This window comes from Vombatus ursinus, unplaced genomic scaffold (assembly GCF_900497805.2).
Source record: "Vombatus ursinus unplaced genomic scaffold, bare-nosed wombat genome assembly UNPS02000577.1, whole genome shotgun sequence".
Classification (NCBI taxonomy): domain Eukaryota; kingdom Metazoa; phylum Chordata; class Mammalia; order Diprotodontia; family Vombatidae; genus Vombatus; species Vombatus ursinus.
Window position 1 is genome coordinate 18,228,958 of NW_020940355.1, and position 72,089 is coordinate 18,301,046.

The window sequence follows — 72,089 nt, forward strand, 5'->3', positions numbered from 1 at the left end:
GGAATCTGTAAAAGGAAAAAAAATTCCCAGAGCCAGGAGGTATTTTGGAACACATGTTCTCCACATGTGTATGCACCATTGTGCTTTAAGTTTGAGCCCACTCTCCATAGAGACAAAATATATGCAGAAGGAAGAGTGTGCCCTAAGTTTTGGGTGATGTTTTAGTAACTTCTGTCCTTAGTATATAGGCTTTCTCAATAAATATCTTTTTGTAAAAGCTAGCTAATATCAAATGACTGATTCATATTAGGCAGATGTTAACTGGGTAATTAATATTCAGGAAGCACATTAGATAGGGGCTCATGAATAATGCTATTAGAAACTAAAACCCCTATACTGACCCCTAAAACTCTGAGGGGAGAAGTAGTCAGCTGACTTTTGGAGCTCCAGTCCAGCAATGGGAGTGGGAATTGGGGACAGTGAGCCCAGTGGGGGCACTGCACTACAAAGTAACAATCATCAAAACAACTGATAGTAATGTTTTAAAAAAGAAAAGCTGATTAACGGAACAAATTAGATATGCAAAATCCAGTAGCATAGTTTTGAACACATGGACACAAACTACTTGAGTAAGGAGTCACTATTCAATAAAAATTGCTGGCAAAATTAGAAAACAATCTAGGAGAAATTAGGCTTAGAACACCTTCTTATACCTTAATAAGCCCTAAGTGAATGCATGACGTAGATCTAAAAGACTATGTCATAAACAAATTAGAGAAGAAGGAGACACTTTTCACAGCTATAGAGTTCTTGACTTAACAACAAAAACAAAAAAGTTTATCAAAGGAGATAAAAAGCCAATTTTTATTTCAGAAAATTGAAAAAGTTTTGCAAACAAAAACAATGCATATATCATTAAAATGGAAATGAAAAAATCTTTCCAACAAATTTCTTTGATAAAGATCTAGTATCCAAGATGTGTAGGAAACTTCTACAAATACATAAGAACAACAGCCATTCCCCAATAGAGATAACTATAGATAGATTATATTAATAGGTATAATAATACTATAATAAGTATAATAATCCTATAATAAAATAATACATATAATACAATAATAATACTATAATAATATAATAAATAATGATAATGATAATAAGCAGGTAGTTACCAAGGAAAGAAATCTAAACTATCAAGAACCATAAGAAAAATGCACCAAATCACTAATCACAAGAGAAATGCAAATTAAAACAACTGAGATTCTACCTCATACTCATCAGTTTAGAAAAGACGACTAAAAAAGGAGGATGACAATTTTTTGAGTGGTCGAGGAAAGACAGTAATATTAATGTACTGTTGGTGGAGATAGGAATTGGTGTAACTATTCTGGAAAGCAACTTAATATTATACCCAAAAAGTTAGTAAACTGTGCACATCCTTAGATCCATCAATACCAATACCAAGAAATCAAAGATAGAGGAAAAAATCAGTATGTTCACAAATATTCAGAGCAGCATTTTGTTGCTGTTGTTGTTGTATCAAAGAACTAGAAATAAAATAGATGTCATCAGCTGGGAAATGGTTGAACAACTTACTGTACAAGAATTAAATGAGATATTATTGTTCCATTAGAAATGATTAAAAGAAACATTCAGAAAAACATAAGAGGACTTTTATGAACTGATGCAGAATGAAGTGAGCAGAACTACAAGAAAAAAAATTCTACAAAGACCACATCATTTGAAAATAAAACTTTGAAAGACATTACTAATCAATGTCATGGACTCCTAACATGACTCCTGAAGACTGATGATGAAACATATTTCCAGAGATTTGCTGGTAAATGTTTAACAACCAGCTCCTCCCCAAAGAATACAACATACTTTTAAATTTAATCTGCAGTATTAACATTTTTTCCATCACCTTCTTAACTCTAGCCAAGAAACAAAACAACAAAACAAGCTCTGATTTGTATCATTTGCCAATTTGTGAAGTGTAATTGCTCACAATGAAAATTTAATAACTGATTACGCCACTACAAGCTGGCCTCAGAATATCCCTAAGTACCTCCCACTTCTCAGTGTACAGATGACAGACTGTAGGCACAGAATAAGACAGCCAACACAATATAAATATGTTTTGCTTTATTATAGTTATTTGTTACAAAGTACAGCTTTGGGAGTGGAAGACTGGGAGGTCAGTGGGAAGAGTGGACGAAAACAATAGTGATGCAAAATAAAATTAAGAATATTATCAATGAAACATTTTAAAATACACAGAAAAGAGCATGAGGAAGTTCAGGATAGACACAAACAGGAAAATATTCATATTACCACATTATTTAATACATCTGTCAAAAAGAATCTATGTAATGATTCATATTTTCATATGCAATCCTCTTTTCCTCTACATATGTAAATATGCATTTTTAATGATTTTATAGTCCGTATTTTTTAAAAATACATTAAAATGAAAATGATATAAAGATAAAAGATAACAATCAAATTTTAAACAATCTATTGCAGAAGTCCAAGAATGATGGAGTCCACAAGGTCACAGAGAGTCATATATAAATGAACAACTGAACAATAATAACAAAGCATTACTAACCAGCAATCTGATTCTATTCACCAAAAAGGATCAAGCCCAGAAAACACACTGATGGCTATGATCTCCACTTCACTGATCAAGAATGCTTAGAAATTGCAAAGTTCTATATAGTTCTCAGAGAATGAGCTTCTTTCTTCAGCTCTGACACCCCCGATGTGGCTGTGCTCATCACCTTAGTCTAAGGTATATTACTGTTATGGATTTATCCTATCAGAATAGCTTTGTGCCCCAACCTCGTGGAAACTTTGGTTCATCCTTTGATCTGCTATATTTCACTGAGTCCTAGTGTGGTGACCCTGATATAACTGCAAATAGACATGCTTACATACTGTATGAAGTGTTTTACTATTTGCATACAATGAATAAAAAAATAAACAATATGTAATGGGGAACTGGCTAATATTTATTAACTGCCTATTATGTGCCATGCATTATGCTAAGGGCTGGAGATACAAAGAGGCAAAAGACAGTCCCTGCTCTCAAGGAGCTTACAATTTAAAGGAGAAAACATGCAAACAAATATATACAAAGCAAAAAAAAAGGAAATAACGAAAAGAAGGAAGGCATTAGAATTAAGAGGGGTTGAAAAAGGTTTCCTATAGAATGTAGGATTTTAATCGCAACTTAAAGGAAGCCAAGGAAGTCAGGTCTGAGCAGAGGGAAAGCATTCCAAGCATGAGGGACAGCCAGAGAGAACGACTGAAGCTGAGAGAGGAGAAGGAGATAGTGAGGGGTGGAGGATGACACCTAGGTTACAAGCCTGAGGGACTGGAAGGATTGTGTTGCCCTCTACAATAATGCGGAAGGAAGGGAGCAGGGAAGGTTGAGGGAGGAAATAACAAATTTGATTTTGAATATGTTGAGTTTAAGATGTCTATTGGATAGTTTGAAATGACTGAAAGACAGATGGAGAAGAGAGACTGAAGATCAGCAAAGAGTTTCAGGCAGGTAGGTGGACTTGACAATCATCAGAAAGTAATTAAATCCACGGAAGCCAATGAGATTACCAAATAATATCGTATAAAGGGAGAAGGAAAGAGGGCCCAGGACAGTCTCCCTTAGGGGCACCTACGGTTAGAGAGTATGACTGGATAAGGATCCAGCAAAAGAGACTGAGGAGTAGTCAGATAGGTAGGAGGAGAACCAGGAGAGAGTGGTGTCCCGAAAACCTAGAGAGAAAAAGGGATCAAGGAGGAGAGGGTGATCAATAGTGTTAAATGCTGCAGAAAGGAGTGGTCAAGAAGAATGAGGATTGACAAAAGGTCACTAGATTGGCAACTAAAGAGATCGTTGGTAACTTTGGAATGAGCTGTTTCAATGGAAGGATATGGTCAGATGCCAGATTATAAGGGGTTAAGAAGAGAGTGAGATGAGAGAAAGTGGAGGCATCTATTGTACACAGTGTTTTTGAGGAGTTTAACTACAAAGGATAGAAGAGATATAGAATGATCGCTAGTGGGGATGAAAGGATCAAGCTAGGGTTTTTTTGTTTTGCTTTGTTTTGTTTTGGCTTTTTTTTTTTGGATGGTGGAACATGGGAAAGTTTGGAGGTAGCAGAGATAGAGAGATTGAAAATTAAGTAAAAGAGTGGGGATAACAGAGAGAGCAATTTGCTGGAGACGAGATGTATTAGATCACTTGAGCAAGTAGAGGGGTTAGCCTTGGCAATGAGTAGGCCCACTTAATCATGTGAGACACAGGTGAAGGAGGAGAAAGTAACAAACGGCACCTGAGTGATAGGAGATGAGAAATAGAGGACAAGGGGGAGTTCATGACAAATGACCCCAATATTTTCTGAAAAATGAGTCAAGATTTGCAGCTGAGAAGGGGATTAAGGAAGCCATGGTGTTTTCAGTAAGGATGAAAAGGTTTGGGAAAGCCACTGTGGAGAGTGGGATAGTGGGTCGATAGGGGAGGTACAGTAAGATTGCCTAGCAGTAGCGAAGGTCCAGTTTAGGTTAGGTAATGTAAACTTGCAGTGGTCCCTGTCAGAATAGTTATGTAATTTTTCTCCACATTAGTTCAGGACACATATAGGTACAAAGGTGACGAATGGTGGAAGTCATCCAAGGCTGAAGGTTGGCTGGGCATAACCAGCAATATATTAAGGAGGCTAGAGATTCAAGAGAGTGAACAGTTAAAATTGAATTCATTCACTAAGGAGCCAAGATGGGGAGAAGAGGAGAAAATGGCTAGTGCAGGGGACATGAAAATTGAGAGGTTAATGGATTGGAGGTTATGGTGCAGATGAAGAGCATGATGAAAAGTGAGGCAGAGGAAGAGGTGAAAAGCAGATAGATTCTTATCAGGTAAGAGGATTTCTGAATTCCTAAACATCAAAGTGGTACACTTCTGGGTGATGGCAAGATCAAGGGTATGACCACCTTTGTATGTGGCTGAGGTGAGGTGGAAGAGCAGCTGAGGGGAAGTGAGTAGGTGAGGAACTCAGGGTTTAGGGCATCTGAGGGAGAATCAAAATGTATAATGAAGTCCCCTAGTAAGAGGGTAGGAGTCACGGAGGTGAGAAAAATGGTAAGGCAGCTATTGAATTCACTGAGGAAAGAAGGGGGAGGGAGGAGTTGTGAAAGATGGGGGAGGCTACCAAGATTTTGATTGGGTAGTAGGTATGAATAGCATGAACCTCAAAGGAAGAGAGGTTTCTTACTGGGTGATGAAGGAAGAGGGAGAACCTGGAAGTGAAAATGGGGAGGAAAGAATATTCCAACTCACCTGCTTTGAAAGGTGAGCAAAGGAGAATGAGGGAAGGTACAACCAAGTACTGGAAAGGGTAGTCAGGGAGGCTGTATCATCAAGGAGAAGCCAGATTTCAGTAAGAGCTAGTAAATAGTAGGAGTGGGAGAGGAATAGATTTAAGATGAAGGGAAGTTTGTTGCCCATGAAATAGGTATTCTGGAGGGCACAGTGGAAGGGTTGGGTAGAATTAGAATGAAACTTAGGGTGGGAAGTTTCTTGGGCATGGGATTGAGGAATCAGGTGGTAGGGGATATGAAATGCGGTTTGAATGACCTACAGGAGTACAGCGTCACTGGGATGTGAAGGGTATAACCAGATGTGAGAATATTCATCATTGAGTGGAGGGCATCACTCCTCTTTGCAACTGAGGCTCTCCACATCCCAGTGCCCAATGCGGGCACAGTCCCTGGAGTATGGGCAGTATGCCCTGCCTGCTGGCAATATAGAGAGAGATTTGGGGAGCCTGCTTCCAGAAATTTGTGATCATTCATAATGGAGGGGATCTGCCTCCAGTTCATGAAATATACAGGTATCATTTGACTATTTCCTTTTGGTTAACTATATAGTGATGAAATGTCATTTCACTGGCTGCTGATACAAAAAGTACAAGCATATGAAAGCTCATTAGCTCTCTTCTTGATAGCTTTTGAGTGAAAACAAATAAATGCTATAAAGCCTATGTGGCTGGCTCTATGCTACTGCCAGCTGCGTTATCTTTCCACCCAAACCATGTAGCCATGAACCCATGGCTGCTTCTGTTTCTTCCATAACCATTTAATCATCATTTTTTCCTGATCTTAATGGAATGAATGTTAGAGACAGGACAGACAGGTTTTGATACTGTGATCTTCAAAAGGTTGAAAGGGTTATGCCAAAAGACCAGGAATTGGAGTCCATAGCAGAATCTGCCAGTAAAAGCAGTAGCTAAATCTAGTGAGGAACAAATAAGAGGTAATATGCTTGACCAGATGTGGATCAACATGGCTTCCTAGTAAGCTGATAGGAAAGTAAGTTAGGAGAGTGCAGCTACACACTTGCAGCTTCTCCTAGTCACCAAAGAGAAATTCCAGAAAAGGTGGTTTCATTCCCCAGTAGCTGCTTCTCCTGAAAACAGGAAAAAGAAATAAAACAATTCCAAAATGACATTCAACTTACAACATCCAGTGAGACTAATCACCAGATGAGGGACCAGGAACTCCAGATCCATCATGGGACGACTTCTTTTGGTGCAAAGATACGGTTTTGGGACCCACTGCCAACAGAAGCTCCTATGGCTGGTGCATTTCTATTTAAAGGCCTTTCAACTGCAACTTTCGAGGAGACAGGCCAAGACTGTAGAGTAGAAGGAAGCAGTACAACCATGGTCTCCCTCACAACTATTCCAACAAAAATTCAAGAACACTAGACAAAGCAGTGATTGGGAAATCTAAGGAAGAATCACAGTGAATTATTTTTCTAGTCAAAGGAGCAGGAATAGGAGCCAGTTATTAGTTGTTTCTCCAACCCCAGAGCTAGGTTGCAGATGCAGTGTAGACTTAGGATATACTCTGCATTTGAGCACCTGACTGACTTGCAATTGTGTTCCAGGGCAAGGAGCAGTCACCCAACCAGCAGATCCAGCTCACTAACCTAAGACCATACAAACTGCAAGAATCAAAGTAAACAGCGATCGTAAGTCACTGGCCCCAGACTAAGGCTGCAAATTCAGCCCCCATCCCAGTCCAATACCTGCAGTTGAGGAACCGGGGCACAGAGCTCAGATCAAGTGACAGTCTATAGAACCTTCCAGGTAACTGACAGGGTTGGGGAGTAATAACAGTCTACTGGAACAGCAACCAGGGGCAAGCATATAATTGTGTTTCCCAGATCCAAAGAGAGATCAGAAACTTGTAAAACTCAGATGAGAAGGGGAGCAATCAAACTTTGTCCCAGATCAGTCCACTTAGGATGCACTGAAAGTTTACAGGTACAGGCCTGAGCTACCTCAGAAATCCTTTAAGAACAAAGCACTCAGTACCAAGCAATGATGTCATAATGCCTGAATCTATGGTACAGATTAGTTGCATCAGTTTTTGTGGTTTGCAAACAAGAAAACAATAAACTGAAAATGCAACTTTAAAAAAACCTAAAAAATAAACAAATTTCAAATACACAAAAAAACTTCCAGGTAGAACAGTCCGTAACCTTAAAGAGTTGCCTTGGGAATTGAGAGGTTCAATGATTTGCCTATGGTTACATTGCTAGTTTGTATAAGACAGGACGTGAGTTTTTCAGACTCCAATATTGGTCCTCTATTGCTATTGGGACTGTTATCCAACCTTTACTTAAAGAAAGCATGTTGCAGTGGAAAGAAATGAACATCAGAAGAAACCTGGATTCCTATCTAGCCTCTGACACCTGGGACATTTTCCTCATCTCTAAAACAGCAGAAATTAATAACACCTATCTCAGTGTGTTGGAGTCCCAGAATCTGAGTAAGAATTTCTACTTTCCCATTTACTGCCTTTGGAACTTTGGCCAAGTCACTTTAAACCCTTTTGGACCTGTTTTCTCTTCTATAAAAAGGAGTAGCTGGAGTTCATGGTGCAGTAGATAGGGCTGGCCTGGGGTCAGGAAGACCTGAATTCAAATACAGCTTCAGATTACTTAGTGGTTGTGTGACCCGGTGCAAGTCATTTAACCTCTGTATGCCTCAGTTTCATCTGTAAAACGGGAGTAATAATAGCACCCACCTCCCAGGATCGTTGTGAGGATCAAATGAGATAAAAATTGGAAAGCGCTCAGCACGATGACTGACCCACAGTAGTTGCTACATAAATATTAGTAATTATTAGTATAATTATTAGCCTCTAGCTCTATGATCGTAAAGCATGTAAAGTGCTTTGCAAACATTTAAGTGTTACATAAATATCATCTAGTTATCCCTCTATTCGATGATCTTCGTTACCTCACTCCATGAGGTAAGCTGAAGCAGAACAAGATTCTGCTTGTGGCAACGTCCTGGAAACGCGGGTAAACTGAAGTACTCCCGGTTCCGTACTCGTGGGGCAGACTTCAGACCAGGCAGTCTGACCAGCTGGAGGAGCGAAGTCCGAGGGATAAAGCAGAGCCCCGGGGCGGCAGGGGCGGGACCACGTGCGAGCTCTCCGGGCGACGATTTCCCCTCCCCGAGGCAACGCGACGGGCAGCTAAGGCAGAGAGCGCCGAGTAGGAAGATGAGCACGCTCGATCCGATCGGCGCTCGCCATCCTCCCACGTCATTTTCAGCAGCTAAGTGAGGGGAGGCCGGCTCGCTGCCGCTACCTCGGCGGCCGCCTCCGCCGCGCCTCGTCCCTCACCCCGGCGGGGAGAGCGAGCAAGCACAGAGCGTGTCAGCTCCGAGGTAACGAACCCCGCGCGCTCCCCGGGGCCCGGGGGGAGGGGAGGACGACCTAACGGAGAGACCCCAAGTGTTGGGATGGCAGTAGGCGGAGCCAACGCGGCTCTCACTTTCGGTTCTGCTGGCTCGAGCGCGCGCGCGCGCGCACGCACGCGGAGACACGTACGCACCATGCACGTACGCACGCACGCACCCACGCACATACGTACATACACACACGCGGAAGCGGGAAGCGGCACCGGGGATGCGGAACGCAGCGGAGGTGCAGGTGGCAGAAGGTGATTTCGGCGAATTTGGGGGCTCTGAGACGATTCCTCCTGGTCCAAGGCCACCCTCCCAGGTGACCGCTTCTGCCTGAGGCGGGCGTGGCCTCGGCATCCTGCCCCACCTACAGGGAGACAACCCCTGCCCACCCCTCACATACACCTGTCCTCTGCATAGCCCATTGGATACTTCCGTCTGTAGCCCGGCACCTGCTCCCACCCGGGCCTACACCTGCTGGGGCCGGGGCGGTCGCACCTCCCGCGCTCCTTGGTTTCTTGACACTTCTGACCTGGTACAGGTTTTATGGTCTGGCCTCCTCTACAATCTAGGCGCTGGAGCCAATAGTTATTTGCCTCTTCTTGGTTCTAGGGCGAAAAGTGCCTGTGGGCGCTTCCGTGTTAGGGGCAAGTGTTGAAGATTGCTGCTTTTACTCCTACAGAGGGATTGAATTTTGTGCCATGAAAGTTATCTGTAAAAGTCTTGTTAAAATATCTGATTTTTATCTGCATATGAAGCCCTTTTAAAAACACAAGTGGGTATTGATTGTGTCTATGTAGATGCACAAGTACTTGTATATATTTATGTATATATGTATATATACACACATAATTAAGAGCATTGAATATATGTATGTGTGCATATATATGCATACACACACAGTGCTTTCACTTCTGTATATGTGTATATATTTAGTTATTTTTAACATGGTGTGCTAAGATATTTAAGTCAGATCAGCAAGTCACCAATAATTTGCTCAGCACCAACTATGTGCCAGGCACAGTACTAAGAATGACAAAAGACAATCCCTGCTCTCAAGGAATTCCCAATCCAATTGGGTGTGTTATCAAAATAACTGGATTTCAGTCACCTATATATTCCACCCTCCCACATCAGTCTACTTAATATTTTCAGACCAAAGTGGCAAAATGTTATTTTATTGATATAGGGGAGAGGGGAAACACTTCAGAAATCAATTGTTTGGCTTGACTTTCAGGGTAAGCACTTAAAGAAGTCCTTAAAAGTTTAGACAACTGATATTTTTTGCCCTGAACTAGACATTTTTCAGAGGCAGTCCTCTGCATTCGTAACAAAAGGGATTTTTTTTTGCCAGAAGTTCCATATACTCATGAAATCACAAGGCCATACCAGAAAAAAAAAAAATTAAGCAAGATTGGTGCTGAATCTTAATTATACTTTGAAACAGTAGATGATAATAAAAGAATATTGATAATGTTAGCTTTGCATGTAGTTAACTATAAGCAGTGATTATAAAGAGGCCATTTCTACCACAAGCTCTTTCTTCCCATTTCCCCATACTCAATCACATCTACATTATATCATGACTTATATAACCAGAACCAAGCTTATTTATGTGAAATGTCATAATCATTTGGGTTTGAAATATCTACTGTTTCATTGGTGGGACACTATTTTTTTAACTAAGGACAGAAAAAAGTGGGGCCAGATTAAGTAGTTAAATAATAATTGTAGCCTTTCAGAAGGTTGTAGATATTACTGGCCCATCAAAAGCTACAGTGTGATGCAATAGACATAATATGCTTGATTTTAAGACAGAGGACCTGGGTTCAAATATCACTTCTGCTACTCTTACTCTCCATATAATTTTGAGCAATTTTTTTCAGTTTCAATTCAGTTCAGCATTCATTTAATAAATGTCTACTATGTAATGTCTATAAAATGAGGGGGTTAACTAAGTGCTCTCTAAGGTCTTTTCCAGCTCTAAATCCTATGAACCTATGTGCTAGGAACCCTTCAACTAAAGAAATACCAAAAGTGTACACTGCCCTTGGGAAGCTTAAGTTCCTCAATTTCTTGGTTGACTTTAATAGAAAGCCTTAGGGCAGTGGATTCTCAGTCCTAGTTTTACAAGAACTTAGTATTACATCAAGGATCTATATTTTCCTGGGTGTGGGAGCTCTTATATGATTGCAACACTGAGTGGTTATAAGAATTACCAGTTATGAGCATTGTAAAATTATAAAAGTAAAATTAATTTTTGATCATTTTAATTTTTCAAATGAATATATGTCAATTAGGATTTTTCCTAGCCCTTTTAAAATTTAGTAAGGTTATGAAATAAAACTGATAGGATTTCACAAGTTCTCCAAAATGAAGCTGTTAATCTATTACCTTAGAACTTCAGCCTCCCAGTTGGATTAACTAAACCTTAGTCATACCAATATATGTTAGTGGGCATAGTTCCTTGGTTTAATATTCATTATAGAATGTGACTTAATTTAAATAATTTTTGTTACTGAATAAAAACTGTATTGAGAGTCTTCTTAAATTAGCCAAAATGTTGTTTCTTTATATTCAGGAATTTTGTTTCTAAAACTATACTTTTTAGCTCTTAAAAACATTTTTGTTAAATTTGTGCATTTTGACTACTCTAAGGCCACTAAATATATACAAACTTATTATTTTAAATTGTTGTGTGATTTCATGCATGTAATATTAAGAATGGTACAAATCCTTCTAAGCTTAGAGTTCCTACAAGTTTGTGCTTGGAGTCTATATTATGTTATTAAATTTTATTACACTTAATGAGTGACTTATTGAACAAAGTTATTCTCACTGCTAGCTGAAAAGAGACTCTAACTTTTAATTCTAGAAGTCCAGACATAAAAAAACATCAAAAACTGTAGCTCATCACAGTACATCCATTAAACTCCTTTTGCCAGCTGTCTGCATTCCCTTTAAATTCCTCTTCCACCCCCCATCACTTGCCTCTGGTTTCCTGCTTCCTTTGTTGCCTGATTTGGGATCACAGAAACATGTTTTTAGTAATCTAGCTTCTTTGACATCTTTTGCCTCTCTGCTTACATTACATTAATGTTAACTACCCAAAAGATTCTACTGGGATGAAGAGACAACTTTAACTAAAACAAACAACATTTTCAGAGATTTTACTATATATTAAATATACGTAGTTTACATGGAAGAAAAAATAGGAAAGAACCAATGCTGAGAAGTAGGGAAGAGTCCTTGCTTTATGGTACTTTCCATTAAGCATAATCACTCTAAGCCTAATTGTTTGTCACTTCACTATTACCAATTTTAAAATAAGTGCAAGTATCAATGTTTTATAGCATCACAATAAAAGAAACTTTGATATTATTTAAAAGAGAAAAGTTCTTCCAAAAATTATGTTTCAATGGACTGGTTCATCTAGAACCCTGACTTAGTGGATTGCTGTGCAATCCTTTCCTTGGATTGACTGAGCTTCAGGAAATAGTTTCCCCCATTCCCCCACTTGCCAGCATTTTAAGTATCTGAATATCTGTCCTAGAGGCTGTGAGCATATTCCTTTTCCTGATCGTTGCCTGAGAAGCAAGCCAGGATTAGAACTGTACTATCTGTCATCAACCGCTGAGGAGTGATTCTCAGAAAGTCAGAGACTAAAAGGAGACCCAGGGCTGAGGTAGCTGGAGGTATTCCCAGTCCAGTTCTAGTTCTCCTTATCTCCCTCTCCCTCTTTCTCTCCCTCCCCCCTCCCCATCCCCCCTCCCCCCATGATTCAGAAATGAATTTGATGTACATTACATCAAACTCATGTATGGTATTTTTGCCTGGCACTATGGTGGCAGGCTGATCTGGGAGTTTTGGTTATTTCAGCCACTAGAATGTTGACAGCAGAAAGCAACACCACTACAGCAGCAAAATTCTTCCTTCTCCCACTTCACAAATATTCTAGATGGTCTGAGGATTTTGCTCACTTTAACAAAGCAGGAAGTAGCATTACCACATGATATTCTCCTCTCACCTTCTCCTAGTAGCGGGTTAGAATGCACAGAACTAGAGGATACATATCTAATTATATAATTTAAGAGTGTGAAAATAGGATTTGTTACATAACATTTTACTTTAGAGATATTCTGTACTTAAACATGAAAGTAAAACATGAAGTCTAAATATGTTGCATAGATTATGTTGGCTCAGTAATCTACTGTTATTTTATGAGTATTGTATCTGGAGGCTGCATATTCTAGAATACCATATTGAATTACAAAAAATCTGATAGTGTCTGCATGACTAAATTTCTGTGTTGAATGCAAGATAAGGGGTTTTGACAGCTCTCTTTGATTACTGTAAACATTGGCTTGTTTGATTTAATTTGAGACCCAGCCAATTTGAGAACCAGTCAGCTAATATTTATTAAGTCCCCAAAGTGTGTCAGGTACTGTGATAAGCACTGGAGATTCAAAGGAAAATAATAATAGCATTTATATGCTACTTTACGTTTGTGAAGAGCTTTCCAAACATTTTCACTTTAAAACATAGAGGTGAGACAGGTGCTATTATTACCATCCCAATTTTACAGATGAAGTAACTGAGGCAGACAGAGCTTAAGAGACTCATCCAGGATCACACAGCTAGTAAACATCCAATAATGTGCCATCTAGCTTTCTGTGCAGAAACAGTCTCTGCCTTAAAAGAGCTAAAGTTGCACATAGGATGTGTATAAAAGATACAAGTAAAATACAAGGTAACCTTGGAGAAGAAATTATTAGGGGCTTGGGAGACAAGAAATGGCTTCTTCAGTGAATGGCACTTGAATTGACTCTTGAAGAAACTCAGGCATTCCAAGAGGTGGAGATGAAGAGAAAGTACATTCCAGGCAATGAGGAACAGAGAGATGAGAGATTAAAGCATTGTGGGAATAGCAAGTAGGCCATTTGGGCTGGACCAAAGGGGAATATGTACAAAGCAAGACTTAAGAGAGAAAAGAGAAACCAGAATGGTGCCTTGGCATACACTCAGTGTTGGCAGATGTGATGAGATGGATGATAATCAAGCAAAGGAAACTGAGAAGAAGCAGTCTGACTGGCAGGAGGAGAATCAAGAGAGATCAGGGCCAGGAAAACCCAGTGAGTGCAGAGTATCCAGAAGGAGAAATCGATTAATAGTATCAAATGCCACAAAGAGATTGAGGGTGAGGACTGAGAAAATAACTTGGCAATTAAAGATATCATTGGTGACTTTGGAGATAGGATTTTCAGTTGAATGATAAAATGTGATGCCAAATTGCAGAAGGTTAGAAGAGATGAGAGGAGATGGGGACACCAAATGTAGAAGGATTTCTCAAGGAGTTTGCTTGAGAAAGGGAGGGAAAGGTTCATGGATGATATCACGGCTGGTAGGACCTAGTGAGAATTAGTATTTGAATAGGATATGAAAGACAAGCATCTTTTAGGCGTCAGACATCAAAGGTAAATTTTCTATAAAATCTGGTCTTTGATGCTATTTGAGAATGGAAAAGTAGGTTTCTGATTAATAACACCTTTAAATAGAAACAAGTTATTGTGGCTGTTAAGGGAAGATTTTAAATTAATATAGCCCAGAAATTAATACAGCTGTTGCCCAAGGTAAATATATGAGTTTGTCAGTTTCACATCCTTTACACTCTTTCTTGGCCTAGTCCTTGGGAATGCTTACTTTTTGATATGAGTTCTTCATCAAGTTCCAGAGGGCCTTAGCTTCACATGTCCAACACAAGTATAAGGGATTGGAACACTGGGTAATAAGTATGAATAGAGGAAGTGTTGGGGGTGGGGAAGGAATACACAAACCAGTCAGGAATACTGCTTAACTAAAGACATCACATTAACAGTGTCTTGGTGTTTATCAAATATTTGTTGAACATGCTCATATCATTAAGTAAGGGAGGTCCAAGTTCCGATCTGTCTGTATATGCCCTTTCCCGGTGGCTAAGGGAGGGAGGCTGCCTCAGAGGTCCCCTTGCTTCCCATAACTGGATTTCCTGCCTCTCAACTGCAAATAGTCCTACTAAAAGAGTCCTATGCCAACTCTCTTTTCTGTGTTTTTATTATCTGTATTAGTGTACTCACCTTTGGCATGGTTAATTTAATTGAATGTTAAGAGAAAGAAAAGAATAATGACTTTTGTGAGGGGAAGGAACATATTACTGAAAGATACAAAGAAATAAAAAGGCACTTTTTTAAAAATCAAAGCTCAGTAGATGCTTTATACATGACTTGAATCTGTAATGTCACACATTTTTTCTCATTGATTTTTGTGAATTTTGGCCTCACTACTGGAGATTTTTTTTCTGGATGCTACAACATGAAAACTAGTTTAAAGTCCATAGGGTCATTTGCAGAATAACACTAACCAGTGTTGATTATGTCGGACATTATGTTATTACTGCTTGTATGTAAAAATTATAAATTTCGGAACTTCATATGGCACACTTATACTTTATATATATATGTATATATATATATTTATATATATATATATACCTTTTGAAAATAAGTATCATCAAGACTACTCTCTTTCCAAAATAATTTTAGACATTTCAAGGGTAAATAGTTGTTAAATAGTTTTGTCATAAGCACAGTAATTACAAAGCTATAAATTGACATGCTTTTCAGAAGTTTATTCAGATAAGAGACAACTGTGTTTTTCCCCTCTTTAATATTTTATTTTTTCCCAATTACCTGCAAAAAACAATTTCAACATTTTTTAAAAATTTTAATTTCTAAATTCTCTCCCTCCTTCCACACCTGACCCTTTATTGAGAAGGCAAGCAATTTGATATAGGTTAAACCTATGCAGTCATGCATACTAGTCATTTCCATATTAGTCAAGTTACGAAAGAAAACACAAGATTAAAAGAAAAACAAGAAAAATAAAGTTTAAAAACATATTCTTTGATCTGCATTCAGATTCCATCAGTTCATTCTCTGGAGGTGGATAGCATTTGTCATCATAAGTCCTTCAAAATTGCCTTTGATCATTGTATTGCTGAGAATAGCTAAGTCATTCACAGTTGATCATCATAATATATTGCTGTTATTGTGTATAATGTTCTCTTGGTTCTACTTACTTTTTTTGCGTCAGTTTTGCATCAGTACATGTGTTTCCAGGTTTTTCTGAGAACATTCATTTCATTCCTTATAAGATAGTGGTATTCCATCACAATCATATACCACAACTTGTTCAGCCATTCCCCCGTTGATGGGTGTCCCCTCAATTTCCAATTCTTTGCCTCCACAAAAAGAACTGCTATAAATATTTTTGCACCTATTGGTCCTTTTCCTTTTTAGTTTTTTATCTCATTGGGATACAAACATAGTAGTGGTATTGTAGGATCAAAGTATATATGCCATTTTATAACCTTTTGGACATAGTTCCAAACTGCTCTCTAGAATGGTTGAAACAGTTCACAACTCCAACAACAGTGCATTAGTGTCTCAGTTTTTCCATATTCCCTCTAACATTTTTCATTTCCCTTTTCTTTCATATTAGCCAATCTGATAGGGGTGGGGTGGTACCTTAGAGTTCTTTTAATCAATAGCAATTTAGAGCATTTTTTCATATGACTATAGATAACTTTGATTTCTAAAAACCCAAAGTAATGAGAAAGATTTTAGGAGTTACAAGTATCATTTTCCCGTGTAGGGATAGAAACAGTTTAACCCCATAGAATAACATATTTTTTCTTTCCTATTTACCTTTTGATGTTTCCCTTGAGTCTTTGAAAGTCACATCTTTTCAGCTCTGGTCTTTTTATCAGGAATACTTGAAAGTCCAAATAGTTGTTTACTTGCTGTTTGGTTGTCAGAGAGGTTTGTAACATCAGGAAGGTGATGCCATGACATGGATTCTGAATGGGTTAAATGTTAGTATCTGGAAATTGCTATGAATTGAGCCTTTCAGCTTTCCTTGCCAAAAAAAAATATTTATAATATTACAGGCATGAGGCTTCTTTAATTCTTACTCTTAAACTTACCTAATTTTCATCTACCTTTATGTGATGTTATCAAGTATTATTTATAGGTTTCTTTTACAGAATTTTTCTCACATTTTTTAATGTTTCCCTAAATCATCCAATAAAACAGAAGTTGCTACATAAACTGCTGCTACATTTTATATACACTTACCATGAGTCCTTCAAGACAAGGTAACAAAGTAGACTGTTAAATGATGTTTCTCATTACCTTGAGCACCTGATAAAGACTGTTTTTACCAGTTACTTTCAGAGGCAAACTTACAAGCCATTCTTCCAGTTAGCTACAGCTTCCTTCTGCCTTATGAATGAAAGTATGGTTGATCATGGTTTTTTAGATAGCACTTTTACAATACCAAGTTAAATTCATTCTTAAAGAGATTCTAAAAAAAGAAGTGTTTGACTGTGAACAGACTCTTGTCCTCCTCAGCTACCTGTACTCTGATACTCTTACCATAGAAGTGAATAGGAATCTCTGAGGACTAGTTAGGTTGTTTGTCAGTTCCATAGGCTGGCATGACCAAAGACTTCAGTCATCATATGCATTTCTTTATTTTTTCATTAGCCTTAAAATTTAGTGCAATTAGTATTATGAATAATTGCTGGACACTTGCATTACAATCCAGTGTTCTTTTTAAGTAGTTAAAAAAAAAGGAGTAATAGAAATAACAAATAGCTGACATTTAAATACCCTATCTGATTTGAATCTCACAACAACCCTATGAGATAGGTACTACAGGCATTATTATCCTCATTTTAAAAATGAAGTAACTGAGGATCATAGAGGGTAAGTGACTTGTCCAGGATCACACAGGTAGTATTTATCAGAAGTAGGTTTTGTAATATTCTCTCTGGTGCTAATTATTGAAAATGTTGACAAAGAATCTTCATGGAAATGGTTTATGAGTTGGACTATTGTGCCCTTTAAAAAGTTACATGAATATATAATCCCAAAAGTTATTTTCTGTATTCTTTTTACTGTCTTTGAAATTTTACAAGTAAAAACTAGGTGAATATTTTATTTTATAAAGGATTTCATAAAAAATGAAAATATAACTTGTGACCTTCATTTTGAAACAAATATAGGAAATAATGTATTTTACAATATGGCTTTTATTTTGGTATAATGTTGAAAATACATGTTTTATACATATGTATATTATTTGCCCTCTAAAATGTATAATCCCAGGATTAAGTTAGTAATTTGGTGTTAACCATCGGTTTGTTGCCATGGAAATGAGTATGATGTAGGCTGTTTAATATTGGACTTCACCATCATCTTAAACAGGAGAAGATGAATTGTGAGCATAAGCACATATATTTTGATGGTTATGAAAGGTAAACAAATGTTTTTATATTGAAAGTGAGTAAAACCAGTTTATGAAATTTTAAAATATAATGTTTAATGTAAGATAAAAAAAATTTTGTGGCCTAATAGAAATATAATTTCACCCTGTGGTCTGAATTTCACACCTCTTCTTTGTCTTATTCTCTAGGACTTTGGTCAACATTCCAAGGAAGACCTCAACAATAGATAGAGAAGGTAGCTCCATAAGCACTGAATGCGTCGAACTAAGAACAATGGATCTGAAATTCAACAACTCCAGGAAATACATTTCTATCAGTGTCTCTTCCAAAGCCCAAACTATGTCACCACACATCAAGTCAATAGATGACATTGTAGTACTTGGCATAAATCTCAGCAAATTTAACAAAGCCACTCAGTTTTTCATATGTGTTACAGGAGTATTTGTATTTTACCTAATCTATGGATATTTGCAGGTAAAGAAAAAAAATCACATTTTCATTTATTTCTTATTTAATGATGCCACTTATTCTTATGGGATAGTACATATGTATACGTGTATATTTGTGTGTGTGTGTACACTGTTTTGCTGACTTAGTAAATCCTAGATTTTAAGTAAACAAAAGTTTTATGAAATATACTTTTTAAATCAGTTTTTCTGCTATCTCTGATAGGATAAAGTTAATTCTACAATTCAAGTAAAGGAACATTATGATTTTCATAAAAACCAGAGCCATATTTTGTGTTGAGTCTTATTAGTGATAGAAAAAGTTATAAAATTTGATTGTAATAGACTACCTACAGATTTACATCTTCTTTTGGAGGTATGAAAAAAGTTTAAAGTAAGTGTAACTGAGGAGATCATTTGTACTCCTCAAAATCTTTATTATCAATTAACAAGCCAGTCAATTAGTAAATATTTATTAAGAGCCTACTATATGCCTGGCACTGTGCTGTGCTGAGCCATGGGGATAAAAAGAAAGACAAAAAACAGACCCTACCCGCAAAGAGCTTATAATCTAATGGGAGAGGACATTCAAACAACTATGTACAAGCAAAGTACATGCAAAATTAATAGAAAATAAGTTAACGGAGAGAAGGTACTAGCATTAAGGGGATTTGGAAAGACTACCTGTAGAAGGTAGGATTTTAGCTGAGACTTGAAGGAAGCCAGGGAAGCCAGAAGGCAAAGATGAGAAGAGAGAACTTTTCAGGCATGAGAGACAGCCAGTGAAAATGTCTGGAGCCAGGAGATGGAGAGTCTTGTTCAAGGAACAAGATGGAGGCCAGTGTGACTGGACTGAAGGATACTTGGGGTATAAGGTATAAGAAGACTAGAAAGATGGGGAATGGAGAGTGTGGCAATTACTTATTAAGGGCCTCGAACATCAAACTGGATTTATATATTTGATCTTGGATGTGATAGGGAGCCACTGAAGTTTAAGTAGAAGAGTGACGTGGTTGGACCTGCGCTTTTGGAAAATCACTTTGACAGATAAGTGGAGGATGGACTGTGGCAAGCAAACCATCCAGCAGGCTATTGAACTAGTCCAGGTGCGAGATGATGGGGCCCTCTGTCAGTGGGGTGGTGGTGTCAGCAGAGAGAAGGAGGAATAATCAAAAGGTGTTAAAAAATCTATAGGTCTTGGCCACAGATTGTATATGGAGGTGTGAGAGAGTCAAGGATGACACCTAGGTTGTGAACCTTGTCTCTGGAATAATAGAGACGTTTGGAAGGGGGAGTGGTGAGGGTTTGGGGGAAAAGATAGTAAGTTCGGTTTCAGATATGTTGAGTTTAAGATGTCCACAGGATATCCAATTGATGTCTAATAGGCAGTTGGAGATGTGAGATTGGAGATCAGCATTGAGGTTGGGACTGGATAAATACATTTGAGAATCATTAGCATAGTGATGAGAGTTAAATCCGTGGGTAGTGATGAAATCACCAAGTGAAATCCTATAGAAGGAGAAGTGAAGAGGGCACAGGACAGTGTAACAGGTATGACCTGCAGGTTGATCCAGCACAGGAGAGTCCTCAGCATAAGGGCCAGCTTTTATAAGCACTATGCTCATCACTGGAGATACAAAACCAACAGAAAAATATTCTCTCCCCTGAAGGCCTTATCTTATAGTCTATCAGGGGAGACAACTGGTTTACAAATAAGAATATCCAAAATAAATCCAAAGTAAATTTGAGGAGGCTCTAACAGGTGGGGGCAATGAGGGTGGTCAGGAAAGGATTCATGTAGAAGGTGATACTTAACCAGTTTTAAAAGAAAAAAAAAAGGGATTCAGAGGTAAAAAGCCAGAGGAAGTTGGTCGGCTAGCCCATATAGAGGAACCTTTTTTTTAAATCATTAATATTTATACTTTATACATTAATATTTATTACTTATTTTGTATGTCAAACCATACTTTTGAGAGCTTTGATTTCATTTTATGTCTTCTCATCCAAAAGAAAGCAAGACATTTTACAAATTGATGTGTACAAAGGAATTAGTAGTTCCTTTTTGACAATAATGCCAAAGGGCCCTTTAAAATCTGTTTAATGATATCAATGAACATCTAATTCAATATTTTGTTGCTTTAGTTTTTGTTTTTAAATAAAAAGACTCTAGTACTCTTCTCTGATTTCTGTTTTTTATTTCAAGCATAGTTATTTATTTGTTGAGGACATTTAAAGCTAAGAAGATTCACATTTGCTAAGCTTATTTTCAACAACAAAACCCCATTCTTGTAGAGTGAGTCATGAGCATACAGATCTCCCAATTCAGGCAAATTGTGGTAAGATCAGTCTGGTTTGTTAAGAAGTGGGAATTATAGGATTGTTTTAAAGAAAATTCTTCTTTTTAATTTTGTTATAGTAACTGTTTTGATGATAAGAGGAGACATGTCTAATCAGTAAATTTATTATGTATAAATTATGTGCTTCTAAAGTACTTTAAAGCAACTTTCTTAAGCTGGTTAAACATTCCTCTTCCAAGGGGAATTATTTATGCTGTTAATTTGCTTCATATACTAATATTTTTAAAAGGCAAGCCAAATCCCACTCCACATTTAAAAATTTCAGTTCTAAGTTACTGGGATTCAAATCAATTAGATTTTACAGAATTCATGATCAGTAAGATACATTTTAGCAATAATTGAGTTGAACTAATTATATGTCTTTTTAGAGAAGCCTAATTATAATAAGCTTGAGCTCATACTTATATTCTAATAAACTATGCTACCTGTTTAATCAGTGTCTTGAGAATGTTGGAATAAACTATCCTTTGATTGTCATTTTGGCAATTCTTTCAATTGCAGTAATTATATAATATTAACCTTTCAGAGGGAAGAATGAAATGCCTGGGATTTTTTCTTCATAAACCCCTTCCTTCAATTTACTGGGGACTTACCTGTGCATCAGCTAACATCAGTTCTGTGCAGAGTAGCTTCTATAGTATTACTGCTGTCTCCTGTAGAGTAGCTGTCAGGCTCTATGTTTGATTGGGCTCAGTCTGACTTATCTGTATCAGAAGTCTTATATTCTCATTTATTTGTTGTAGTCATTCACTTTCTTTGATCTCTGCTTGAGTGTGTCTTGAGTTGTTAGTATTTTAATTATTTGTGGGTAATCATATTGGAACTTAAATGATTTCATATGTTCCTTGACAGGAGCTGATATTTTCAGTGGAGGGTTTTAAGCCCTTTGGCTGGTACCTCACTTTAGTTCAGTTTGGGTTTTATTCCGTATTTGGACTAATAGAACTTCAGCTTATTCAGGACAAAAGGAGAAGGTATGATTTTTTTTTCCTAATTCAATTATGGACAAGATTTTAATTCTGTTTCTGTTATCTTCTAAGCATTTTGCATATGAAAGTTGCATTTGATACCCAAGAGTATATGATAAAATTTTCAAAACAATTATTAGCTTCTTAAATAATAACAATTGACTTTTAATTCCCTACTTTTCTGTACTGATTGAACTCTGTTTCAGATCTGTTATTTCACTTTTTAAAGTATTTGTTCCTCAAGTAATTCTCAGAAATTAACTGAGAAATACAAAATTTTGTAGTTGCATACTTCCGATGGATATAAAAATACAGTTAGGGTTTGACTCCTGATTCATTTTGCTTTCTTAAAACAAAATGACAATCGGTAAAAGTTTTCAAATTCATGTATCTTAAAGTAGGCATAATCTATTTCAAAGAAATTTTGTTTGTGGGTAAAAGTTTCAGTGAAGTGTGGAATCACAGACTGAAGTCTACAATACCTAAAACTGCTAATAAAATGCTGACATGGAATATCCTTTCACTTTACACAGTGATAATTAAATTGTATTCTTGATAGGGTGTGTTCAAACCACTATTTTCATATTCATAACTTTTTTATTTTTATTTAACACAGCCACCTGGATTGAAAAAAACTCTTAAAAGTCTATCAAATATTATTTGTAAACCATGCATAAGACATATCAGACTTCTAGCAGTCTCAAGTTTGTGAAATAACCTTGGAAGTATGTGTGCTCTGATGTTTTCTGTCATCATCATATATCCTTATATTTAAATGTATATTTTTAGATTAAGAAGACTGTAACTCATATATGTAGCAATCATTATTGGTGTTTGATAGTCAATACATAGATTCTGGCTACTAGCATTGATAAAAATGTGTAATTTTAAAATAAAAGCAAAACTTTATTACTAATATAGCTAGATACATCACAGTACATAATATCAAGAGAGCAGTTTTTTCATTAGTTTTTTTTTCTTCCAAAATCTTGCCATGTTTAATTATTATGGTAGGAAATGGATTGTAGCAATGATTATCAAAATTCTTCAGGCTTCTAGTGTACATTGTTGGTTCCATATCTAAAATTCCCAAGCTCCAATATATTTTTAGGGTTGATCTGAAGTTGATGAAGTAGAAACATATTACAGATACATCTGCTAAGACAGTTGGAAAAATTTCAGCCCTTTAGATTTCTGTTGCTGATTTTGTAGAACCCCAGGGTATTGCTTCTTTCCTTTTTTTTTTTTTTTGTTGCTAAACAGTAAGACAAAATTCTCACAGAGAATTGAAAAGAGATGCTACTAGAAATATTTTGGGGATGTTTGAAAGCCACTGGTTTCCTGGTTTCTTATATAAAAAGTAGCTGGTGCTATTTTATTAAATGAAACATGATATGTAGATGATGAAAGTCATACTAACTCAAATTTTAACATTTAACTTGCCAAAAGAACTACTGTAGCCAATTTCACCTTACATTTAAAGAACTTCAGGACTTAATTTCCATAACCTTTAAGTGTTATCCATTTGGTAGGACAACATTAACCCACAGATTATGTATTTTAAAATAAGAGTGTTTGATTTCATGATTCAAGTACAAGTGAAAAAAATATGGTACTTTGTTGGGGAGAGGAATTTGTAAACTAAATAAACTAATTCATAAACTAAATAAATACAACACTGAACTAAAATTTTTCATTAAATGTCTGCCTGAGGTATATTTTATGACTGAAGAATAAAACCCTCCAAAATTGGACTTATCATTAACACACTGACAGTCCCTGAATTACAGCATCTCTCTAGGTATTTGTAAAATAAAGATGTGTACGATTTTAGATATTTATATCTTAAGTTTTTATTAAAACTGGTGCTGTTTTTTGAACCAAAAATGTTATTTATGCATGTTGTATGCCTTTTGCTTTCCTGTAACTTTTTTCTTGTTATCCCCTTTTTGAACTATTTTATTATTCAGCCCTTTGACCAAACGCTAAAGAGAAAGAGAGGCAAGGAAGAGAGGAAATCCTTTTTTTCCCCCCATGGTTAAATATTCAGTGACGAAAAGGTTAAAAATATTTGTAACATAGATTTGATAACTTCTAATTTTTTTTAAAGATTGAAATTATGACCCTTGTATCTTTGAATCACTTTATGGAAGTATGTTGGAAAAATAATAATTTTGACTTTTATTTAAAAATTATGAAACATTTGTTTAAAATTGCTTATGAATATGGTTCCATAAAAATCAAAATATAAAAATTAATTTTTTGCTGAAGATGTAAATATGCCTTAAATTACATTCTTCAAGACACACAATACTTTTGTCTACATATATATATAAACTGTGTGACAAAATGCAGAAGAAAATTACCTAAATCACTAAAACTTCTTTTGCTGTGGGGTTGTTTATATAATGCCAAAGAACCAATCTAATATTTTACTTTTAAACTTCAATTAGTATTGAATTTATTTATTCCTCTATCCCAAGCTCTTCGACTTGTGTATTGAGAACTGACTGTATTTTGTATTATATTTTCAGCCTAGTTACCTTCTAAGTGTAACTGCTCAACATAAAATCATGTATTCTTTAATAAAGGAAATTTAAAAAATCAATATAGGCTTTTAAAAAGTTTCAACTAAAACATCATCTCCCTAAGAATTAAGAATTTATGAAAGTAAATGAAATCAATAAACACCTTTGATTGGCATATGCTTTTATTTTCTGGGTGCTGTTTGCCAAAGATAAAGCAAATTAAAAATGTATAAGTCAAAGATGTTGAATTAGATAGTTTGGTTATCCTAATAGAAACTTGGGATTTTGATTTTCTAATTCTACATTTATCAATTCTTGGCAAAAGTGTAATCTGAACCTACACATAGCCTAATTGAAGTTTAAAAGTAAAATATTAGATTGGTTCTTTGGCGTTATATAAACAACCCCACAGCAAAAGAAGTTTTAGTGATTTAGGTAATTTTCTTCTGCATTTTGTCACACAGCTTATATATATATGTAGACAAAAGTATTGTATGTCTTGAAGAATATAATTTAAGGCATATCTATATCTTCAGCAAAAAAATAAACCAATTTTTATATTTTGATTTTTATGAAACCATATGCATAAGCAATTTTTAACAAATGTTTCATAATTTTTAAATGAAAGTCAAAATTATTATTTTTCCAACATACTTCCGTAAAGTGATTCAAAGATATAAGGGTCATAATTTCAATCTTTAAAAAAAAAATTCCCTGGCTTAATAAATGATACTTTTTAGCAATGCTAAGCAAAAATTAGAAAATTATTTACCAAATCATTTCCCTTTTGTGAACACATCTTGAGTTGTCTCATTATTAATTTGGTCCCCAATCTTCATTTTAATGTTAATTGTGTTTCACAGGATACCAGGAAAAACCTATATGATAATAGCTTTTCTAACCGTGGGTACTATGGGTTTGTCAAACACTTCCCTAGGCTACCTGAATTACCCCACCCAAGTCATCTTCAAGTGCTGCAAATTGATTCCGGTTATGCTAGGAGGAGTTTTTATTCAAGGTAATGATTGATTTTTAATATTCCTTAGAGCTAATTAAAGATTGTCCATTAGAGTTTTTTTTAATAGCATCTGACATTATAAAAAGCATTTAGCTTCCATTAAAAAGTGGTAAATGTTCATTTTTAGTTTTTAAATTATGATTGGTATATTACAAAAAGAGCATAATTATCGAAACAAAATATGATTATGTACCTTGTTCCCTGAAGTTTTTGACATACCTATTGAACCTAGATGCAGGTAGTTTAAATATCAGGATTTTTCCCATTTTTCCTAAATTTAGAAAACTTTTTGGTGTTGTGGGTTTTTTTATTAAATTATTTGAGAGAATTTATATTCATCCTTATTCTTGAATTTTAGTTTTTCTTGATTATGTGTAAAATGGTCTGATGAGGAAAGCAAATTACCAAAGAAATAAGAATGGTTCAGAATTGAAATTTGGAAGAATGCAATTAGATTGACTCCCTTCACCTTCTTGCTCTTTAATTATTCCCTTTTACTCCTAAATTGCATACAATTTATATGGTACAATGTTATATTTATTTACATTATTTTAAAGTTGATATCAAAAAGAGTAGATATTAGTAGAGCCCTGTACTCTTTCAGTTAAAGGAGAATAAAGGTAGCCAAAACTATTTTATCTGACCTGATGGAGTAGGGGAGCACATGAATGCACAAAATACATTCATATTTCCTTTTGGAATTCACCACACTTCAACAAAACAATAAAGTGACTACATAAACCTCATTTACCCTATCCTGTGCTCCCCAACAACCCACTCTCATTGGTACCCCCCCCCCCAGTGCTGGAAATGGACAAGATATCACACTTGAGTAAAGAATTAACCCAAACAAAGCTGTTCTTTCCCTAAGCTTGTTTTTTGACTCAGTCTGGTCCCCATACAAACTATATGTGGAAATAAGAGTTAACAAAGCAAGTACTAGTAATAAATTTAAGGCACTATTTGTTTCAGATAAAATATCCTAAGAACAATTTACTTTAAGTTAATTAGGTGTTAAGTAACATTTTTACAAAAGTTTACTTTTTACATATAATTTTCACTTTTGGAAAAAGAATTTATAAATGAAAATGTATATAATAGCCACATTTCCTTGTGATTTTGATCCTCATGCCTTATCCCCAAACACTGAGACATAAAGAATGGTTTTATGGTCACAATATAGCATAACCTTCTCTCATCCTCCTGAGTGGTAATGATCTTCTGACCTCATACAGTACTTTGTTTTGCAACTCTCTAATGAACTTTTCTTATAATGTTGAATATGATAGTTATCCATTTTGGTGTCTAACCCCCGTTAGACAGTTAGCTTCTTGAAGGTGGGGATTATGTTTTATCTAAATTTTCTGTCCTTCCAGTAGCTAGCACAGTGCTATGTAAGCAGTATATGGTTAATAAATGTTTGTTGATTGATTAAATGTGATAAAACCACTAATACGCAATGTCTTTGTCAGTGTCCAAACTCAAATTTAATTTCCCTACCTAACACTTCAGTGTTAGTATTATAGATGTTAAAGTATAGGTGGTGTTTGAATAATATTTTTAAGATCATGTTAATGAAATATACCATGTAGCTATATGTCATATAATTGGAAGCTTAGTGACTTTATGGGACTTGAATATTTTAGCAGCCACACTACCCTAAATCATCACTCCATCAATCTCTAGAATTGACTACCTGGAAGAACTATATAGACATGTTTGTGTATGTGTAGTTTTCTTCAGAGTTCAGAAATCATTGCTCTTGATAGTAAAGTGCCTCCATTAAGTTCAGTGAAAATTCTTTTCTTCCAGCTACTGGATTGCAGACTTGAAGAAAAGAGTTGTGTTTTATTTATTCTCAACACAGAATCACAGAATTTCAGTGTTGGAAGGGATTTTAGTAGTCATCTGGTGATTGCAAGCCCAGACCATAAAGCCTTTGAATGAGTTCATTGCTCTGCATCAAATGTAAATGTCTGTTGAATGTTGGATGTCACTACTTTTTCCTCTAGAAATATTTATTAAGTATTGTGATAAAGAAGGGAACCCATATTACCCCATTTAAAATATTTTTAATGTTAATCAATAACCTATTGGAAAATATTTGAAGATATATTTGTACCTTAGTTTCCAGAGGCTTATATGTGATGATGTGGATGATAGTGGAGTTGAAATCTCACATCGATTAATCTACCACATTTATTGAATGCTTAGAGTTGTGTTAAACTCCTTAACAGAAAAGTTATGACTGCCCAAGATCACATACCTTGTAGTGGCTGAATTCAAACTACAAACCAGGTCTTATTTTTTGATTTTGTAGAGATATTTGAAAAGTGGATATCTGTTATACTTTATTCACTACAGTACTTCGTGGACTTGTTATTCCATTCCAACTCCTCCAAGTCTTTATATACATTTTTTTAAGTTGCTATAGCCAATACAGTTCATCAATTAGTAGCTAACCCTCTGCTGATAAATATCTGTGAACTTAGCTAGGTTGGCCCTTGATGGCAGACGTCGATGCTGCTGAGCCTGCTTGGTAAGGGCCTGCCAGAGCTCATGTTCCATTGACATAGCCTTGAAGAGCCATGATAGTATATCAAAGGATTTATGTGGAAAACTTTATTAAATTCAAAGCACAAAGCTACATTAAGTATATATGCATAAAATGGGGGTATCTGATATTATGAACTCTTGTTCCATATAGGAAAGCGTTACAATATTGCAGATGTGTCTGCTGCAGTGTGTATGAGTCTTGGCCTAATATGGTTTACTCTAGCTGACAGCACAGTTGCACCAAATTTCAATTTGACAGGTAAGAAACTCTTTGTATTTTTGAATTTCATAACCATTTTTGCCTTTGCAATTTTATAAGAAATTTTAATGATGGTCTGGTACAGGTCCAAAACAATAATTCACATGATTCTGATAGAAGCTTGTCATATGCTCTGTATGAAGAATTACATTACAAAGGTCATTGGAAATAATGTAATTGTTGTGGTGGCCTTTGGATCTTGACCCCATGTGAACCATAGTTTTACCCCATAGTTTTGCCTCATGGTCATAATAATAGTTGACATTCCTATAGAGCTTTAAAGTTTACAAATTGTTTTACATACATTATCTCATTTCAACTGAACAAGAACCCTACAAGGTAGTTACCAAGGGTAGATATTATCATCTCCATGGTACAGAGAAAAAAGCTGGATCTCAGGGAGTTTAAGTGTCTTGACCATGGTCACTCAGCTACTAAAATTCAAACTGAGGTCATTCTGACTCCTTGTCCAACAATCAATGCACTACAACATGCTACCTTTCTAATTTTTTATTATAATCCCACAATTATTTTTATATAATCAATAATTTTTTAAGATTTATGTATGTGTATATGTATATGTGTACATATGTATGTATATGTGTGTGTGCATATATACATCTATATGTGGGGGTAACTTGAAACATACACACAAACTATTAGAGTACAGATTTCCTTTGCCCTCTTGATTTAATAAAAATTCTTTAAATGTGTACATTGTCAAGGACAAATCTATTTGCATCTTATTAGTTTGCCTAAGAAAGGGAATATATGCTATAAGATTAAATAGAATGAAAATTTCTTGCTGACTCATACATATGATGATAAAACCCAAATGCATTTAGAATTTTCATTGGATGAACAATTTTTCCCTTATCATGCTATGTAGAATTCTGTAAATTAGTTTCATAATTTCTTAAGAGGAACTGGGATAAATACTGTTATATTTGGAAATAAATAGGCATTATAAAATGTGATAACCTCCAAAATCCCATTCATGTTTTAAGAATGTTATGAAAGAATTAAAATGTTATTCTGGATTAATTTGGGTATTTATTATATTCTGTTGCCTTTAAAGGAAAGTATTGAATGTGAGACTTTTACTAATAGGGTGTAGGAAACATTTTTCCTTTAAATGCCCCCACATTAGCCTCAAAAAAAGGTACACCTGGAAGAAATAGGAATTCACAGCTAAGTTTGCCCATGGAACCCCAAGAGACAAAGGATTGATTGTATAACTGCATTTAAACATCATGATCCATAGTCTAAAATAAGTAAAACAAGAATAGAGGCATAAATTTAATGGAACAGCCAATAAAAAAGTATGTCATTTAGGTTTCTACTGATTATTTAAATCAACTTCATTATCTTTTTTTTATCAAGATTCAAAAAGTCACTTGGCTGAATGTTTACTAGATTGCTTACTTGTCTTGTCAACAAAAATGAGTTATATGAATGTTGCCCATTTAGGATAATAGTCTATAAACACCAAATAGCCAAAAATAATGGTGTATGACCCCAGGAGCTAGAGCCACAGCATATGTCTGCTTTAAATTTCTATGCTTAGGAGTTGGATTGAATCCTGTTGCAAAGAGATTTCTGGTCATGTTACTCTGTTCTAAAAACTTAGGTGGCTCTATGTTGCCTACTTAATAAAGCTGAAACTCCTTAGCCCAATATTCAAGTCTCTGTTCTCATGCCTCTGCTGCTGCTGCTGCTGCTTCATATATGCCTGGAATGTCACCCTCTTTCCTCCCCTGTTGAAATCCTACACATCCTTTAAAATCCAAACCAAATACCACACTCTGTATGAAGCCTTACCCTATCCCCTAGTCAGTAATGATCATTTTGCCCTTGGACCTCAATCCTTTTTTGTTATATATGTATATATGTGTATGTGTATATATATATATATATATATATATATATATACACACACACACACACACACACACACACACATGTATATATAAAATCATTCTCTTAATGCATGGAACAATGTATCCTTTTGTATTGTAATTAATGTGTGTATCATTTCCCCTTACCAAACTGTAAGTTCCATTAGGGTAGGTCCCTCATATTAATTGAAATTTGTTTTTTCCTCAATTTCTACCTAGCTCAGTGCTTCTCATAAAGTAGTCACTTAACAAATGTGTATTGAATTGAATTAAGTCAAATTGAAAGGGAGGGGAGTCATTCTCCTGAGCCAGATTACAGCTCTAGAGTTGCCAAGAATGACCAGAATTTTCAGACATACTTTCTTTCTATGCTTCAGAGACTTTAACCCAAAGGAATGCTTTGACTCTACTACTATTTTTGGAAAAAGAGCTTATCACTAGGGGTGCTACTACTTTCAGGTTCAGTTTACAAGAGGTACTCTCCCTCTTTCTCTTTATTCCCAGTGAAATAATTTCCTTAAAGGGAAACAAAAATCTCTTGGGACTCATCATTTAAAACATGCATGGAGCCATTTATGCTGTTTAGGAGGCCACTGTTAGTGCTATAGGAGTATTATAGAGTGAGGAGAAGCCTAGTCCATATCTATTAGAAGTATTCAGTCTAACCAGAGATGCCAGTAGAGAGGAACACACCCCAAAATGTTTTGAAGTCATTAAGTCTACATTAGCGTATTAAGTAATGTGATTATTTAAACAATAGGGATGGGGACAGGCCTTGTACTTTTCCTCCCTGGTATTAGAGCTTTCAGTGAGGAGCCTCCCTCTAACAATGCAGGCTAGAGGAGGCAGCTAGTTGGCGCAGTGGATAGAGTACCGGCCCTGGAGTCAGGAGGACCTGAGTTCAAACCCTGCCTCAGACACATAACACTCACTAGCTGTGTGACTCTGGGCAAGTCACTTAACACCATTGCCTAGCCAAAAAAAACCAAAACAAAACAAAACCAACGCAGGCTAGAATGTCTCCTCTACAAGTTAAAGCAGATCTTAACCTTTGTTTGTCGTGGCAAACACTGTCGTTTGGCAGTCTGGTGAAGCCCTTCTCAGAATAACATTTTTAAATACATAAAATGAAATGTATAGGATTATAAAGGAAAATAACAATATAAATTATTGTTTTTAATAATATTAAAAACACGGTTATCAGAATATATATGTTTTTAAAATTTTTAAACTAGTTCATAGACCGCAAGTTAGGAACTCTTAGAGAGTTGACTAGGCTGCACTAAGTTAAGTGACAGGGGTCACATAGCCAGTATGATCCACAGGTTAGACTCAAACCCATTCAAGGACAGCCCACCTATCCAGTATTCTTCACCGCTTATTATTTTAAAACTAGGAGAACTTAATGCTCTGAATGTTGTCACTTTAGGAAGCCAGACAGATAACAAAAATCTTATCATTGCTTGAATCATTTTTGTTATAAATTCTATTGAATGTCATCATTACTTAGCTCCAATGCAAGATATGCTTTTTAGTAAGGATATTAGTCTTTTTGTGTGGCACTTAAATTAGATATAAAGGAAATCTCACATGAGATTTAAATGGACATGGTATGGCCAGACTATTTTCTCTTTATGTGAGAATTCAGGTTTAAGAACAAGTTTTAAAACCTGAATACTTTATTGTGTTTCTTATATTTAAATGAGACGTTTTTGTTTGTCTTTTACTTTCTGGAAGGTGTGGTTCTTATCTCCCTGGCCCTCTGTGCAGATGCTGTTATAGGAAATGTACAGGAAAAAGCTATGAAGATGCACAATGCTTCAAATTCTGAAATGGTAAATATAAACTTAAACACACTGTTATATTTTCAAATTTAAAAACCCAGATGTAAGAATATACCTTGTTTTATGTAATAGCCGTCTTCCTGACAAGTTGTTGGTGAATTTTGTTTTTTGTAGATCAGATCATTTTAATTCTCTGGGAAGCTAACCATTTTAAAGGAACTCTAATAAGTTTCTTTTTGTGAAGGAAAAAAATGCAATGTAAATAGTCTACCCCTGCCTAATCTATCTTATTGGAAATGTATTTATTACATTGTCTTAAAGTAAGGTAAACTCCTAAAGTATGTAAATGTTTCTGTCTGAAAGATAATGTTTAGATTTATAATTACCATTCTTCTTACTCCTAAAACATAGTATTTTTTTCATTTTTAGCTTGAAAAAGAAAATTGATATATGTGCTTACATCATCATGTAAGTGAAAGGCAGTAAGCTTGGTGGTTAGATCACTAGACTAGATCTCCAGCTACTTGAATTCTGCTTTCTGGTTCCACCATTAAGCTTCTGTGTGTGTGTGTGTATATTTGGATATCACATTGGAACTCCTTTCATTTGTCTTTCATAGCTGGAAATGTTAGATGATAATTCTATAGCCTCACAAGCTCACAAGATAGTTATAAGAGTATATAATGTCTCTGAAGTAAAGAGTAATCATATAAACATAAATGACAGTTAGAAGGAATACTTTGGCTTTTAAGACTAGACAGTATTCTTGTCATTATCCCCTAGTGTTAAAAAGAAATCCTAGGATCAGAATCTTAGGGTTTACGAATAGAAAGAGATCTCCTTTAATTTCAGATGGTGTCCTTTTGCAGTATTGGGGTTCCATTTTAGAAAGAAGTAGGGAATCTGCATCATCTTTGCTCTCTTTAAAAGTCATAGAGAAGACCTTTCTGCCACCTGTCTTATAAAGCTACATTTAGAAATTATAAGTATTTATAATTGGGAGAGGGGACTTTAATGTATATGATGTATAACTTTTTACCTCTGAACATAAACTTACCCTTAAACTACAATTGACAATTTTTTAACTGAAAAGTGACTAGAAGAAGAATACTTATTTAGGACGACAGGGAGGGAAGTAACAGATGTTCACAAATTACATACAAACATACATATATAAAATATTAAGACTAGTATAAGTGAATTTTTATGAACATATCGTCAGAAGAAGGAAGTCATGCCTAATTTAAGTGACCCAAATCTTCCAGTTGTAAACAAACAGGCTCAGAAACCAGGGAATTGGGTGAAATCTTATGTTAGGACTAAATCCTAACTGTTCTGTATCATGTAAAAACAAACCAGTAATAAAGGTATTGTTGGTAAAAAGTGATCGTATTTTGCTCAAGTATTTTCCCTCTAGTTTGACTAAGAAGCAGTTTGATATTATTGGGGAAAAGAGGGGACTGGAGGGTAGGATGTTGGAATCAGATTACCTAGGTTCAAATCCTTACTTAAGAAAAGTCACTTAAATTCTATGGGCTTCACTCTAAGGTCTCTTCCAGCTATAAAATCTGATGCACCAGAAAAATTTTAGAAATTAAAAATTCACAGGAATTAGTCTTAACTGGAAAATTCTACATTATTGACATTTAATTTACTCTGGCAGTTTCTAGAAGTGACATTGAGTTTTATCTGAAAGGATTCCATTTTTAGATAGTTTTTTAAAAGTATATTTATTCACAAATACATTTTTAAAGATCTTGAAGCATATATACACATACATGTATATGTATATGTGAGTATGTACATATGCCCATTAGTTTTATGAAGCAGCTCAGAGAGAAAGAATATTCTTTTAGCTCTTCCAAGTACATATCACTATTGAGAAAAGAACTTTCTGGTAACTGAAAATTAGAATGACAATGACAGCCATCTGTGATTGGAAACAGTCAACCAAAACAGAAACCTGGGAGGAGAAAGCACCCAATTATATGGTAATTAGTCACAATTATGAAAGTGGAATGATCAGTTTATCAAGTAGGTACAATGAGCTGGGTGCTGTGCAAGGCACTGGGGGTACAAAAACAAAATTAAATAGTTGTTACCTCAATTGAGGGAAATTTCTGAAGAAAGGCACTAACTGCTGGGAAATCAAGAAAGCCCGATTAGGATGTGGCAGTGAAGCTGTACTTTAAAGGCAAAGGTGAGGAGGGAGTACGTTCCAGCTGTGGAGCATTCCAGCCTGTGCCAAAGTATGAAGAAAGGAAATGGGAAGTCATACCTGAAGAATAGTAAGGTGGCCAAGTTTTCTGTACCCAAAAGTACATGAAGGGGGGCGAGGGGATATATAAAATAATTGGAAAAGTAGGTTCAAACAAAGTTATGAAGGGTTTTAAATGCCAAACAAAGGTGTTTATATTTGGTCCTAGAGACAATAAGTAGCCACTTGGGCTTATTAATCTTGGGAGTGGCATGGTCAGTTGTGTGTTTTGGGAATATCACTTAGGTAGTTGTGTGAAAGATGGATTAGAGAGGAAGAGGTGAGACAGAGAGACAATTAGAAGGTTATCGCAATATTCCAGGCAAGAGGTGGTGGTGATGGTGATAATAATAACTGATACTTACATAGCACCTACTCTGTGCCAGGTATCGTAGGGGAGTGGCTAGGTAAGACGAGATAGTTGGGTAGATACAAGATCTGTCATGAGGGTAGAAGCAGAGAGATTTGGCAACCACCTTATTGAGGGGAGGAGAGGAAGAAGGAGGAGTTAAGAATGACCTAATAGTCATGAGTGTGTATTTATTAGAAATCAGGAAGTTAGGAAGAAAGGTAGACTTGGAGACAGAAATAACAAATTCTTGTTTGGACATAGTTTAAGATACATGTAGGACATCCAGTGAAAATATTTAATAGGTAATTGGCAGTTGGTGATATGGGACTGGGGCCTGATATATAGGTCTAAATCTATTGGACCTAATGAGGCCACCAAGAGAGAGATGTTAGAGAGAGAAGAGGGCTCAGAACAGAGCCTTGGGACCATACCCACAGTTGAGTGTGACATAAATTATAGTTCTGCAAAGGAGACTGAGGACAAGTCAGACAGGTAAGAGGAGAACCCAGGAAGATCAGTGTTATGAAAAGACAAAGAGGCAGAAGTCTTTCATAGGAGAGCTTGGTCTGCTTTATCAGATGCTGAGGTTTGAGAAAATGCCATTGGATTTGTTAACTAAGAGATCTTTGGTAACTTTGGAAAGATGAGTTTCAGTTGAGTGATGAGGGCAGAGGCCAAACATCAAGGAGTTGAGAAGTGAGTGATTGAAGAGGAAGTGGAAACAAATATAGATAGATTTTTGCAGCAATTTAGTTGAGAAATGAAAGTGAGATATAGAATGATAACTTGAGGAGAGTGTCTGGTTAGATGAAGGTTTTGTTAAGGATGGGGAGGACTGGACGTGTTTATAGGTAGTAGGGAATGAGCTAGTCAATAGGAAGCGATTAGAGAAAAAGGGTAGATGATTGAGGAGGCAGTCTGCCACCTCTTCAATCAATACTAAAAGAAGAAAGAATGGGGGGTGATGTCAAGAGGGGCTAAGACACAGTAAGTTGATGCAGAGAATGGCCTCTGTTGTCTCAGTAAAGTATGAGGGGAAGTCTTCAGCTGCGAGGGTGGGAGGAGTAATGGGGGAGATATCAGGTCGACAGAAGAGATTTGGAATAGCAGCTGTGAGGAGTGGGAGAGAGAATCAGGGTAAAAGCAGAGGACTGCTTTGCAGCAGTGAGGGCCCAGTCAAGGGCCTTCATGAATTGTGAATGGATTTTTTTGGCTTAATTATATGACTTCCTCTGACACTATTAGGCAGCATGTGAATTGGAGGATAGGAGGCAAATCACATGGATGCTTCTAAAGAGCAGATTTTTTTTTTTGTTTTGAACAAGCTCAAAGCATTCATATAGGTCTAATTTTGGGAACTTCATTTGCAGCATTCTTTTTCTACAAGAGTTCTTTTCTGGTTTTATTTAAAACTATATTAAATGTTGTTAAAACCTGATTTACAACTCCCATTTGAGGGTATTCAGATTCTTTAAGTGTTATGCTCCTTATTTCACATAATAGGACCAACATAATAATGAGAAGAAAAATTCCTCTGGGCAAGTCCAGAAAAATATATAGTAGAAAAGATTTTTTCAGGCCAGTGTTCTGAAGAATAGTAACAGAAAGTCAGAGTACAGAGATACAAGTGGTTACTATAAGATGCTGTCTTACGGCATAGCATAGAACAGGCCTATTTCTATGCAAAATAGAAAATTATAATGGATTTTTATTTTGATAAAAATTCATCTGTATACAAATGGCAACAGAGACATGGTCATTAAAACTTTACCTAATCAGAGTTAGTAGCTTTTTCTTAGTACTGAACTGAATTGGGTGATTAACCTCATTAGAAATTACTTTAGAAAATAATCAGAGCTTGTAAAATTAAGTGCTTTATCATAATGAGCAATATGGGATTTCAAAAGCTGAACAAAGCTCAGAAGCTCTTCATAGTTTTCTAGTGAACAGTCACCAGCTTTTACAATCTCCATGTTCTCCAAGTACCTGGAGAGAGATTGATACAAAGATTAAAGCATTTGCTATCTTGTTCATATATTTCAGGACCAAAAAAAAGAATAAAGTACAAATTGTTGCAGAATTGAGCATGCACTAATAATTGAGAAAATTACTAATTAAGAAAGCATCCAGAAGTCCTAGAGCAGAAGGATGAAATGATTTTAAATAAATGATAGGTTCAGTAGGAACTTTAATTTGTATTGGCCAGAAAACAAAATAATGACCAAATTCATTAATGTGAGCCAGAGAATACACACATTAAATGACATTCTTCGGGTAGATTTTGAAAGCATCATAAATTAGTTAAGTACAGTATGAACAACCCCTAGTAACCTCCAGAGTGTTGACAGAATGAAAATAAATTTATTTGCAAGTGACAACCACAACCCTTTAACCAACTTATATAATTAATTGGTTAATTCATTTTGAGAAGTAATATGAAAGATGATAAGCCAGTTAGTCAACTAACATTTATTAAATGTCTACCATGTGCCAGGCATTGTGCTAAGCACTGGGGATACAAAGAAAGGCAAAAACAAACAAACAAAAAGATCCCTGCTCTCAAGAAGCTTATAATCTAATGGGTGAGACAACATGCAAACAACTGAGTACAAATAAGACATATATAGGATAAATTGAGGATAATCTCAGAGGGAGGGCACTAAGATTAAAGAGGAGGAAAGCCTTCTTGCAGAAGGTGGGAATTTAGCTAAGACATGTAAGACTCAAGAGAAGTTGAGATGGATTTGAGGAGGGAGAGTGTCACAGGCCTGAGATCAGCAGCAAAAACAAGAAGGCCAATGTCACTGGATCACATAGTATGTAGAGGTAAGGGGGGAGTAAGGTATAAGAAGACTGGAAAGGTAGGAATAGGCCAGCTTATAAAGGGCTTTGAAAGGCAAACACAAGATTTTATATTGGATCCCAGAAGTAATAGAAGACCACTGGAGTTTATTGAATTGGGTGATATGGTCAGACTTAATTATAGGGAGAATATTTTAACAGCTGAGTGAATGATGAACTGGAATATGGTAAGGTGATATGGGGAGACCAGCCATCAAGCTGTTGCAATAGTCTAGGACTGAGATAATGAGGGCTTGCACAAGGGTAGTGACAGTGTCAGAAGTGAGAAGAGGCCGTATAGAAGAGATATTACAAAAGTACGAACGACAAAACTTGACCACTGATTGGATATTGGAGGCAGAAAGAGAACGATGAGAGAGTAACACATTGAGGATGATGTTTTGATTGTAAACTTCGGTGACTGGGATGATGATGTTACTTTCAGCAATAATAGGAAAGTTCGGAAGATGAGTTGGGAGTGGGGGAGAACAATGAATTCAGTTTTGGACAAGTTGAGTTTAAGATATCCATGGGACATCTTGCTCAAGATTGCTAAAAGGCAGTTGGAAATAATAACAGTAATAATAATAGCTAGTTAGTACTTACTATGTAACAGGCATTGTGCTAAGCACTTTACAATTATTATCTCATTTTATCTTCACAACAATTTTAAGAGGTAGGTACTATTAATTATCCCCATTTTACAGATGAGGAAATTGAGGGCAACAGAGGTTAAATAATTTACCTAGGGTCACACAGCTAATGAGTGTCTGTGGCCAGATTTGAACTTGTCTTCCTAACTCCAGGCCCAGCGCTCTGTCGACTGGGTCATATAGCTACCCAGATCCAAGATGGAAGACTGGAAGTTGGGAGAAAAGTTAGGGCTGGACAAGTAGATCTGAGAGTCATCTTAGTAGAGATGATAATTAAAACAATAGGAACTGATGATATGACCAAGGGCACAGTACACAGAGGCAAGAGAAGAATGCTCAAGAAAGAACCTTGGAAGACCCCTACTTTTAGCAGATTTAATCTGGATGAAGATCCAGCAAAGGAGACAGAGAAAGAACATTCAGCAAGCATTTTGTTGGACCAGACTAATAAAACCTTTCTAATATATGCCTAGCATGGCACTTTGCTCACAATAGGAGCCTAATTAATGTTGAATTAAATTTCATAAGTTTTAACCATTTGAAACCATGAATGCTGAACCATTCTAATCTGTGCTGCTTTTGTTACCAAAGCTTGACTGTATGTGACTTACAATTATCCTGGTCTTAATAAGAGTAGAGATGGAAATAAAAGAAATGATAGTCAGAATAGTGATTTCAAACAGTGTTCCACAATGGAAAGAGCATGGTCCTAGGAGTAGGGAGATGTTAGTTCTGCTGATTAGGTATGTGGCCTTAAGCAAATTGCTTAGCCTCTCTTAGCCTGTGTCTTATCATCTATAATATGAGGGTTGTACTACTCTAACCCCACGTTCCCTTCTAGGTCTATTTTTTTTAATCTGTGTGAATTACATGTGAGGACATATAGGGCAGTGCAAAGAAGAGAAATGGAAATAAAAGCATAGGAGAACTGGTGCCAGTAAGTATAATTTTGGAATTATGCACAAAAAGCTACTAAACAGTGTATGTGCTTTGACCAAACTATATTCCACTGCTGGGCCAATCAAGAGACTCCTTTTTAAAACTCTAGTCAGAATAAATTCCAGATCATCATCATCCTCACTTCAGATAAGGCATTCTTGGCCTGGAGGGAATAAGTAATCAGCAACCAGTAGAGTAAGAATTGAGATTGTTAGGCAGATCAACCTTGAGCTTTATAGGTTGATGGAGTAATAGAGAAGTTTTAATACAAAGTCTTGCCATGCAGTGCTTTGCTATTTTCTTTCTATTGTGAATGTATGTCAGTTTAAAGTATTTCTAGAAAGATTAACATTGCTATGTGATTTTTTTCTTTAAATATTGGTGTCCTATTACACAATGTCATCTTTGAATTCAACAGTTGCTCCCAGATATTAGTAATAAATACATACAAGAGAATATGTACTGCAGGGTTTTGTTTATTTTAATTTAGTCTGTAAGGTTATAAACAGATACTATCAACCATCATTTTTAGTATGTTAGTTTACACAGTAACTTTGATGTTAGCTTCAGAATGTTTTGTGCTGTAGACTTAATTGAATAAGTTAATCGAGCCACATATTAAAAGGCCTTAATTTCCTATCTTTGGTTTGATAGTTCTTATCACTAGGTAATCTTTTTTTAAACCACTTTATTTCATCCATTCCAGGTTTTGTATTCCTATTCGATAGGTTTTGTGTACATTTTATTGGGATTGACATGCACTACTGGATTAAGCCCTGCGGTAGCATTTTGTTCAAAGGTAAATGCCAGTTAATCACTTTTTAAACAAACATTTGCCACTAAGTAGCTTTCTATATACTTTTAAAGTTCCCCCTGTTGGAAAAGACAGATACTTATGTAATTTGGAAATTCCTTTAATTTAACCTTGCCACAACCTATGTTAGGACATCAGAAATTTAGATTGCATGATTTATATTTTAATTTGTTTTGTCCTTGCTACAACCTAGCAAATTAATTTTTTTAAATCACTATGCCAAAGTTGTAGATTTTTAATTTCATTATAATTTTTCCATTCTTTAATCAAAATTAAATAAGAATCTTTGCTTGAATGCATTGTTGAACAGCTTATTATTGCTCAAGCAGTTGATTAAAATCTGTATTTTTTTTCATCTTGTAATACCTCAGGGTTTGTTTTGCATTTTCCTAACAGGATTTTTGTTGTTGCAGCATCCAGTACAGACATATGGTTATGCATTCCTTTTCTCCCTTACTGGGTATTTTGGAATCTCCTTTGTTCTGGCTTTGATTAAAATTTTTGGTGCACTTCTTGCTGTAACAGGTATGAGTAGCTTATATGCTTGATTTTTTAATATAAGCATTTTAACACATTTCTAAATGTTATTCTCCAAAAGCAGGAGTACTATCCACTTTTTAGTAGCAAAAAGAAATTCTGTTGACCTTTTTTTCTTGAGTGATTAGTTATGTTGTTGATTCAGCTTTCTAAAGGAAGCTATGTTTGTTCCTTATGTAATTCATTATTACCATATTTGAAAATAAAGTGAGGTGATATTACTCTTACTAAAATGTCATCTTAAATGGACAGTGAGAGACAACATAGCACAATGGAGAGAGGACCAACTATTGAGTCTGGGAAACTTGAATTCAATTTGTCCCTCTCACACATATTAGCTATATGAACCTGGGCAAGTTACTTAATCTCTTAGTGCCCCAGGTAATTCTCTATGACTATAATCTGCAAACTATTGCTCATCTGTATCACCAGAAGGAGATTATACTATTCCCCACCCACCTCCCAAAACTATATATGTCTTTCATGTGAATGTGTTCATTTATTTTCATTTGCATATTTTAACGTTTTAGGATTTAAAGATAATAGAATTATATTTTCAATCCAATCAATCCCTTTTCTATCTCAAAATAATTTAAATATCATTGTAATTATAAACCAATTAATTAAAATTCTCTTCTCCACTCTCATGTTGTCATTCTTTTACCTTCTTCAAAAATCAAGTAAAGTCAGATCAAGTCAACAAGTATTCACTATGTGCTATTCAGTCAGTCAACCAAACTACCATTTATATAGCACTTACTATGTACCACTGTGCTATCTCAAAGAGATCACATTCTAATGGGGGAGACAATGTGCAATCAAACCTGTATAGAAAATATATGCAGGGTAAATTGGAGAAAATCTCAGAGGGAAGGGACCCATATTAAAGGAGACTAGGAAAGCCTTCTTGCAGAAGCTGAGACGTGAAGGAAGCTAGGGAAGTCAAGAGCAAAAGAAAAGAAAGAACATCCTAGGCATGAGGAGAGGGGGGCAGACAGTGAAAAGGGACAGTCAGGAGATGAAATGTCTAGTGCAAGGAACAACAAGGAGGCCAGTGTGACCAGATCATAGAATATGTGTAGAGGAATAAGGATAAGATGATTGGAAAGGACAGAAGCCAGGTTATAAACATCTCTAGAAGCCAAACAGAGGATTGTGTATTTGATCCTACAGGTAGGGGAGGCACTGGACTTTATTGACTTGATATGGTCAGACTTGTGCTTTAAGAAGATTGCTTTGGAGGCTGAATGGAGGATAGACTGGAATGGGAAGAAACTTCAGACAAGGGAGACCAACCAGCAAGTAACTGCAGTAGTCCAGGCCTGAAGTTATAAGGACTTGTGCCAGAACGGTAGCAGTGTCAGAGGAGAGAAGGGGATTTTCAAAAGCGATGTTATGAAGATAGAAATGGCAGGATTTGGCAACAGATTGGATATGGGGAGTGAGAAAGTGAGGAGTCAAGGACACCAGGGTTTCAGGCCTGTGTGACTGGAAGGAGGGAGTGTCTTCAACAGTAATAAGTAAGTTTGGAGGAGGGGAAGATTTGAGGTGAGACATGCAGTTTGAGATGTCCTGGCTTCCTTTAAGTCCCAACTAAAAACCCACCTTCTACAGGAAGACTTCCCCAACCTATTTTAATTCTAGTGCCTTTTCTTAATTATTTCCTATTTATCTTGTGTATAGCTTTGTTTGCATGTCTCCCCCATTAGATTGCATGCTTCTTGAAGGGAAGGACTCTGTCATATCCCCAGATTTTAGCATAGTGCCTGGCACATAGTAGGCACATTAATTGGTTGGTTGATTGATTGATTGATTGATGTTCAGTAGGTGGTTGGAGATGGTAAGACTGAAGGTCAGGAGAGAAGTTAAGGCTGGATAAATTGATCTGAGAATCATCGCTATACTGAAGATAATTGAATTCATGGGAGTTGAATAATCTCCCTTTAAATTTTGTCCAGCCTTTTTCCTCCTACCAACAATTCCTGATATTCCACCTTTATACCAAACTTTATCAATTAATTGGAAAAACAGGTACAAATTGAATCCTGTCTTAGCTGTGTAGTTCCCATGGGAGGGACTGTCTCCCTCTCCTTTGTTCATCACCCTTAAAATATTCCTATTGTAAAATTTGTGGATTATTCCAATTTACATTCTTCAGTATTCATTCACTAACTGATATCCCTTCAATCAATAAATATTCATTAAGTGCCTACTATGTGCCAGGCAGTGTGCTCAACATTTCACTTACATCTCATTAGATCATAAGTTCCTTGAGGTCAGGAAATGTATTTATCTCTTTGTATGCCCTACCCCTGAATTACCCCATCTATATATTTCCTCCACTCCTACTCATTCACTACCCAGCAATATTGGAGGAAGTCACTCAACTGTCTTCCACTGAGTCCATTATAAATACATGTTTTCTAATCTTAGTCTAACTGATATCTCACTACAAACAAGATAATCCTTTTACTCCTTCCCAACTGATTCTCTGTCCTGTTCCCTGGAGTGACTATTACAAACCTGCTTTTCTCACCTCAAGCCTTCCATACCACCCCATCCTCAACCCTCTGTACTGAGGACCTTAACTCACACTTTTCCAGGACAAGCCATTCTCCATGAACTTCCCCTTCTCTCTCTCTTTTTTTTTTCATTTCGTAGCCCCTTGACTTCATCTCCCATTCTCTTCTCCTTCTATCTCTGATGAAAAGATGGCCCTTCTTCCTAAAACCAACTCCACTACTTCATAGGATCATAGTTAAGAGGTGGAAGGAATGTTCAAGATTATGAAGTCCAGCCTCCTTATTTTACAAGAGATGCAGAAAGCTTGAAGTCCCTTTGCCCAGGTCACAGCTAGTAAGTATCTGAGGGGGCATGTGAGGTCAGGTCTAATTGACTACAAGTACACTCACTGCCCTGTCTACTGCTGCACTATCCAGTATGTGATAATGTCTCTACTTGATTCCATCCTCCCCCCTCTTCTCTAGCAGACTGTGTCCCCCCCAGTCATCCTCCCTCCTTCCCTCCCTCTCTCCCTCCCTCCCTCCCTCTCTCTCTCTCTCTCTCTTTCTCTCTGTAGACTTTATCTAGTTGATCTAGTTGTTCCTTCCGTGCTTCCTGCAAACACACCTAAGTCCTCCTTATCTTAAAAACCTCTTACTAGGTACTACTATCCCCTTAAGCTATTTCCCTATCTTCCTTCTCCATTTTTCAAACAAATTCCTAATAAAAAGTTTGTACCTGTTGCTACCAATTCCACTCCTAATACTCACTTCTCAACCCTTTGCATTTTGGCTTCCAGCCTCATCACTCAAATAAAACTGCTCTTTCCAAAGTTGCCAAAGATCATTTAATTGACAGATCTAATAGTCTGTTTCCAGTCTTGATCATTCTTGAGCTTTCTGCAGTATTTGACACAGTTGACCATTCTTCTCCTGAATAATCCCTCTCTTTTTTTTTGGCTCTTTTTTTGCTTTTTTTGGTTATCTTTTTATTCTTCTACTAACTCTCTAATTGTGCCTTTCTGACTTCTTTGCTGCATTAATAATGGGTATATATTAATACGGGTATATTAATAATAGGTACATAGTCATCCCTCCACATTTGCAGGGTTAGGGGCACTAGATTCCCACAAATGTGAAAAACCGCAGATAATTCTAGGTTCCGCCCCAAAATTCTGTTTTTAATAATTCTGATCATATTTGTTTAATAGACAAAACAAGTAAAACAACATATGGCACCCATAAAAAAAGTTGCAGTTTCTATGTGAGAGAGATTAGTATCTTGCACACTATGTAGAGTCTTCACAGCTGCCCCTGAAGCTGCAGCAACTGCTTCACATGTTTCCTTCTCCTACTAAAAGCACAAGATAGCATAGGAGAACTGGTGAGAGAAAATCACCGTGAGAAAAAAATCATGTGACTGAGCCTGGATGGTAGAGTTCTAACAATGAAAAAATGCTCCAGTGGTTTCCCATTACCTAAGGGATTAAATATAAATTCTTTTCTTTGACATTTAAAGCCCTTCACAATCTGGCTATGCCTTACCACCCTTCTTACACACTTTGATAAATTTTTAGGTCCAGTGAAACTGTATTTTATCTATGATGCTCCATCCCTTGTTTTGATGCCTTTGTGCTAACTTATTTATGCCCAGGAAGATAATGTCTCCTCATCACTATGTCTCAGAATCCTTAGCTTACCTTAGAACTCAACATGCAATTAAAACAATTTCAGCTTGACCAATTGAAACAAGTTCTTGACATGAAAAATTGGAAAATGGATGGAGGAAAAGACATAATAGTAATTATAATAATGTCATTGTGAAGTTCAGCATATAAATCAGTTGCCATAACAATGAGACCAAAAGAGCCTAAAGATTCGTTTAGTCAATAATCATTTCACTTAACTATAGCACCTGAGTACAACACTGGTATAAAATATATTCCCATTTACAAAATTGTACGGATCTTGGCAAAACATTATGGGTTGCGTCACCCTTACAGAATGGCAAGAAACAGTAGAGGAGGGAGAAAAAAGCCTAAGCTAGAGACCTAACTAAACCAAATCATCTTGAGGGCATTTAAGGATGAAAGTGGAAGTAAAATAACAAGCAAACAAAAGATGGAAAAGATCTTCAAACAAACTCTCTTCCCCATCACGGGCAGGGAGACCGCCATATTTGGGCCCTTGACGCCATAGTCTCATATCAGTTAATCCGCGATGTGCATTTAGAGAACGCGTAAGTGATAGGACCACAGCTCTGGAGCTGGAAGGGATCTCAGAGGTCATGGAGTCTAAGCCCTTCGCTTGATGGATGAGGAAACTGAGGCCCGAGAAGGCTCAGCTACTTATCTGAGGTCGCACAGGTAGAAAATACCAGGCACCAATCAATGCTAGATGTCAGTAGTTGGCAGGCAGTATTTGAAGACAGGCTCTCTGATTTTCCAGATCCTAGCATTTTCTCCACTATACCGCACTACACTGGAAAAACAATGACAGCAAAGGTGGGAAGAGCAGCCGGGATGCATCAGATATAAAAAGAGGTCTGTCTTGAGGTTGACACATTTTTGAGAGTTTGAGGAATTAGCGCTCAAAGTATCTGAAAGAGAGTAAGAGTAATAGCACTTAACACAATGCCTGGCACGTAATATGTACTTAATAAGTGCTTGTAAGTGCCCTGACTTGATCAAATGCATGAGGGGGAAATCTTGGACCTGCAAAGTGTTGGAGAAAATGTCAGTAACTACTGACCTGTACCATTCCTCATCTCCCACATATATGTGTGTGTGTGTGTGTGTGTGTGTGTATAAAGTTGTTATGAAAATGATAAATATATAATAACTACATACATCAGATGTATCCTTGATGAGATAAAAAGAAACAGACTTGATTAAGTGATATTCCATAAATCATGTCTTTTTCATGGCAAAGTTGACTAAAAGAAGTATAGAATAAAAGATCTCACAGTGCTTATTTGTTGACTACAAAAAAAGTGTGTAATTTGGTAGAATAAGTAATCACCTTAAAGACTTTCCTCCTATAAGTTCATATGCATATGTCAAAATCATATAAGATTCCCTGAAAAAAACAACTAAAATAATCTTGTTCATAGTTTGTAATCATTAATTTCAAGCAAAACATAAAACAGGGAAATCTGTGCTTGCCAAAGGTATTAGCCACTTTCTTGAAGAAGATACAATTCAATGTCCAAATTGAAGGGGGAGTCCTATAGATAGTGATGTCTTCCAGATGTTCCTATTTATTGATGATATGACGATTGCATTAAAGCCTAGAACACTACAAAGCTTTCTCAGTGATATCCAGTTTGGCCTAACTATCCACATCAGAAAAACCAAGTAGTTTAAGAAGGCCCTTTGTCTTCTGATATTCAGTTAAATAGAAAACTGTCGTTCTTGTCCAGTATTGTATACGTATAGGTGTATAAATCAGGCTTAGCATTGACTGTAAGGAGGGAGTGGGCTGGATTACCTATGGGAAATTGCAAAAGTTTTACCCTAAGCTTCTCCCTGAAATAAAGGCCCATTTTTTTTTAATATCAGCATTGTTCTAGTGATATTGTATGGCTACACATCATTGAACACTATGGTCTCTGATGAATGCAAATTAAGCCTTATGCACAGGGCAATAGAAAAATGCAGTCATGTACATGAACGGAGAGTGACACTCTATAAACAAGGAATTGTGAGGGAAAACTAGAATAAAGGATGCCAGCAAAGAAATGTATGATCAGATAGAAGATGGGCTAAACATGTAGGAACAGGGCATATTATATAGCCTCCTTGCTCCTCATAATGTCAGGAGAACCCAAAGAAGGCCATAACTAGCATGTTGGATAGACCTCCAGTAATAAACTTAGGGGATGACATGGACAAGAGTTGCACAGGATGGGCAGCCATAGATGACTTACTACGTGTATTGTTAAAAGAAGCATCCTTATAGATGAGATCATAGACCTCTTTGAGTATTTGGTTATTTCTTTCTTCAAAATAAGCTTAGCAATCTTGGATTTAAATTTTTGTGAAATTATTCATATATTTTCTTCATCCACATTTATGGAAGTCAGGAAAGATGTGTGTGTATATATTTATGCCTACACATAGTTGTGTATATATGTGTGTATACATATAAGTATATGGGAAATAAATATGTATGTGTATATTTGCACAAATGTGCACTTATACATCCATGCATACACACACAAACTCAGCAAGAAGACATACTTAATAATAATAAAAAGAGGTAAGAAAAACTAGTCTTAAATTAATTTATTTTTATAATTTGTTTTCATTTCAATTCAATAAAGTAATATTTAATCAAGCTTAAAAATATAACATTTCATGGGTGAAAATTTTAAGGTTTACTTTTATATGAAACTTTTCCTAGTTTTTCTCTTCCTGATCTTAAATTTTAATTCAGTCCTTTAAAAATACAGAAATTGGAAGATGTTTATTTATTGTGCTGTGAAACAGTATTCCTTTGTTTCTTATATTTCCTTCCATCCTCCTATTGAGTGTGGGGACTGGTGAAAATGTTTAATGAAAATGGTATTTCTATTAGGAAAATGAGAACTTATCAAACTTAATTGGAAAAAAAGAACAAAAGGCATTTAACTTAGGAAGTAGTTATAAGTATTTTAATTAATAACTGATTTGGTGAAACAGTAGAAATAATACTAATTAAAAAACTGAAGTAATTTAAGTGTTTTTAAATTATTCATCTGTAAACTCAATTTTCTAATTAAAACTATGCTTTTTTATTTTGCTTTTTCCATATAATGGAAAAAATCTTTTTCTAATATACATAAATTCAGACAATGTTACAAAACATTACTTAGCCTTAAAATAAATAATTATTGGGTATATACCATGAATAAGCAAGAAATGTTCTGCAATTAGAAATTTTTATATGAAATGATCATCATAAAAATTTTAGGGTACAAAATGTTGCTGAGAAATTGCTATAGTTAAATAGTTTGCCACTCTACTTAAAATTCATAGGGAATGTTTTCTTTGCTTTTAAAACTTTTGAACATGTATTTGCCTACATTGTTGAATACCAATTTGTCATTCTATTCAGCAAACTTTATGAAGTACCTACTAAATTCAGAGCAGGAAGCTCTAGGAGTTAGGGAAGATACAAAGTTTAAAAAAAGCAGAATCCCTGGCTTCATGGTGCCCAAAGACTAATAGAGAGATACAAATCTCTACAGCATATAGCAGTTGAACTTAGCATTAAGTGGCCAATAATTGACTATAAATATATTTTTAAAAGTGCAAGCAAATGCTATGTGGGCAAGGTAGAAAAGGTCATTACCTACTTTGGAAATTTTATTCCTAAAAGGGGTAGCATTTTTGTTAAAAGAGTTGAGGTGTAGACCAATTCAACATGAACAAAAACATAGAGACAGAAAACAATTAGACATCCCACCTAAAAGCAGGAGTAGAGCACAGAGTAGGTGGAGAGGAGTAATATTAATTAAGGCTAGAAAAGTCAGGTGGTCCTGGATTATAAACATCTTTGAATGCCAAGCAAAGGAGTGTGTGTGTGTGTGTGTGTGTACACATATATATGTATACATATGGCAGACATTAAGGAGGCATTTGAAAATTTTTGAGCCAGAGGAAAAGCATGTAAAAAATAAGACTGGCAGTGTAGGATGATACCTAGAGGGGAGCAAGTAGAGAAGGAAGTAAACTAGAATAGGAGCATGCTTTGGGAGGAGGCCATTAAAAGTAACCCAGGTAGATAGTAATGAGGACCCGTGTTAATGTAGTGGCACCAGCAACAGAGGATAGGGCATAGGAGGAAGAGATACTGCAGAAGAAGAAATCAATGAACTCAGTCACTGTTAGGGTATGAATAGTGGAGGGAAAAGACAGTATCAATATTTCAAACACGAGAGACTGGTGGACAATGGTACCACTAAAGAAATAGTCAAATCTGGGGCAGCTAGGTGGCGCAGTGGATAGAGCACCGGCCCTGAAGTCAGGAGGACCTGAGTTCAAATCCGGCCTCAGACCAAACACTTGACACTTACTAGATGTGTGACCCTGGGCAAGTCACTTAACCCCAATTGCCTAAAAAAAAGAAAAAAGAAAAAAAAAAAGAAATAGTCAAATCTGACAAGGAGAGGTTTGGGAAGAGAGCTATTATAAGTTCAACTTAAGCCATGTTGAGTTTGAGGTTCCAGTAGGACACCCAGTCAGTGATGTTCTGTAGGCATTTAGAAATGTGGGTCTCGATTTGGCTATTGGGAGAGAAATCAAGGCTAACCGTGAATTTTTTGAGTCATTTGCATAAAGGTATTAATTGAAGCTCAGTGAAGTATGATTGTGGTTCAGTAGAAAGAACATGGGACTTGGAGTCCAAGAACCTGGGTTGAAATCTCTGCTCTTCTATTCACTTCCTTTGTGACCTTGCAGAATTCAAATAACTTGCCTGGGACCTCAGTTTCCTCAACTATAAAATGGGGGAATGAGTGGGAAATGGATTGGGTTAGATAATTTCTGAGGGCCCTTCCACCCTCCCAGCTCTAAATCTATGTTCCTATGAATTAAATTACCAAGAGAGAGAGTGTTGAGTGAAGAAAGAAGGGACTCAAGGACAAAACCTGTTAAAAAATGTGTATGGGAAACAAATTCCCACATTAGCCTTGCCCCCCCCCCAAATGCTTTACTTTATGCTCAAGACTATCATGGAAGTAGATAGCATGTTCTACCATGAGTCCTCTAGAATTGTGGTAGGTTATTGTATTTTTTGTTTGTTTGTTTTTGTTAGGCAATGGGGTTAAGTGACTTGCCCAGAGTCACACAGCTAGTAAGCATTATGTGCCTAAGGTCGGATTTGAACTCAGGTCTTCCTGAATCCAGGGCCAGTGCTCTATCCACTGCTCCGCCTAGCTGCCCCAGATTATTGTATTCATAAGAATTCCTAAGTCTTTCAAAAGTGGTTTGTCTTTACAATATTATAATTATCATATAAATTGTTCTGCTCACTTCACTTTGCATGTTTCTTGTTATATTACATTCATGGACCACAATATATTCAGCCCATCAGTGGGCACTCAATTTAGTTAATTTAATTAAAATTATATTTAGTTCATACAGTTCTTCACAGGTTTATCTGAATCTATACCCCAATTAATGGGACATCCCCTCAGTTTCCAGTAATTTGCTACTAGGAAAAGAGTTACTATAAAAATTTTTGTACATGTGGGTCCTTTTCTTCTTTCTTACTCCCAAATTTGATGAAAAATTTGTCTTGATATCCTGATAAAATGGCTATCTGAACAGGAGGCAAACTGCCCAATTCCCACATATCTACTACAGCTAAATCCCAAAGTTTGCGGTGCCCCAAATAATGATCAAGAAATCCAATGAGAAACTGCAGTGACTTCTCTCACCCTGGAACTTTACAAAAAGTTAGCCAGAAGTCTACAGGCAATAGGAAAAGCAGTCCCTCCAGTAAAACCAGTGTGAACGTGAGCAGAGATGGACACATATAACCCACAAGACTCTGTGTTCAGAGGCAGCAAGAGCAAAGCGCTCCTCTGGGAACCAACCACTAGGCTAGTCAGAAAGCCCCAGGAAGCAGTAGCAGGCTGGGACCAGCGCTATTCTCAGGCTGGGATACCCCAGGCCCCAGCCTCACAATTCTATAAAGAGGCCCCTGAAAAGCTAATGCTTTAAACTGCACGGATCCAGGGATGGGATGGGACCCAGAAGGTGGAAGTTAAAGCAAGAACCCAGAGTAAGAACTATCAAATCTCATCACCCCTCCGAAAAGGGTAAGGGGGTAGGAAGGGTACAGTGCTCAATCCCAGAACTAGGAAAGGAGGAGACATAAGTAAATCAAGGAAAATGTAACCAAAATTAAAATATATCTATTTCAAATCTAGAGTTCCCCAAAAAGGAACAAGTAACTCCATACAACTGCAGATTCAAAGGTTTAAAAAATAAATGGATTTTTCTACAATGACTACATGAGTTCCAGGAAGAAAAAAAATAGCAAGATATTAAAAAAATGAAATAAAATCTTTAAATCTTTAGAGGAAAGAATTGAAAGGAGAGTAAGTTAGCTTAAAAGAGCAAATGGTCAACTGTACCCAAGAAATGGAATAACTGAAAACTAGAGTAGAACAAAGAACAACCAATGACTCCATTTAACAGCAACAAATGTTAGAACAAAATCAAATGGTTAAAAAAAAGGAAAAATATGTAAGTTATCTGATATCAAAAACAAGTGATAAATCAAAGAGACAATTTTTAAGTCATTGAACTCCCTGAACAACATAATTTTTAAAACCCAAACTCTGTATTTCAATAAATCATGAATGAAAAAAATGCCCAGATCAATAAAGTAGCAAGAAAGCAAATAAAAATAGAAAGAACATTCTGATCACCTCTTGAAAAGAACCTCAAAAGAAAAAGTCCCAGAAATATCATAATCAAAAGTTAGGATCACATAAAACCTGGCTGCTTCAACAATAAGTAAGAGGATTTCAGCTGTGTTGAGAATGTCCTTGTCTACCCATAGACAGGGCTGCTCCTAGGCAGAGCTTTTTTAAAAAAAGTTTTATTGATTTTTTTTAACGTCACTTCCCAATCTATCTTCTACCCTTTTTGTTATACGACTCTAACAGAGAATTAAAGTCAAGCAAAACAAACACATTGTCCATGTCTGACAGTGTAGGATTCATTACAGGGTAGATCTGACCACCTTTTCCTGTCTGCTGACAGGAAGAAGACCAAAGATTGGTCTCCTACATTGACCAGATATTAGAAAACTCTCTCGTTGTTTTCCTTTACGTTATTACAATCATATAAATTGTCCTCTTGGTTTTGCCTACCTCTTCCTGTGTCAGTTCATGCAAGAAAATGTTCCCAAGTTTCTCTCAGTTCTTCATAGTGGATTTTTATTATTGCATTACATTCATAGTCCGCAATATATTCAGCCCATCAATGGTCTCTTTGTTGTCACTATTATTTTATGGTCACAATTAATCTATTGTCACAATTTACTTGGTTAAACTTATGGAAGAAATTATCATGATGTCATTTCTGTGGTCCATTAACTATTTTTAAAATTTCCATTTGCTTGTTTGATTAATTGTTAAGTCATTTCAGACTTTAACTTCACATCTTTTTTTTCTATTTTTCTTCTTGGTTTTTTTTTTTTTTTTACTAATACTGATGTTCATTCTGAATCACTGTTCTGATTGTATACAAATAGTTGACTCAGAGATGACTCCCACATCAATAATAATTCTTTTCCTACCTGTCAAAATATCTATTTTATTTTAAGTAACATCATATAGAACTAAATAGATTACATTTTTAAATGTTTATAATCATTTAATTGTATTTTAGAGTGAATATTCACAGATCATATAGAAGAAAGAAATCTATTATATTTATCATTCAATGGAGACCTTGTCAAATGCCTCATTATATTAAGTTTCTGTTTTGTATTGTTGTAACAGTTTCAGTGAAAATCTTGTAAGACATTGGTAAGATAGTAGGCGCATATTAAACTAATGCTTTGTTTTTCCTCCAGTAACAACAGGAAGAAAAGCAATGACCATTGTGCTTTCCTTTATATTCTTTGCTAAACCATTCACATTTCAGTAAGTACTTTGTCTTCTATGTAGTATGGTACATATTTTCTCAGCTTCTATGTAGTATGGTACATATTTTCCCCAAATAACATTAAATCTAGCTTTTGCATTTTTTCTCTATTTCTTTGATGTCTTAATTTTAATAGTGTTTTATTATGCTTTAGAAAGGATTTTATAGTGAACTCTTGCTTGAACCTCTTACTACCACTCTTGTAGGTACTACCTTAATTCACTTTTTGAATAAATGGATTCTATTTAAAGTAGTGAGCATAACTTGAAATCCTGAAGGCTAGTAGTGTATGCTGTATATATTACTGGGAATAAGTGCTTGTTTTCTAAAGCAAGAATTCAGGATTTTTCTTCCTAATCCAGGGAAATCATGTAGAAGTGCCTAAAAGATTGACTTGGTATTAGATCTCTGTCATATGGAATACATGCCCATCTTTCATTCAGGTCACTTTTTAATACTTCTTCATGGTGTGTTGGCAGTCCTGAGCTTTTGAAGGCTGAGCCAGCAAAGTACAGGTTCTGGTACGTCTTAGGGGTCTTTATCTGTTGTCTGTTGCCCAGCCAAGATAAGTTCACCCGCAGGCTGGCCTCAGGGTGTGTGTTGTACAGTCAGTGTAGGAATCACCTATACCAATGAGATCAGTGACCTTGATCCCACTTGGACTTAGCATTCTCTTAAACCTACTCAGAAGAAGCTGCAACGTGCAATTGCTAGACGTCACACTCACCTGAATTTTAAATCTGTCTCAGTTGCCTTAGAATGAATTTCCATCATGCTACAAATGAGGAAACTGAAGCAAACAGGGTTAAATGACTTGCCCAGAATCACACAGCTAATAAATATCTGAGGCCAGATTTGAACTCAGGAGGGTGAGTCTTCTTGACTCTGGGTCTGGCTCTGTATCCACTGCACCACCTAGCTGCCCTCATACATATTTTTATCTATGCAGAAATACAAGTTTTCTTGTTACTCTTCAGTTGTCAGTTAACACACACACACAGACCTGTTGGACAAAATAGCTAAAGCATACAACGTGTATGGGAATTTCCTTGGTTTCTCATTGTTTCCTAGAGATACCTTCTTTCATGCCTTTTATTCTCTCACCTAGTAGTTTTTTTTAGGGTCTGTAAGCGACCCATGACCAATTTCCAGTCTCTGAGGCCATGAACATCCTTTGATTATATTTTCCAGACCTCCTGGAAAGTTTGGGTTTTGAACTTTGAACCATTATTCTGAAAAGTTTAAAATTTATTAAATGTTGCACTAAAAATGAAGAGTGGCTTCTCTCTAGAAATAAGAGAAAGTTCCAGTATAGTAGAGATCTCAGTAAGGGAAGTCAATGGAATTTTAAAACTGAAGCTAGGGGACCTAGAACACTTGAAGAAGCTAGAACACTAGAAGAACCAGACACGTGAATTCAGACACCAAAAAATTATAATTTTACTTTGAAAAACAGATTTTCATCTACTATCTTTATTTTCTTTGCTTTATGAATTAAAAAAAAAATGTACTACATGAGTTGAAACCACTTGGCCTTTGAGGTATTTTTAAATTCCGATCCTTCTGGTGCAAGCCCAACTCCTCAATATACATAAAAAGATACCAAGGCCCAGGTTGGCAAATGACTTATCAAAAGTCACATAGCTTCTAAAGTTGATGAACTTTTAATCCAGTGCTTTTTCCACTCCCCTGAATGTACTGTTTTAATAAAAGTAATAACAAATATGTAATGATAATATCAAATAATATAGTAATTTAGTAAACTTCTGTCTTTGAAGGTTATTATATGTGCATAGCCAAGTTCCTTTGTTTACAATGAATTGATACATTGATATTCTTTTACTCTTTTTTTTTTCCCCTCTCAGGTATGTGTGGTCTGGTTTATTAGTTGTGCTTGGTATATTTCTAAATGTTTACAGCAAAAATATGGACAAAATCAAGCTTCCATCACTATATAGTCTGTTAAATAAAAAATTGGAAGACAAAAAGACAAGGACGTTGGCACAAACAGTATAGGCAGTAATTTACACTGTCTGAAATGGAACTTTTTTGAGGGAACAATTATCAATTCACTTTCCAAAGGGATCTTTATAAAAACCAAAGGAGTAGAGGACAAGCTGTACATTGTGGCTTAAATATGAACATTTTTATATGAAATCGACCTTCTCTTCAGAACACTTGAATTTACTTTACTTTTGAAACAGTCAGCAAAGCCAGTGTGTAGCACATTATGAGAATAAAATATCAAGATGAAGGACTGAAGTACTTGGCAGCTTATTGAGAATTTCCACTGGAAATGGGACATTGCAAGACCAAGACCAAGACCAGGACCAATTTGGATAGCATATTTATGTCATATCTAAAATACCATTGATATGGAATTTGTAGGTTGTCTTGTCTTTATTGTTTGGTTGTTTGGTTTGAGTTATTAAAATTGATTTTTTTATATTATTATGATACTGACGACCAAATTTATACTTTAAAGTCTTAGGAAAATGATTATTTTAAATAAAAATATATTTAATGATTTGTAATGTCTTAATATAATTATGTATTAAAGTTGAAAATGGAAATTAGATTGTCTTTAATGAAACAAAAAATTGGGAGATTTTTCTCTTAGTTGTAATTTAAAAATCTATTTTCCAATGACAGCATGCCTTTTAATTACTCTGTGAAATGTGCCTAGGATATCCATAGGAGTCACCTTTATGCAACAGTTAAGTGCATGTCAATGGAAGGAATTGTTTCTGCCCACTAGGTTGGTTCTGAAAAATTAAATTATCCCAGAAGGACACATTCACTTAACTAAGATAGAAAAAGTTTGTCTCAAAATTATTATAGTTTACTTTTCTCACAAAATGTGAGTCAGCTTTGAAACAATAAAAGATATGGTGAAGCTAAAGTAGTTGAAAGTTTGGTTTGTTTTTCATGTATACAAAAAAATAATATACAGGCTGTTACATAGTAGAAAAAAAATGTCTAGGCTATTTAATGTGCTATTTCAGGTGCAACAACCTCCACTAAAATGCTATTTTAATGTGTCATTAAAACGGGGATGCAGCTTTGGGATGACCCTGAGTTTTTGAAAGCAATGCCAGGGGGGTACAAACTCTGTCAGGTGCTAACATGGGGGAAGGACTGTAGGCCTGTGCCTAGTGCCATCCTCATTATGTTTGGAGTGTCACATCATCAGAAAGGTTGCCACCAGGTAATGTTGATTTTGGTGGGGGCAGGGTGAAGGTTTGCCACCTCAAGTCATAAAGAACTGTTGTTATAAAGTGTAGATGGAATCATTGATATTTTATAGTATTAAAGTATCAGTGCAAAGACAGGGAATTGTGTCCACCCATAGGCCACAGCCTTTCCTAGTAGGTAAGCTCATAGTATCATAGAGCCACAATTAGAAGGACATCTAGCTTAACTCCCTCTTTTTTCAGATGAGAAACTAAGGCTGAAACTAAGCATCTTGTCCAAGGTCACACAAGTAGTATCAGAAGTGGGATGTGAACCCAGGTTCTCTCATTACAAAGCCAGTACTACAGTGAGATACTGAGACACACAGCAGTTAATGGAATTGCCTGGGGGAGCACAGCTCATAAATGATATCAGCAGCCAGGAATGAACTTAAGTAGGTGTTCCTAACTCCAAGCCCAGGATTCTATCCATTAAAGTCTAAGTCCAAAAATGTACCACTTAGAATTTACTTATATTTAGAGTAATCTGACTTTTTAGCCATTTACTTTTAATTGCTAATTAATTAATTATTAATCAGCTTTTCAAATGTCTAAAATATGACCAAAACCTATTTAAAATAACAGTATAAATTTGATTTCCCAATACAAATAATACTGGTCAAATCAATTCTCTTCTACTATATTGTTTCACACATGCTTCTTAGATGTCAGTCAGTAAGTATTTATTAAGTACCTTCCATATGCTCAGTACTGTGCTGAGCAGTGGGGATGCAAAAAAAAAAAAAAAAGGCAAAAGACAGCCCCTGCCTTCAAGGAGCTCACAATCTAGTGGAGGAGACAACAAGCAAAAAGTGTATATGACAAACAAGCTATATACAAGATAAATAAGTAATTGAGAGGAAAGGCACTAGAGTTAAGAGGGATTAGAAAAGGCTTCCTGTAGAAAGGGGGAGTTCTGTTGAGACTTGAAGAAAACCAGGGAAGCCAGGAAGTAGAGGTGAGAAGGGAGAGCATTTCAGGCATGGGAAACAACCAGAGAAATTGCCTTGAGACAAGATGGTATGTCATGCTCAGAGAACAGTCAGAAGGCCAATATCACAGTATGTAGATATTGTAAGGGGTAAAAAGACTAGAAAGACAGGCAGGACCAGGTCTTGAAGGGCTTTGAATGCCAGAGGATTTTATATTTGATCCTATAGGTGAAAGAGCCCCTACAGTTTATTAAGTGGGGGCAGGGAGGTTGACGTGGTTGGACCTGTGGTTTTGGAAAGTCACTTTGGTGGTTGGAGGATGGACTGGAGTGAGGAGATTAGGCAGACAAACCCACCAGCAAGCTATTGCAGTAGTCCACACATGAGGGCTTGCACCCATGTAATGGCAATGTCAGAGGAAAGAAGTGGTGGATATTTGAGGGACGTTACAAAGGTGAAATCAACAGGCCTTAGCAACAGATTGGATATGATAATTAACATTGTAAGTTATTACAATGGTTATTACTAAGTTTCTGATGATGGCATCTTAATGGATGAGAAAATTGTAACAACTGATCATCCGATATTTCAAATTTTTATCTTTTTTAAAATTAGTCACCTGTGGATTGAAAAGTTCAATTCTAATCTTTCAAAATTGATCTAATTGCCATATTGAGAAGCAATATAACTTTTAACACATATATTTGTAAATTTAATGTATTGTTTTGTAACTGAACCTTGAAAAATTATCTATTCCACCCCTCTTGCCTTAGAAGATGGATAAATAAAACTGCCCTTCTGAGAAAAAGGTGCCTGTTGTAGAGTTTCAATTGCCTATGTCAAAGTATTCTTTCTTTTACCAAGCCTAATTGCTTAAATTATCTTGTTCTGCCATTTCCCAGCTTTCCTGTATGGTAAAGCCTCATGAAATCAGACTTATTATGGGAAATACTAATATGAAGTCATAATCTAAAAGATAGAATATTTTTAAAGAAATACAGTTGTGTCATTACCTGCAGTAACACTAAAGACTTACAAATTGTTGTCAAATAGAGGTCTTACCATAACTACTTTAATGAATAATTAAGATTATTTACAATTTTAATATTAAATGCCTCTTTGCAAACAGATAATACTGAATATTGGAAAACATTTTCTTATCCGAGTTGGTTAAAAATTGCCCCTGTAATCTTGTTTGCATAATTGTTCTCTTTTATGCATTATTAATGAGTTAAATTTGGCTAGTGTAATGGAGGATTACCTCATGGTTCTTTAAATATTTCATTCAATTCTTTCCTTTTAGAGCCACACCTGTTTGAAACTGTGTTCTTATCACATCACTGTTAAACATTATAATTTTTAGATTCTCTCTGTGCTTTTTTTTCAGCACATAGCCCACTTTCCCTATGGTGTGTTTGAGCAATTTGGTTTTCCGTTCTTCAGCCACTCTCCTGATCCCTCAATTCCATACTCAGCATTTCTTGCTCTGAATCCTCTTCTTTCAAAGTTTGACTCAGGTACCACCTTCTCTGAAAACCTTCCCTAAATCTCAGTTGTTAGTGTTTTCTCCTTCCCTGAATTACTTTGCATTATTTGTTTATAGGTTATAGCAGTGTATGTGAGAGTGAGCTCTTTGAGAAAGGAACTACTGTCTTTAAATCCCAGACCCTAGCACTGTAGGTGCTTATATATAGCAGGTACTTAATAAATCGTTGCTTTTATTTGATTATACCATTTATCAAGATCACTTAAAATTTGACTCAATCTCCCATGTTTCCCACCCCTGCCCTGGAAGGTGGCATCTTCTGAATGGCTTAATAGGCATTCTTGCCAGTGACTTAGATTATGATGAAAATGTCAGTGATATTCAGCTAGAGATTACCCTTCCCAAAATACCACCAATATCTCTCCTGTCCAACCCCTGAACTTAGAGGTGGAGACACCAAAAGCACTCTTTTATGGTCTTTAATATATTTCCTGAGTGTGATATGGTGTAAAGTACACTGGATTGTGAGGCTCAAATCCATCTTAAGCTTAGCTTCTAGGCCTCATTTTCCATATCTGTAAAATGAGGACATCACACCTCAGATCCATCCACTTCTAAGTCTATAATGCCAAATGACTTACTAAGAAGTATTTTATTATTAGCACGTAATGAAATTTGCCAAAGTAAATATAAATTACATGTTGTATAGACTCTTAACAGGTCAGTCATTTGTACCTTAAATGGGATTTGGATTAGCATGACAGACCGTGATCTTTATGAAGCCATTCTGATTGGTAACCAGTACCATGTTCTCTTCAAGGGTTTAACAGATGATTTTTGGTACCACCACCCCACCTTACACTGCTGCCAATCGATTTAGGATTTAGGTCTACAAGTCTAATTACCAGGTTTGCTTTTCTCCCCTTTTAAATATTAGCATTATGTTGGATCTTAAAAATAGTTTAAAACTTCCTTAATCTTTTATATTCTCAAAAATGATAGCAGATTTCTCTCCCCAATCCCATACCACTATGATATCTTTGAGATTCTAGAATACAGACAATCAGAATTTCCAAAATTAGGAAATCTGTATGATTTAGTCTGTCACCTGGTCATCACCCACTTAAACCTGATTTCGGCATTTCCCAATCTCTGTGTTCTGTTTTTATTTGTTAGCTCCCAAAGTACTGTTGGTGTAAATGAAAGGACTTCTTTAATCATCACAACTACTTGAAAGATTTGGTATTCATTACTTTTTCTATAAATGTGTGTTACTTATAAAAAATAATCTTCATAAATGTAAGATAAAGCTATAATTCACTGTGAGTCATGGTCTGTTGTTTTAATTTCATGGCATGTAGTTAGAATACTTTTTATGCTACAAGTGTAGTGACATTATGAAAAAAATATTAACTTCAGTGAACTCCTGTTGCTTTGGAGTGAGCTTTGTATTTATAAGGGGTTAGGAAAGCTTCAAAGCAGTGTATGACTTAACACTTACATGATTTTCCAGGAGTTTATGCCTAAAATGTGTATCATTCAATAATTAATTATATAATAGAACCAACCACCAAATCTCAGAAAAATAAATAATTCCTTACTCTATAAATTGCTTATTTCCATTAACACAGTGATTTGAGGATGAATTATCACAGAGATGCATGATCATCTAAAAGGCAGCTTCTTTAGCTTTGGTCTCCCACTTTTCTATCCCAAGGGCAACCACAGTGTGAGGGAAGAACAGGAGATGGCACACTGTGGAAGTGCAGAGCCAAGATGGCGGAGGGAAAGCAGTGACTCTCTTGAGCTCTCTCCGAAAGCCCTCCAAATACCTAAAAAAAATGGCTCCAAACAAATTCTAAAGCAGCAGAACCCACAAAAATATAGAGTGAAACAAATTTCCAGCTAAAGACAACCTGGATGATTGATCAGAAAGGTATACCTCGCCGGGCAGGGAGAGGAGTGCAGTTTGGCGTGGGCGCACAGGCTGCAGCAACCCTGGAGCAGGCCTCAGAGGACTGAATCATGGGCAGCTGTGGCAGTTTCCAGACTTCTCAACCCAGGAACGCCAAAGACAACTTAGAAGGTCAGTGGGAAAAGTCTGTGACTGTGGTGAGAGAGGAGCTAGGTCTCAGCTGCAAGTCTCCAGCGCTGCCTCCTGAGCTTCCGGCCCACAGACTGAGGGGGAATCGAGTGGCTGATCAGAGGGGAATTGCAGGAATCTCTTTGCCAGTGCTGAGGCAGGAATCTCTTGCTTTACTGATGCTTGGATCTGGGTCACAGTTCTAAGGGGCGGTCCTGGGGCGAGGAGGTACACTGGTGCAGTAGAGCTTGTTGTGGTGGTGGAGGGAAAACACCTCACCCCTTATCATACCACCTTGAAAGAACTGAAAATTTACAGGTCCCTAGAAGTACCTCTGAAAACAGCTGTACAAACCCCCTAAGCTTGGGACAGTACACTCTTCACATTGGAAGCAGACTTTTTTACCTTAACAAAGAGTTTAAAACTCAAGTAATTGGCTGGGATCATGAGTAAGCAGCGCAAAAAGAGTCAAACTATATTATCTTACTTTGGTGACAAAGAAGATCAAAACATACAACCAGAAGAAGACAACAAAGCCAAAGCCCCTACATCCAAAGCCTCTAAGAAAAATATGAATCAGTCCCAGGCCTTGGAAGAGCTCAAAAGGGATTTTGAGAAGCAAGTAAGAGAAGTAGAGGAAAAACTGAGAGTGATGCAAGAAAATCATGAAAAACAAGTCAACAACTTGCTAAAGGAGACCCAAAAAATACTGAAGAAAATAACACCTTAAAAAATAGCCTAACCCAAATGGCAAAAGAGATCCAAAGAGCCAATGAGGAGAAGAATGCCCTAAAAAGCAAAATTGGCCAAATGGAAAAGGAAGTCCAAAAGATTGCTGAAGAAAATACTTCCTTAAAAATTAGAATAGAGCAATTGGAAGCTAGTGACTTTATGAGAAATCAAGACACTGTAAAACAAATCCAAAAGAATGAAAAATTAGAAAGCAATGTGAAATATCTCATTGGAAAAACAACTGACCTGGAAAATAGATCCAGGAGAGAGAATTTAAAAATTATTGGACTATCTGAAAGCCATGATCAAAAAAAGAGCCTAGACATCATCTTTCAAGAAATGATCAAGGAAAACTGCCCTGATATTTTAGAACCAGAGGGCAAAATAGAAATGGAAAGAATCCACCAATCTCCTCCTGAAAGAGATCCCCAAAGGAAAACTCCTAGGAATATTGTAGCCAAATTCCAGAGTTCCCAGGTCAAGGAGAAAATATTACAAGCAGCCAGAAAGAAACAATTCAAGTATTGTGGAAACATAATCAGGATAACACAAGATTTAGCAACTTCTACATTAAGGGACCGCAGGGCATGGAATATAATATTCCAGAAAGCAAAGGAGATAGGATTACCACCAAGAATTACCTACCCAGCAAAACTGAGTATAATCCTGCAGGGGAAAAAGTGGTCATTCAGTGAAATGGAGGACTTTCAAGCATTCTTGATGAAAAGACCAGAGTTGAATAGAAAATTTGATTTTCAAATACAAGACACAAGTGGAACATGAAGAGGCAAACAGGGAAGAGAAAATCATAAGAGACTTATTAAAGTTGAACTGTTTACATTCCTGCATGGAAAGATGATATTTGTAACTCATGAGACCTTTGTCAGTATTAGGGTAGTTGGAGGGGAAAAAGTTATATGTACATATATATAGATATAGATATAGATATAGATAGATAGATAGATAGATAGATAGATAGATAGATAGATAGATAGATAGATAGATAGAGGGCACAGGGTGAGTTGAAGATGAAGGGATCATATCTAGAGATTAAAATTAAGGGGTGAGAGAGGAATATACTAGGAGAAGGAGAAAGGGAGAGGTAAAACGGGGTAAATTATCTCACAAAAAAACAGAAAAGAAAAGGTTCTTACAGTGGAGGGGAAATGGGGAAAGTGAGAGGGAATGAGTGCATCTTATTCTCATAGGATTTGATTTAAGGAGAGAATAACATACACACTCAGTTGGGTATGGAAATCTGTCTTACCCTACAGGAAAATAGGGGGGGAAGGGGACAAGAGAGTAGGGGAATGATAGAGAGAAGGGCAGATTGGGAAAGGGAGTAATCAGAAGCAAATACTTCTGAGGAGGGACAGGGTCAAAAGAAAGAATAGAATAAATGGGTGGGCAGGATAGGATAAGGGAAATAGAGTTAGTTTTTCACAGCATGTCTACTATGGAAGTGTTTTGCATAACTACACATATATAACCTATATTTATTTGCTTGCCTTATCAATGAGGGTGGGTGGAGAGGGAAGAAGGGAGAAAATTTGGAACCCAAAGTTTTAAAAACACATGTTTAAAAAATATGTTTTCACATGCAACTGGGAATTAAGAAATAAAGGAAATGGGGTACAGAAATCCATTCTACCCTACAGGAAAATTGAAGGGGAAGGGGATAAGAGAAGTGGGGGGAGAGATTGAAGGGAAGGCAGACTAGGGGAAGGGGTATTTAGTAAGCATGCCATCTTGGGGTGGGGGGAGGGGCGAGATGGGGTAAAAATTTAGAACTCAAAATCTTGTGGAAGTAAATGTTGAAAACAAAAAAATAAATAAAAATTACCATTAAAAAAAAAAGAACAGATGGCTTCATCAGTTGCTTGAACCTTAACACAAGATCTTAACACACAGTCCTATTGGGAGAATTTTTTTGGAGGTAAGCAGCATGGCATAATGGATACTGTGCTGGACTTAGAACCAGGGAGACCTAGGTTCATATCCTGCCAATACTTGCTAGCTGTATGACCCTGGGCATGTCATTTAACCTGTTTGAGACTAGTTTTCTTATCTCTAAAATGAGGTTAATAAATAATATCACCTATCTAATAATAATAACTTTTATATAGTGCTTTAAGGTTTGTAAAATACTTTACAATATCCCATTTTATCCTCACAGCAACCCTGGGAGATAGATGCTATTATCCCCATTTTATAGATGAGGAGACTGAGACAAACAGAGGCTGTGACTTTCCCAGGGTCACAAAGCTAGTAAGTGTCTGAAGCAAGAGTTGAACTGAAGTCTTCCTGACTCTGTGTCCAGTGCTCTATCCCATTAGCTGCCTTACAGAATTGGATGTCCAGAAGATATTTTAAACTCAATATATCCAAAACTGAACCCATTATCTCTATGCCTAAACTCTTCCAAACTAACCTATTGCTGTTGAGGGCACCAACTATCCTCCCAGGCTCACAACCCTTGGTGTGATCTTTGAATCTTTACTATCTCTCAACCACCCCTTTCCCATTATCCAATCTGTTGTCAAAACCTGTTGATTTCACCTTGGCAACATCTCTAAAATATGTCCCCTTTTCTCCTCTGATACTGCAGCCATCCTGAACAGGCTCTCATCTTCTCACTCTTGGACTTTTGAAAGAGTCTGTTGACTTTTTTTTATTTTTTTATTTTTTAGGCAATTGGGGTTAAGTGACTTGCCCAGGGTCACACAGCTTGTAAGTGTCAAGTGTTTGGTCTAAGGCTGGATTTGAACTCAGATCCTCCTGACTTCAGGGCCAGTGCTGTATCCACTGTGCCACCTAGCTGCCCCTTGAATCTATTGATTGATTTGCTTGCCATAAGTGTCTCTCTACCCCCAGTCCATCCTTCATTTGGCTGCCAAAGTGATTTTCCTAAAGCAAAGGTCTGACCGTGTTACTCCCCCCCACTAGGTAAACTCCAGTGGCTCTTATCACCTGCAAAATCAAATACAAAATACTATGGTATTCAAAGACTTTCATAACCTAACCACACATACCCCAAAACTTTCCCAGACTTCCAATTAAACCCTACCATATACTCTCTGATCTGGTGACACTGGTGTTCTTGCTGCTCAATGAACAAGATGCTCCATCTCTCGGCTCTGGGCATTTTCTCTGGCTGTCTTCTAGGCCTGGGACACTCTCCTTCTTCTTCTCCACCTCCCAGCTTCCCTGGCTTCCTTCACTTCACGATTAAAATCCTACCTTCTTCAAGAAGTGTTTTATAACCCTTCCTAATTCTAATGCTTTCCCTCTGTTGATTACTTCCTATTCATCTTGCACCGAGCTTGTTTGTACATTGTTGTTTGTATATTACCCCAGCTGTGACTTTGAGCTCCTTGAGGAATGAGACTTATCTTTTGCCTTTCTTTATATCTTTATATCCCCATGTATCTGTATATATGCCTTTCTTTATATGTATTATATCTTTGTATCCCTAATAAGCCTAATTAAAGCTTATTGACTTGACTGAATGTACTTCAAGAAGAAAAAAAATTGAAATGGCAATAGTTCTTAATTTTCTGATTTTCTAAACATTTTTTACTGAGAAAATATTTCTGAACAGTAGGTACCTAGACAATTTTCTTAGGCTCAAAGGAGATAGATGAGATACCTGCCTTTGAGAAGCTTATAATCTAATGAAATACAGCATACATGAAAACGCTTGATTCAGACATAGCCAGGTGTAGTCATAATGGTTTTCTCTGTTCTAAGTAAAGGGGGTTCCTGAAGTTACTCAAGGAGAATGTGGATTAAAGTGATTAAACACACCTTTACAAAGTTGATGGTTAGGGCTGCATATGGGAGAGGATGAAAGCCTGGGTGCTATCATAGTAATGTTGAAACCAGGTTCTTGGGGAATGAATAAGACCCTGAGTATTGAAAGTTAGGCTCAGATCAAAAAAAAAAAAAAGAAAAAGACAAACAAAACATCTCATCTGAATCAGAAGTCGTTAATTTAAAGACATAATAGTTATTCATGCTCTAACAGCTGCTAGGTACCTTTCTAAAAACTTTTTTTAAAAAAAATTACCAGTTGAGGGGCAGCTAGGTGGCACAGTACACAGAGCGCTAGCCCTGGAGTCAGGAGGACCTGAGTTCAAATCTATCCTCAGATGCTTAATACTTACTAGCTGTGTGACCTTGGGCAAATCACTTAATCCTGATTGCCTCGCCCAAAAAAACAAAATTACCAGTGGACCAATGCCTTTAACAATCTGTCATTCCCATAAAAACAAATGAAGGTGGTATCATCTTGTACTCTGGGTACAATATACCTATTTGCAAGATTGCAAGATCAAATCTCTTGACTGTTGCTTTTCTTTCCAATAATAAGGTGTCTCAGGATGCTCTAACCCAAAGTTTTTTATTGTTGATAAAACTTAGAAGTTAAACCAGCCTAACAGTTTAGTTCACCTGTTTGATTGTTACACTGTAGACTCAGTGCATTGCCTTTCTTTAATTAGTATTTCTAGTCTGTCATTAAATAGTTGACTCAATCCATCACCTTTCTTAGTTTCATGATTTAAAAAAAAATTACTGCCTTGCAATGTCCTTCAGCCTAGTATGATATGAAATAAAATGAATGTAATTCTTCAAATTTGGATTGTTTCACTGTACCTGATATAGTTTTCATAATGCCAATATATGGAAAACACATGTCTTTTTTAATAACTTCAAAAAAAAAACAGAAACAAATTAAAATGCCTATATGTGTATATAACACTAAAAGGCATATTCTAATATAGGCTGTGATTTATGGGAAAAATTCTCATTACCTTTTACCTTACAACCACCTTTAGAAGATATGTAAGGAGGCAGCATGGCATAATGAATAGGGGGCTTTCTTTGAAGTAAAAAAGACTAAATTCAAGCTCTGCCACTGACACATCCTGGCAATGTGACCATGGGTAAATTATTTAATCTTTCACCACTTTAGAAGGCTCTAAGTTGCAGAATAGTTGCTGATCATTAATAGAGAGAATTTCCTGAGAGTTCACCACGTTATCAAAATAATTAGGTCTGGACCAAAAAACAGAGTGTATTTCAATTTTTCAGAAATGCTAGTTACTAAGGCAAAGTCAGCCAGAACACAAAGAGGCCAGAGAGATCATGTGCCATTTTTCAGGTCCTCTTATAGATAGGTCTTAATACCATCTATAACTTTGATTTACTGACATCCACCATCAGCGAAAAATAATTAACTCATTAATTCATCAGACCCATGTTTTGTAGTTCTATTATGAAGAAAGTTAGTTTAAGCAAGATAAAATCTTAAAACTTTATTAAACCTTATGTGAAAATATTGAATAGAGCTATCACTATTAGTCCGATAGAAATCCATATATACTTGAAAAACCAAACCATCATGAGTATTAGCATGGTGTCATGGAAAGAGCCCTAAGCTAGAAATCAGAAAACCTAGTGGCTTGGCCACTAACTTGATGAATGATCTCGGGCTAGTCTTTTAACCTCTCTAGATTTCGATTTCCTCATCTCTAAAAATGAAGGAAATAAAATAGATTGTCTTGAAGGTCACTTCCAGCTCTAAGATTCTAAATTGCTTTGTTGAAAACAATTGAAATTGATTGAAAAATCAATCAATTAATCAATAAACATATATTAAATGCCTACTAAGTGCCAGGAGTCCAGGACTAATCTTTTTACCAAACTAGTTCCATATCAACAACTGCTTATCAGGTATTTTGAACTGGATATACCAAGGGCATCTTAAACTCAACATGTACAAAACAGGACTCATCATCTTTATCCCCAAACCCAGTTTTTTTCCCCTTTTCTCCAAATTTCCTTTTTTCTATCAAGGACTTTAACCATCCTTCCAGTTCATAACCTCAGAGTCATGCTCAACTCCTCATTCTTACCACAAATATGATGACATATTTGCCAAGTCTTATCATTTTGGCTGTCTTTTGCATTTGTCCCATTCTTTCTACTCACAAAGCCATCACACTAGTTGAGGCTGCCATCACCACTCATGTGAATCATAAATTCCTAATTGGTCTCCATGCCTAAAGTCTCTACTTGCCAATCCATCCTCCACATAACTATCAAAGGGATTTTTTTAAAACACATCAGACTGTGTCATTCTCCTATTGAGTAAACTCTAGTGGCTACTCCCTCTAGGCTCAAATATAAACCTCTCTATCTCACACTGAAAGCCCTTCACAACCTTGATCCAACCTACTTTTCCAGCCTTATTACACATTACTTTACTTTGTGTACTCATAGGTCCAGCCAAACTACCTTTCTTACTCTTCTTTATAAATAACACTCCTCCTGTCCACCATGCCTGGAATGTACTTCCTGCTCATCTCTGCCTTTTAGAATCCATCGTTTCCTTTAAAATTCAGCTCATGTAACCTTCTACATGCAACCTTTCCTATTTCCCTCAGCTGCTAGTGCCCCCCCTCTCCAAAAGCAAGAAATCAATATGAGTTTATCAAGAGTAAATTGAAATGATGTTTCTTTCAAATGATGTGCCTTTGGATGCACAATAAAACCAATCCTTTCAACTTCTTTATTTACCTCTCCAAGGAGAAGGGCTGAACAAGCTTTCAATTTATTTGCAACTTTCTATTGTCTTCTGCTTTCATTTATAGTGAGAATGTTCAGATTAATAATTTAGTGCTTCTGTAATATGATGGGTTGGACTGGTCAATGTGGGGATCAGTCCTTAGAGCATATGCAGTTATATTCTGACTAATTTCTGTCCAGCCCCAAAGAAATAGTGAGCCTACTTCTGGCCAAGAGAGATTTAGGGGGTCAGACTATGTGATGATGAAAATGATGTGGAGCCAGAAGAACTGATGTCTCAGGAGTTGCTGAGCCAAAATTGAGTGTGTACACATACAGAAGCTGTGGCTTATCCATCTTTCAGTCTCTTACCCTTTTAGTGGAGAGTCAGGCTGACTTTCAGCTACCAAATTGGAAGAGGGGAATGGCAGCTGGCTTCATTACCTAACCACCTAGCCACCATGTGCTGTGAGCACATTATGCCTTTCCTGCATATAGTCAAATGAATAATCTGAGATGGCCCTATTAACCTGATGATTTTGAAAGATGTAGAGGTCCCACCAGAAACTGGAGGTCATAGCATTTGGTGCAGAAACAAACTGATGCAGATGGATGTTAAAAGATATCACCTGAAGACTATGATAGCTTTAGGGAGTAAGATCCCTCATGACAGAGAGAAGTGCCAGCTATGGACTAAAGATACCAAATCTCAGAGTAGAGAGCAATATCTGTGGGACTTCATGAGGACTCCACAAAGGGAGAAATGGGTTCCCAGGGCCAGGAGCCAGGAGGTACCTATTGTCACACATCACTTAAGTTTGAGCCCATTCTCCCCAGGACCTTGTGTGTACAAGCAGAGACTGTGCCCCCAGTCTGGATGGGGAGTTTTTTTTTTAACTTTTTATGATATAATTTCTCAGTAAAACCCTTTACCATAAGCTAATGGAATTCAACTGGTTGTGTTAATAAGGAACATACCTACTTCTGGCCATGAGCGATTTTGGAAGTCAATACTATGGTTGGTACCATTGGGAGCTGAAGAGCCACAGCACAAGAAACACAGGGATGCTCAGTGTTCCTCTTATGAGAAGCAGTAATAGCTGCACCCTCTGGGAATCCCAACCTGTGAATGTTAGTACCCAGTGGAAGCAATAACTCCAGAAGAGTTGCTACTGTAGAACAAATACTACTTATTCACTATGCAGGGATTTCACATTTAGAGTTTCAACAGAGTATTTCTTATAGTCTAAAATTTTTATGATTCTTAATTCCACCTTTCCATTTTTTGACCATTTTGCCATTTTTGATACACAAATAGAAGGAGGCCACACAGGCTTGAGGACCATTTTATGTTTTTCCTTGTTGCACGAATTGCTGTGGGCAAATCATTCAAGAAGTAACCAGTCTAATGGCAATCAACTTTTCCGCACTTAACTAGGCTGGACCTCAGAAGGCAAAAATAGCTATTGCAGCACTTCTTTAACTATGGGTTGCAACTCCACAGTTGAAGGAGCACAAGGATCAAGAGTGGAAAAAGTTTAAGAAGTCCTGGTCTATTGTGCTAAGTGTAATCTAAGTTTTTCTAGAGCATGACAGAATAACCTGGTGTCACCTTCCTGCCACAATAAAGCATCAGAGTAGGACTATTTGGATACTGAAGATGGGCAATGAACAGGACCAGAATTTAACAGCAAGAGGAGAATAGGCTGGTATGGAGGGAAATTTCATAGTATTTTTAATGTCCCAAAGCAGCTCCCCAAGATCAAGAATCATCTTTTTCTATGTTTTTTAGCAGCTGCCAAGTTTTTTTTTATATAAGGAGCGGGAGTAGATAAAGGCACAGCAAAGAAAGGACAGTGAGCAATAGGGGGAGGGGGATAGTTTCTTTGGATAGGAAGAAGCCTATAGCTCACATAGCTCACATGGCCAAGTGCTGAAATAAAATCTCCTCCTCCTTCGTGCAGCCCCACTGGAAAGTAAGAAGAAATTGTCTACTGGCTTAACAAAGATACAAAGCAATTCCTTTTAAACAGACAAGCAGGGAGAAATGTACAGTTCTTTCACTGCACATGCCCCAGATGTTTGGGAGAACAGGTAAGATGAGGAGGAAGAGGGTACTCCTCAGCATACACTTTCATTATCTGCAACCCTAATGGGTCATGAAGGAAGGGAACCCAAACCCGGAAGTTCAGTGCCTTGATCAACCATTCTTATTCTTCCTCCTTAGTAAAAGGAGACAAAATTAGTTCTAGGCCCATATTTTTTTTAATTAATCTATTTTGATTTATCAGCAATCACTTCCATAAGCTTTTGAGTTTTAAATTTTTCTCTCTCTCTCTTCCCACCTCTCTCTCCAAGATGACACGCAATCTGATGTAGGCTATACACATACAATCCTATTAAACATATCTTCACATTAGTGATGTTGTAAGTAAGAATTAGAACCAATAGGAGGAACCACCAGAAAGAGGAAACAAAACACAACAGAAGAAAAAAAAATAGCAAATTGTATGCTTTGATCTGCGTTCAAACTCCATAGTTCTTTCTTTGGATATGGATAGCATCTTCCATCATGAGGTTGCTTTTCTTTTTTTTGGAGGGGGGGCTGAGCAATGTGATTATGTGACTTGCCCAGGGTCACACAGCTAGTAAGTGTCAAGTGTCTGAGGTCAGATTTGAATTCAGGTCCCAGGTCCTCCTGACTCCAGGGCCACTGCTCTATCCACTGTGCTGCCTAGCTGCCCTCTAGGCCCATTTTTTAAATATCAATATTCTTCAGACTATGAAACGTCACAGTTTCTGAAGAATTAAAAATTTAGGTCATCCAAAGGAATATGGAAAGGTACATTGGGGATATGAGTAGTCTGCGGTCTATTACCTACAAAGAAATATACGAGACAAACTAGATAAGTAACATCATTTGTGATAAATATATGAAGAAAAGGTGGGAAAGGGAGGGAATAAGCAATTATAATGCACCTGTTATGTCCCAGGTATTATGCTAAGCCTTTTACACATATTTTCTCATTTTGTCCTTATCTTGAGGTAGATTCTATTGTTATCCCCATTTTAAAATTGAAGAAAATGAGGCAGACAGAAGTTAATTGGCTTGCCAAGGGTAACACAGCTAAGAAGTGCTCGAGGCCAAATTTGAACTCAGGTCTTCCTGACTCCAGGCCCAATGTTGTGGCAACCTAGTTGGTTGGATTGGCAGAAAGGTCCCTGGCACACTGGTGGACCATCTGTTGAGCATTTATAAGAGAACATGGATGAGGGTTGTACAAAATAATTAGACATTGATAGGGACAGGTGAAGTTAAGATGGCACAGTGGTAGATAGCAGTATGGTGAGCTCCTGTCCACAAACTTTTCCAAATTAATCTAGAAAATGCATCAAAATGAATCCTGATGTGGAAATCTAAAAGTTGTCCTTTGTGCAGCCCAGCTCAACAGAGGGAGACAGAAGGGAGATCTGTGTGCACTGGAGCCTGGGTCAGCCAGGAGCATACTGTGGGTGAGCACTCCATCAATGAGGGAGAAGATGTGAGCCAGAGCAAAAAGAGGTTCCAGACCAGCACCAGGACACTATCACTGGGAAAGGAATAAACCAGCATATTTGTTGCCTGCTACCTAGTTCCAGGTCACAGATCCAGGGCAGGCTGAGAAAGAGACCTGTACAGGGACATGGCATTCTGAGTAAGGAGGCCCTGGGCAATGTGGGAAGGTCAGGAGCCAGCAACCACAGCAGTAGTGTGGAACAGAACTCATTCAGTCTCAGTTTTACTTCCAGCATCTAGCCGAGTCTGCAGAGTAATAACCAAAGCAAGAATCCCAGACCAAAGGTGAGCCTACAATTCTGCTGCTCTGAACCAAAAGAGCTTTCCAGGTGGATGATAGGAAAGGAGTCCAGCAGCAGTCTACTCTAGCACAGACCAAAACCTAGGTCAGGAACTTGCAGAGCTTATACCTGGGTGGTTAAGTTGGGCGGGGGGGGAAGAGGGGCAGCACTTTGCCCTGAATCAGACCCCTTTAAAACCAATGAAAATTTGCAAGTCCCCAGTCACTGAGATTTTGGAATAACATAATACTCAGTGCACCCAAGAAAGTAGCAATAGGACGAACTCAGACCTTCCCTCCAGAAGTATAGCAGAACCCAGCCTTAAAATCAAGTCCAAAGTCAGGAAGTAGTTTGTAAGAGTGGGCAACAAAAAGAACTCCACATAATGAGCTCTTATGGTGGCAAAGATGTTTAATACACAAATGCAGAAGAGAATGACTCCAAAACATCTACAAGCAAAGCATTAAAGAAAGCACAGCTTGAGCACCAACACAACTAGAATTCTTGAAAGAGATGAAGCAGGGATTTAGAAAGCTGTTTAAAATGTGTTTTGTTTTGTTTTTTTTACAAATGGAATGATAGCACTTGAGGGAAAAATTGGAAAAGAAACAAGAGCTATGGAAGAATTGGTAAGAGAGTTAACAGCTAAGCACAAGAGGTTCAATAACTCCCTGAAAATTAGAGTGAGTCAAATAGAAGCCAATGACTCCATAAGGCCATAAGAAATATTAAAACAAAGACAAGTGCTAGAAAAGTAGAAGAAAATGTAAGGTACCTCATAACAAAAACAAATTGAGGATAAAAAAATTTAAGAGTTACTGGACTATCTGA

General features: G+C 36.6%; 1 protein-coding gene across 1 annotated transcript; it reads left to right on the top strand.

Annotated features, from left to right (window-relative positions):
- Positions 1-8,909: 8,909 nt before the first annotated feature.
- Positions 8,910-55,287, top strand: SLC35B3 (solute carrier family 35 member B3). Its single transcript, XM_027845428.1, is given in 11 exon segments — positions 8,910-9,024; positions 18,219-18,251; positions 18,253-18,504; positions 21,686-21,807; positions 25,193-25,347; positions 28,055-28,162; positions 31,798-31,895; positions 39,593-39,685; positions 40,114-40,225; positions 52,315-52,384; positions 54,251-55,287. Coding segments are annotated over 11 exon segments (1,290 nt in total). The 5' UTR covers positions 8,910-8,928; the 3' UTR covers positions 54,402-55,287.
- The last annotated feature ends 16,802 nt before the right edge of the window (positions 55,288-72,089 follow it).